Consider the following 72,089-nt stretch of genomic DNA (forward strand, 5'->3'; position numbering starts at 1 on the left):
CAAGGGTCGGCGGTTCATGTTCAAAAAACCAGCGGTTTACGTGGCGGTTCAAAATCACCGGTTTTCGGCCTGAACCGCCGGTTCCGGGCCGGTTCGGTGGTTCGTCCAGTTTTTTTTTTGCATTTTTTAATTAAATTACTACTCCATCGTGTAATATTTATTCAATTTAAGATTAAATTACATTTCACTTTTCAAAGTTGTACGGTTCTAATAATCAGCGGTTATTATAGCTATATCTACTGTAGTTTCAGCACCTTTCAATAGTTTGATTGCTTGGCGTAGCCGCGTAGGGTTATGATATTTTGTATATGCAGAATTGAGTGGTATTGTTTCTAATTTATGATTTTTGAGTGTTTCTTGCTTTGTGTCGATTAATTTTACTGTAAACATTTCTTCGTTTATTCGTTTATTTGTGTCGATTGATTTTACTGTAAACATTTCTAATTTAACTACTATAGCTTCAGCACCTTTCAATAGTTCGATTGATTTTTTTGCATTATTTTTATTTATTTATGTATGAAATGTGCGTAAATAAAATTTAAAAAAATACGATTAAAGTTGAAATTTTATTGAAATTACACGTTTACAACAATTACAGATCGAAAAAACCTTGAGGTCTTGAAGTCTTAAACAAAAATTTAAATACAAACGAGACTACTAGTCAACAACGAAGCTAATTACAAATGACAAAAACGACGTAGAAGTTTTTATAAAAAAACTTATTAGTATATATACTCTTTATCGGCGAATGAGGTCTTTCTACATAACTAAATTAAGGACACCTTTAGCAATTCAACTTTAAATGTTGAGTTTAGTCTAACAGTCAACAATTATAGTAGAATTGTCAAAAGTTTCCCGGATTTAGCCGTATAGAGAAATCTACTTCATCGACTAGAGTATATACAAATACATTATGTAATTGTATTTGCATATTTTTAAAGTAGGAACATATGGAAAAAAAAAGAAATAAAGGAAAAAGGACTTGAGCTCAAATTAAATTTAAAATTTAAGTTGAGGTGCCTACGTATCCCCAATGCTCATTTGCGTTAGGGAATCAAAGCCCACGTAGTTCTCTTACCTTACTTACCTATTTGGCTTGGCCGGCGGCGGTTGACGGTTGGCCTACGATTCATCCCCGGTGAATTCATCTTGTGATCCCTCCCGACGATCATCCCAATAATTTTCTTGTTCTTAGACGTCAGCTTTGGCCCAATCATCAAGTAACATCACGGCTTCCATATTTTTCGCCGAGAGCTTACTTCTTGATTCATCCAACACACGCAAACCAACACTAAAAGCGGACTCGACAGCGACAGTGGAAGCCGTAACAGAAAAAATTTCCTTGGCCATTGATGCAAGGATGGGAAAATCTTTCTCGTGGGTTCCCCACCAATCGAGGACATCGATTTGGGCGGGAGGAGTAGGACCTTCATCACCAAAGGAAAACAGTGAATCGAAATATAAATCTAATTCACTTACCATACCTGAGGACCTTCCGCCGGTGCTGTAGCTGTATAGGTCGGCTAGTTGGGATGCATCATAGTTATGTTGTGAAGGAGGGGGGGTCTTCTGATTTGGTGGGTATTGTTATACTTGGTTTCATATTCGGTGTAGAGAGCGCACAAGTTAAACTCGAAGGTTTGTTGGATAATGGACCGGTCCGGGAGGGTTATTTGAAAGGTTTCTGAGAGGTCTACTCCAAATTCGTCACTGGTATCGGATTGGATTGCTTGAAGGTGGCCAAGATCAATTGAACTCAAATTGTTATAATAAAAATCTAAAATCCTAGAGGTACCGGCTAATTTCCATTTTGGATCCAATACCTTTGCAATCAAAAACACGGTTGGAATCTCACTGAAATACTTAAGTCATTTTTCAATCATATAATATAAAACACACATTAATTCAGGTGAAGAGGAAGCATTTTTCATTGCAGTTTTAAAACCAAGTGATATATACATGCAATGCTCTAAAACACGAACATCAGTGCAATAATAAACACCCGACAATTCAACAGTAGCATTTTTAAAATATTTAAACAATTTAAATAAAGCCACACTATGTTCCCAACAACTATGCGAAAGATATAATCATGCTTTGCATCTATGAGACAATCATATGTCGAATTCCATCTATGAGACACATCCATAGTAAAATTCGTATATCTAACATTCTTTTGATGGCAATATTTCTTCCATGCTTTGCCAATAGCTGGCTTTTGATGGATTAATCTAACTGCAGTTCTAATAGGAGAAACATGCTTTTGCCATAATTCAAGCGCATCTTGTACACATAAATTTAAAATATGACAAATGCATCTTTAATGAAAATACTTACCTCCAATTACCGGAGCACAAGCCGCAATCTAATCGCTAATACTTGCGGTGTTAGCAGTTGCATTATCAAAACCAATAGAAAATATCTTGTTGCGTAATTGAAACTCATTCAAAACTTGTATAATCAAAGAAGCAATTTCGGGTGCAGTGTGTGGAGTTTCAAATTCTCTAAAACCTATTAAACACTTGTTTAAAGTCCAACTATTGTCCACAAAGTGAACCGTAATGCTCATGTATGAATGGCAGTTAAAACAATCAGTCCACACATCTGAGCAAATGTTCACTTTGTGGCCCAAGTTAACTAAATAACGTGATAATTCAACCTTTTTTCTCTAAACATTGCCTAACGGTAGATCGTTGAACGGTCATTCTACCTATTCTTTTGATAGCTACGTTTAAACTACTTTGCATAGTAACCTCAAATTTTTTGTCGTCATAAACGTTAAAAGGAAAATGCTTCATTGCCGCCCATCTAGTCATAACATCAGAAAAAAAATTTGATCATATTTAAAAAAGAGGCGTACCTGACGAACCCGAGCCACCGGGTTGGAAGTTTAGTTGGGTTTAGGTAGAGGTAGTGCCGCATTCTAGCGGATACTTTGGCACCAAATGGCGACGGAGGGTGCCATATCCCCCACCACTCGAGAATTTGTAGACTTTATCGCAATAGTTGCAATACGCATGAAACGCCGATGTCTCTTCTTGAGAGTGCGGATCATGAGGACTTGGAATCACCACTGGGACCTTCTTGTAGTGTTTGACAAAAATATCAGATTTCAAAGCTTTTGCAGTGTTAGTGGGTGGAGGGGGATGCATCTCCTCATTTCCGCCGGTGCTAGACGGAATACGAGAATGAGATCTATCCTCATTGTTGTCTGAGTCTGACGATATAGCCACATCGTACTCGTCATCTTGTTGGGAACCACCTCCCCTACCCCCACCTTGTTGCATTTTAGCGAGTAGCAAGGCGGTCCTATGATCTTCTTCTATCTATAAATATTATATAAGTTGAAGTTATAAGTATGAACACAAAAAAAATTTATAGACTCAATTTTATGAAATTATGAAATATGAATTGTAAAAATAATTTTTCATTACTTACTTGCATGCGTTCAGCCTGCACTCGGGAAACCTCTTCCATAATTTCTCGATGACTAGGTCGCCTTGATTTTGAGGGACAACTAGGACTTTGATCTTGGGCAATTCCCTTGCTCCGATCACCACGTCCCGGTCCACCACGAGAAGAAGACATAGTGATAAATGAAAGTAGTATGGATGGAATATGTATGGAGTATGGAATAAGTGGTAAATTACGAGCACAACAACAAATATAGTAGTAAGTTGAAACTAGTAAACAACTTGAGCAATTACAGAGAATGAGGAGAGAATAGAGAAATGGAGATTGAGAGAAGGAAATCTTTGTTAACACAAGAATGGGGTGAGTAGAAATGAGGGGGAAGTGTGATATTTATAAGAGTAAAATTGGAAGAAATAAAAAAAATTTGAAATTTCAAATTCGGCAGAAACCGCCGGTTTACCGCCTGAACTGGCGGTTCAACCACAAACCGGCGGTTTAGTCCACAGTTTTCTGACGGAAACCGCCAGTTTCTGATCGAAAACCGGCAATTTCTGACCGGTTTTCAGGCCTACGCCCTGCACCCTACGACCTGCCACCTGAAAAGTCACCGGAACCGGCGGAAACCAGCGGTTTTTGTTAGAAACCGCCGGTTTTCTTCAACCATAGCCTGCACCCCGACGGACCCTAGCCCGGAATGCACCGTTGGAACCGTTGAACCGCCGGTTCACGGTTCAACAATACCTCGATCCTTAACCGGCCCGTCTGAACCGGTAACCCACCGGATGGTTCACACCGCCTGTTATGGTTCATGAACCGGCGGGCCCGAACCGGCGGTTAACTGCCGGTCCAGTTCGGTTTGTGCATGTCTACCCCAAATGCCCCAAATGTCCGGGATGAGTGCCGAAATGATCCCAATGCTGGGGATGATGCACGGAATGCCGGGGATGATGCCGTCCCAGATGCCCGAGATGATGATGCCGGGGATGATGCAGGGCTAGCCTGTCGCTGGGGGGGAGTATGCAGGGGGTCCCCCAATCATCGGTGGAAATGTCTATTGCCCCTATATGGATTTACTGTCGACGGACAACCCCCCGAGTACTCCTCTCGAGACTCAGTTCACTAGCATCGAGACGTTCTCGATGGAGAAGTTGGGGCTATCTCCGATCCGGAATTCTCCCACAGACGCACCAAGGGCAATGGGAGGAGGGGGAGGACAGGGAGAGGGAGGGGCATGGGACGGGGCACTACCTCGCCTGCGGCGGGCTACGATGGTGAGGCGGGGGCCGCTGAGGGGGGGAGAGATCCAGTATAGTGGGGGATCCATATATCGGGGCTAACCATCGTATCGACAGGATGTGGTGGCGCATTAGCCAAAGCTACCTCCAATTCAAACCGCCGGGGGGAAGCCTCACAACGGAGAGCAATGCCGGAAACAGTGGGAGTGGCTGAAGAGGCAGCTCAGCCGATTCACCGACATTTACACAAACAACCTCCGCGCGGTAACCAGCGGCATGTCTGCCGAGGATGTGAAGCTTCTGTCTCACCATCAGTTCAAAGACGCTGCGGCGGGCTTCGGGGAATTCAAATATTTAGATGTGTATCTTGTGGTGTAGACTTCGGCCAAGTTTACTGCGGGTGTTGAATCTGGCTGGCCGAAGCGGACGAAGATCAACGCCTCCGGGGAATACAGTAGCAGTGCTGGTTCCCACGAACCCCCCCCCCCCCCGCTGAGGCAGAGTTCCCGACACCTTCATCGTCGCCCCGCCGCCGTCGCCCGGTGGAGCAAAAGTCCACGGTACGGATGGCCAGTGGAAGCGCCAGCGGGTCCGCCGAGGCCCAATCGGCAGCTCCTACCCAAAACGATCCCGAGCTCCCCTCACTCGCCCGCGTCGCGCAACATGAAACCCTGTTACGTGCAATGGTTGAATGACGGACATCGACCGATCGCCATTACAGGTCGTTGCTGAAGGATATCATCAACAGTATGCGGCGCGATTTGTGGTTGGGAGACATGGCGGAGAGTGGAGACGAGGGGACTACCGGCGGGGATGACGAGGGTACTGGCGGCGGGGAATCCGAGGAGTGAGACGGCGTTTTTTTTTTAACTATGTAATTTTTTAAAAATAATTATGTATGTTTTTTTTAAATAAAGTGGTTGCAATTTCTCCGTATTTGTGTCAGCAATTCGTGAAATTAGAGTATCCCCATCTATGCTCTTAGGCAAGAGCATGGAAGTGGGTCCGGACCCACTTTTATTCATTTTTTACTCCCTGCTCTTCCCCAAGAGCACAACACTCATATCCATGCTTTTCCACAAGGACATGCTCAAGGATCCCACCATTCTATTATAGTACTCATTTAGTTTTCATATTCATAGAAAACAGAGATGTAAAACGATGGATTCTTCATTCTGAGAGAGAAAGGGGGAGAAAAGATTAGGATAACAAATGATGCCAACAAAAGAACTTGCATATAGTAGGACAGGACAACAACGAATACCTTAACAGCCTATTCAATAGATTTGCGTGCATTTGTGAATTTTTATTATTTTTATTATTGTGAATTTCTAGTATCTCCAAATAGAACAGTCTCACCTACATTTGTGAATTTTTATTATTCTGAAAAGTCCGTCGGGATGTCCTTGGGGATGTCTGCCACTGTGCATTGGGAAGTCCTTATGACGTGGCAGTGCAGTGGGAAGTTCTTATGACGTGGCAGGAAGTGTTTTTGGATGTCCGCGGGGATGTCCGCCGGGACATTCGCACCACTATGAATGCCCTAAACTTAGAATTTATACTGAAGCTTCGGATATTTATTTTTGATAGATATAACATTGAAGAATATCAAATCCTCGAACTTTCCAAATTTTTAATAAGTACTACCATTCACAAAGATTTGGTTTATAGTTCCAAACATAGATTCTTTCCATTCACAAAACCATAAAGAAGGTTGGAAAATCTTCTACTGCTTATACAGTGCAACACAAATCGTTTGATATAGAGTCATATAATCCTACGGTTAGTATTCTGACACGTGTATGAATACGATGATTTCCTGAATGTATAAATACGAACCAATCACATATCAGCTTTTTATTTATACACCTAGAGCCAAAAAAACTGAGGGAAAAGTGTTCCGATTTCGTTTCTTCGCCGGAATATTCTTCAACAGATCCTAATCGATTGTCGAGCGCCAGCCTAATGGCAGAGAAGTCATTCAAGTACGTGATCGTCGGTGGTGGCGTCGCTGCCGTGAGTATTTCTTATTCGTAGATAGATGGATCACTTGATTAGCTCATTTTAGAAGCAACGTTTCAGCCTTTACTTACTTGATTCATAGTCTGTTCAACTTTTTTTCTAGATATCCATCAGTTTCAGTGATGCTAAATGAATCGCAGATTTTCGATTGTGAACTTTGATCTACATCGGATCATCTAATTTAAACGCGTTTTTCCTAGCTCTGTTTAGTTAGTGTGCTCTTTTGTTTTTTTTTTATAGAAATTAATTTGTTTTACTAGATCTACTCTTGATTCACAATTCGGAGGATCTCCGTTTATGAAGTCAAGGTCCACTTTGAAGTGGAAATTGAGATCAGAAATATATAAATTGTGAAACAACGTCGTGTCTAGTATGCGTGAAAGTTGAAACAAAGTTGACTAAAAAATACTGTTACTTGAGTTGATGTATCGTGTATGCAGGGATATGCTGCTCGGGAGTTTGCCAAGCAGGGAGTCAAATTCGGTGAACTGGCCATTATTTCCAAAGAAGCGGTATGCACCTAAAGCTTTTACTGAGAACAGTTGTTTTAGTTGTAGTTGGTTGGCCAATTTCCATTGATGTTTCTTTAGTTGCAATCAAATTAACCTAATTTAATTGAGCACAGAAGCAGTTGAAATAGTCAATCCAATTTTCCCTGTATCTTTTCTTCTATTGTATTTAATCCACTTTAGGTTTCAAAATCAAGTTCAACACAATCAAGTCTATATTTCACTCAATAGCAGTGAATTATGTAATGAAAATCCTTAAGCATTCTTCACTTCTTGGACTTTGATAAATACTGTTCCTTTTCTCATCTCTCAGGTGCTCATTTATTTGTTTTATGGTGTTTCAGTACTTATATGTAGGCATTTTGGTAATGGTTAATATCTGAAATACATTTCCTAAATTTTAATAAATATCTGTGCCGTATGCATGCTGGAGTATCACAGGTTCCTTGCAAAAAATATTTATTTTGCTGCCTGTATGTTTAAATCGATGTGTTTTTAATGTTTCAGGTGGCCCCTTATGAACGCCCAGCACTTAGTAAGGCATATCTGTTTCCTGAGGGTGAGTTTTTTCATCTTAACCTTTAGTCACTAACTAATTGTAACTGTAGCACATACCAACCCTGATGCCTAATCTTTATATTTCGGAGACATTCTGGTTGTGACTAAACCCATACATGGGCATGCACATCATCTTAAAGATGCACATGTGCATGTATGGACATTGGATGCAGAGTCAATTATCACAAATTCCATGCCATTGTCATGTTTTAGAAATAGGAGTACATTTTAATGATATATGACTACTGTGTCAAATATTAAATTACAGGACAATTATCCATTATTTAGTATCACCCTGCAAATTTCCTTGAATCTTAAGATTGTCTTATATGCCTGACAACAAGCTGATCTATTTGTGTATAATATAATCTCCAGGAACTGCCAGGCTCCCAGGTTTCCATGTGTGTGTTGGAAGTGGAGGAGAGAGGCTCCTTCCCGAGTGGTACACTGAGAAAGGTAGTATCTTCGCAATCATTTATTTTCTGAAATCGCTGCAACAATGGGACACGGTCTGTAATTGCATTCAGCAGTTGGAATTCTTTAGCATGTTGTTTTTAGCTACTTGCCAGAACCCTTATGTGCATTTATCTCAATCATTTCAGGGATATCTTTGATCCTCAACACAGAAATAGTCAAAGCAGATCTTGCTTCAAAGACACTTATCAGTGCGGCCGGCGAAACTTTTAAATATCAGATATTGATTGTAGCAACTGGCTCTACTGTTAAGTGGCATCTTATGGAAATCATCTTTTTTTAAATATATAAATCTCTTCATTTGCTGTCCATTGCTGCTAGCAGTTTCTGATTGTGTGTATTGTTGTTGCCAGGTTATTAGGCTGACGGACTTTGGCGTAGAAGGTGCTGATGCCAAAAACATCTTTTATTTGAGAGAAATTGATGATGCTGACAAACTTGTTGAAGCAATCAAAACTAAGAAAAATGGGAAAGCTCTGATTGTTGGGGGTGGATACATAGGTTTGGAGCTAAGTGCTGCTCTGAGGATGAATAACATTGATGTCTGCATGGTTTACCCTGAACCTTGGTGCAGTAAGTCAAATTTCATAACTTTTCCATTTCATAAGATGTTTTATTGGTTTATTGCATGCAATATAATTTAACATGGCCACCTATAACTCTCCTTAAACGTATTATTATCAGTGCCTAGGTTATTCACTGCTGGCATAGCTTCCTTCTACGAGAGCTACTATGCAAATAAGGGAATTGATATCATCAAGGGCACTGTAGCTGTTGGGTTTGGGAAGAATGAAAATGGAGAGGTGTGTTCCCAAGTTTACCTGAGCTTAAATTGATTATTTATCTTTCAACATATCTCAGAAGTAACATGGATATTATCCTGCTTACAGGTCGTAGATGTAAAACTCAAGGATGGTAGGGTTATAGAAGCCGATATTGTTGTTGTTGGTGTAGGTGGAAGGCCCCTCACAACTCTAGTTAAAGGCCAGGTTGAAGAAGAGAAGGGAGGAATCAAGGTGAGGGACTTCAGCATCTGTCATCTTTTGTTTACGACAAATTTTTCACTCTGGTGCTTGCATCAATCACATGCTTATTGAGAGTGTTGTCCATGATTTTTGTTTAAACTAGTTTCCTCACATTTTGATTTTTGAGCTGTATAATTTCCATGAAGTTAGTTCATGATCTAGTTAAATGATCACTAGTACTATCTACTATCCTGTAGAGTTTATGTCCTGAATATTGGGATAGAGTTTATTCTAGCAACATCAATCTTCATTTTTCCATTTCTAAATCTTGAAAGAACGTATAACTTTTATGAGTGTATGAGTTTATGGGTACATTTTTATCATAATTGAGCACTTAATATGGCCATTTTCTTGCAGACTGATGCTTTCTTCAAGACAAGCTCTCCTGATGTATATGCTGTGGGTGATGTTGCTACATTCCCCTTGAAATTATTCAATGAGCAAAGGAGAGTTGAGCATGTCGATCATGCACGCAAATCTGCTGAACAGGCTGTTAAGGTATTCGTTGTTGTCCTGTCCTACTATATGCAAGTTCTTTTGTTGGCATCATTTGTTATCCTAATCCTTTCTCTCTCAGAATGAAGAATCCATCGTTTTACATCTCTGTTTTCTATGAATATGAAAACTAAGTGAGTACTATTATTTTGCAGGCAATATTCGCAAGTGAACAAGGGGCGTCCATTGAGGAATACGATTACCTCCCATACTTCTACTCTCGAGCCTTCGACCTGTCATGGCAGTTCTACGGTGACAATGTAGGTGAGACTGTTCTATTTGGAGACAACAACCCAACATCCTCGGCTCACAAGTTTGGAACATATTGGATTAAAGATGGGAAGGTGGTCGGCGTGTTTCTGGAGAGTGGCACTCCTGAAGAAAACAAGGCCATCGCGAAACTTGCAAGGGTCCAGCCTCTAGTAAACAACTTGGATCAACTAGCCGCCGAGGGTCTTGCCTTCGCATCCAATATTTGAACTCATTTTTCTTGATTAAGTATATCACAATAGCTGTGTGTGGATTTGCTTCTTGGTTGTCTTGTGGTTGGTTTTTCTGATTATACATTATATTTCTGGGAATGGGTATTTTTCGTCCAAAAATATGATTATGAATTTGGGTTTTGCTTCTCACACACTAATAATGGTTTGTTTAACCTTTTTTAAACAAATAACCTCTTTCCATTTCTATCAGACGTCTCAATCATTCATAAATAGGAAAACTAATTAGGTGGGCTCATATCTCTCTCTCCCCACAGACTTGTCTACTCAAATGCTAAAACTAACTATTGCTTTTAAAATAGGTTAATTGGTAAACTTGGGTAATTTTTATGTATGTCATATGTGCCACAAAATTTAAGTTTTTCACGTCCCAGGGCAAAATACGTTACAGAAATTAAAATATTATCGTGATGGAGTGTGTGTAGGAGGAAGATAATATTCTTCAAAAATGAGTAGGTAAGTTTATGGATATTTTACACCAATAATAAAAGAAAAGGACATATAATTATGGATGCTGTATGTCAATTATCATCGTGAGACAGTCAGAGCATCACATCTTGTTGCTGCTTATCTTCCACCTGTCACAATGCTTCAATTTCATCAAAGTGCACTGCTTATAAAATTCAATATCAGAATACCAAACCATCAATAAAAAAAATCACTTATATAGGTATATAAGTGATGAAATGAGATTTTTAATTGCGAATAAAATAAAAATAACAAAATAAAATTTTTAAAAATTGACGGACAAAGGGAAGTAGTATTAAGTTAAATCATAAGAGGTAATACTTTGATATACTATATTTTAGGTCATTTTAGACACAACTACAAAATAGAGGAGTTATTTATCCAACCAAACTGCCCCTAACATGAAATTTTCCACTACCTTTTCAAGCATACAAATTGTGTTATCAAATTTAAAAAAAATGGACATACATCAACGTGACTTTTTTATCCATTTCAAGAATAAAAATTTCATTTTCATATTCTACTTTATCAATATGAATTTTACTTACTATAAATGGATCAATAAGTTATGATCATGCATATATAAACATACCAGATTAATTACATCTACTTGCATTGACAGCTGGAAATTTAAAAAAAGTAGTGCAAAAACAGCATCTGAATACGACTAGGGACCAACTCTCCAACGAAATTACTCCATATTTCATGAATTTGATAGAAAATTTGAAACTATTTCATATAGAGATGCCCAACGGTTCTGGTTCCGGCGGTTAACCGGCGAACCGGAATCGTGGCGATTTCCTCGAACCGGAACCGTCACAATTCGAACTGCGGTCCGGTTCAGGTTCAAGATTTTTCAAACCGGAACCGTCACCGAACCGCCGGTTCGGGACGGTTCGGAACCGCCGGTTCGGGCGCAGAAACCAAGGCGTCAGGGAGGGGGCCGAGGGGCAGCTTTTCATGCGTTAAAACCGGCCGGTTCCGGTGGTTTTTGGACCGGAAACCGACGGTTAACCTCCGGTTCGGTGGCTTTCGGTGACGGCACGGGATACGAGGCGACATGGCGCAGCTTTTGGCAGACGGTTTGTTGACCGAACCGGCGGTTTTGTCGTCGAAACATGCGGTTTTCCACCAAAACCGCCGGTTTTCCGACAAATTCAATTTTTTTTTTCGGATTTCAAATTCAAATTCTTCCATTTTCCCCCATTTTTATCTATAAATACCCCCTCTATCCTCATTTACATTCACCTCACTCTTGTGTTAATAAGAGTTTCTCTCTTCAATCTCCCAATTCTCTCTCTTTGTCTCCAATTTCTCATTTGTGCTATTGTGCTTCCATTTAATTACTCAAGTGCTACTCTTATTACGCATTGTTATACACTTATACTTGTTCCTGTAGTTCTATAAGTTGTCTTTCTTTCTCAATTGCTAAAACAAAAAAAATATATATTATTCCGTATTTCTAGATTTCTACTATATAATTTGTTACTATCAAGATGTCTTCATCCCGAGAAGGTCATGTTGATAAGGGAAAGGGAAAGTCCAAGAGGCCATCTCGGAGATCCGTTATTGATGAGATTTCTCAAAAGAACATGGATGTGTGGGCATGTTAATATTTATTATCTACTAATATAACTAATTTTGAATTACATTACATTATTGTTCATAATTTTATTTGATATTTACAATACAAATATTATTTTGTAAACTCGAGAAGAGCAAGATATGGCACATGCTATTGCTCTCTCTCGCTCTCAATCCCAAGGCGATGCTTATGTTGGTACCTATTGTGGTGCTCCCGATCGCGGTGCCTATTCTCAACAAATTCCAACCCATGTGAATCTTGATGAAGACGACGATGATGATGACGACGAGGAGGAGGGGGAGGAGGTACAGGCGGAAGAGGTTCAAGAAATGCCACCCCCACCACCACCAAGGAGTCGTCGTGGTCGTAGTCGTGGTCGTGGACACCCTCCTCAACCTCCTAGACCAATTGAAAGGTCTTTAACCTCAAACATCATGGTGAAATATTTCAAGAAGGTACAAGATAGTAACGATCCTGACACTTATAATGTGTATTGCAACTATTGCAAAAACGTATACACATTCCGAAAGGGTGGAGGATACGGTACATTTACCCGTCACATGGAGAAAGCGCATCCGGTCGAGTTTGGTATCGCTCCAACCCAAACTCAAATCAACTTTCAACATGGAGTCGGGACCGGGAGTGGGACGGGTTCATCCCAAACATCAGGTATGTGTAGCAATACTCTTTTGAAATATGATCACAAAAATGCTCTTAATGTGATGTCTAGATTTACCGTTATGAAACATTTTCCATTCAATGCTTTTGATAACGATGCTTTTGAGTTGAGTATGCGACAAGTTTATAATGCCGCTGCAAGAAAATTGAGTCGAACTTCTATGACTCGAGCCGTTGTTAGACAATGCATGGAAAAGAAGACGCAATTAGGTACGTTTATTGTTAACTTATGGCATAAAGTTTCTATTTGCTCTGATGTGTGGACTGATTGTTTTTGCAAAAATTCGTATATGGGCATCACTCTGCATTTCGTTGATCACAGTTGGACTTTAAACAAACGTTTGATTGCATTTCGGGAATTTCCCGCACCACACACTGCACAAGCAATTGCTCAATTGATCATTCAAGTTTTGAATGAATTTCAATTGATCAATAAAAATTTTTCCATTGATTTTGACAATGCTAGCGCTAACACTGCTAGTATAGATGAACTAATCAGTGCATGTTCTCCTGTTATTGATGGCAAATGTTTTCATGTGTGATGTATTGCACATATTTTGAATTTGTGTGTTCAAGATGCGATTGATTTGTGGCAAAAGTATGTTGATCCTATTAGAACTGCTGTTAAGTTGATTCATAACAAAGCTCCTATTGGTAGAGCTTGGAAGAAATATTGTCATAGCAAGCAATGCAAGTACACCAACTTTCGTTTGGATGTTTCAACTCGTTGGAACTCGACATATGATATGTTGGGGTCGACTTTGAACCACATTGAATATTTATGAGATTTTTTTAGAACTTGCCCTCATGTTCCTTCTGATTTGCTTTTGATACCCGCTTGTTGGGACCACAACATGGATTTGTTTCGATTATTCCGCGCTTTCAAAAATGCCACTGTTGAGTTATCCGGTGTTTATTATCCTACTTTTGTGCGCGTTTTGGAACATTGCATGTATGTGACAATTGGTTTTAAGACATGTGTGAAAAATACTCAATTCATTGAGTTGAAGGATATTTTGTTTTATATGGTTGAAAAATGGTTAAAATATTTTACCCGTATTCCAAATGTGTTTTTGATTGCAAAATGCTTGGATGCAAAGTGGAAGTTGCATGGTGTTTATAAAATTTTAGACATGTACTATGGTTGTTTGCACGATTTGGATTTTTCTCAACTTCGCAAAATGGGCTTGACAAGAGGACAATGCTTCGAACTAAGTATTCCGGGTGTTGATGAAATCAAACTAAGGTTAGATAGTGCACTTCGTGCTCTCTACGCGGAATATGAAATGCGGTATAACACCGCTTACCAGGTATGTGCTCCTCCTAGTCCTTCCACATTTGATTTTGGTGGCGGGAATTTTAGCAATGTCATGATTGATCCAGACGTAGTATCACAATTGCAAGATCTATACGGTACTACAACCAATAGGACTAGAGCTACTAGTGAGTTAGATATATATTTGGAATCGCGCTCTATTTTTCAAGATGCAGGTCCTCCTACTCAACAAATTGACGTCCTTAATTGTGGGGAACACATGACAAAGAGTTTCCGATACTCTCCATCGTGGCTAAGGAGATTTTCTCCATTGAGCAAGCTTTTAGTGTCGGCGGTTGTGTCCTAGACGACAAAAGGAGCAATCTCTCCGCCAAGAACATGGAAGCCATTATGTTACTTGATGATTGGGCAAAGGCGGACATGAGAGCACAAAAGCCGGATTTCAACTTCCGTGTAGAGAGTGGTGGTGAAGAATTTCCCTCTGATGGCGATGACGAGGTCAGAAGCGAGAGCACTCAACAATAGCAATGACGGGGAGGAGGCGGTGAATGGCGAGCACGGCCGACCAAAAAGGTAAGCAAGGTAAGAGAACTACGTGGGTTTTGATTCCTCAATAAAATTGTGGATACGTAGGCAACTCAACTTAAATTTGAAAAGTTTAACTTTGAAAGTTTAAGTTGAGCTCAAGCCCTTTTCAATTCCCCCCCCCCTTTCATTTTTTTTTATTTACGTTCCGACGACACTTGTAAATTATATTACATTGTTGTATATTGTATACTTGTATATGTATTGTATCGTTGTCCGTTACAACTCAAATTCAATAAAATTGATATCATTTTCACCTTATTCATCTTATTTCAATTTAAATTATCCACTGTCTTGTTCCAATTTATTGTATAAGTTCAAATTTCAAATTAAAAAAAAAATCGAACTGCGAAACCGCCGGTTTTCGAACCTGAACCGTGTAAACCGCCGGAAAACCGGAACTGGAACTGGAACCGGAACCGGAACCGTGAAATAGTCTCACGGTCCGGTTCCGACTTCGACCAAACCGGAACCGGCGGTGGTTTTCGAACCGTGAGCAACACTTACAACTAGGCATGCACAAGGGTCGGAAACCGCCGGTTCCGGGCCCGAACCGGCGGGTCAAGGGTCGAGATATCCATGAACCTGAACCGGCCCGCCTAGCTCCCGGCGGTTCCGGTTCCGGTTCAAAAAAATGGCGGTTTATGCGGCGGTTCAAAACCGCCGGTTTTCGGCTTGAACCGCCGGTTCCGGGCCAGTTCGACGGTTCGACGATTTTTTTTTTTTTTTTTTTTGCATTTTTCAACTTTTCAATTTTAATCAAATTACATTACACTTTTCAAGTTTGTTTTTGTATGAAATGTGAGTAAATAAAATTGAAAAAAATACGGCCAAAGTTGCAATTTTATTGAAATTGCATGTTTACAAATTACACGTTACAAGTTACAACAATTACAAATTGAAAACATAATGCGGTCTTGAAGTCTTAAACAAAATTTAAATACAAATGAGACTACTAGTGAAGAACTAATTACAAATGACAAGAAACGACGTTGAAGTTCTTAAACGTATAAGTGTATTATATATATACTCTTAACCGGCGAAGAAGATCTTTCTACATAACTAAATTAAGGACACCTTTAGCAATTCAACTTTAAATGTTGAGTTTCGTCTAACAATCAACAATTATAGTAGAATTGTCAAAAGTTTCCCTCATTTAGCCTTATAGAGAAATATACTTCATCGACTAGAGTATATACAAATACAATTATGTAATTGTATTTGCATATTTTTAAAGTAGGAATTAATGGGAAAAAAAGAAATAAAAGAAAAAGGACTTGCAACTTAAATTAAAAATTTAAGTTGAGGTGCCTACGTATCCCAATTGCTCATTTGCATTAGGGAATCAAAGTCCACGTAGTTCTCTTACCTTACTTACTTATTTGGCTTGGCCGGCGGCGGTTGACGGTTGGCCTAATCTTCATCCCCGGTGAATTCATCTTGTGATCCCTCTTGACGATCATTCCAATCATTTTCTTGTTCTCGGACGTCAGCTTTGGCCCAATCATCAAGTAACATCACGGCTTCCATATTTTTCGCCGAGAGCTTACTTCTTGATTCATCCAAAACGCGCGAGCCAACACTAAAAGCAGACTCGACGGCGACGGTGGAAGCCGGAACAGAAAAAATCTCCTTGGCCATTGAAGCAAGGATGGGAAAATCTTTCTCGTGGGTTCTCCACCAATCGAGGACGTCGATTTGGGCGGGAGGAGTAGGACCTTCATCACCAAAGGAAAAGAGTGATTCAAAATATAAATCTAATTCACTGACCATACCTGAGGACCTTCCGCCGGTGCTGTAGTTGTATAGGTCGGCTAGTTGGGATTGCGCGTCGGGGTCATCATAATCGGCTTGAAATACAAAGCCATAGTTATGTTGTGGAGGAGGGGGTCTTCTGACTTGGTGAGTGGTGTTATACTTGGTTTCATATTCGGTGTAGAGAGAGCGCAAGTTATACTCGAGGTTTTGTTGCACAACTGACCGGTCCGGGAGGTTTATTTGAAAGGTTTCTGAGAGGTCGACTCCAAATTCGCCGCTGGTATCCGATTGGATTGCTTGAAGGGGACCAAGATCAATTGAACTCAAATTGTTATAATAAAAATCTAAAATTCTAGTGGTACCTGCTAATTTCCATTTTGGATCCAATACCTTTGCAATCAAAAACACGTTAGGAATCTCACTGAAATACTTGAGCCATTTTTCAATCATATAATACAAAACGCACATTAACTCGGAAGAAGAGGAAGCATTTTTCATTGCAGTTTTAAAACCAAGGGATATGTACATGCAATGCTCCAAAACACGAACAACAGTGCAATAATAAACACCCGACAATTCAACAGTAGCATTTTTGAAATATTTGAAAAATTTAAATAAAGCCAAACTGTTATCCCAACAACTATGCGAAAGATATAAATCACGGTAGGGGTTAGTTCTATAAAATTCACATAAAGCATCTTTATGTGTCAAAGTAGAATTCAGACAATCATATGTCGAATTCCATCTATGAGACACAACCATAGTAAAATTCGTGTACCTAACATTCTTTTGATGGCAATATTTCTTCTATGCTTTGCCAATAGGTGGCTTTTGATGGATTAATCTAACTGCATTTCTAATAGGAGAAACATGCTTTTGCCATAATTCAAGTGTATCCTGTACACATAAATTTAAAATATGGCAAATGCATCTTTGATGAAAATACTTACCTCCAATTACCGGTGTACAAGCCGCAATCAAATCGGCAATACTTGCGGTGTTGGCAGTTGCATTATCAAAACCAATAGAAAATATCTTGTTGCATAACTGAAACTCATTCAACACTTGTATAATCAAAGAAGCATTTCAGGTGCAGTGTGTGGACTTTCAAATTCTCTAAAACCAATTAAACGCTTGTTCAAAGTCCAACTGTTGTCCACAAAGTGAACCGTAATACCCATGTATGAATGACGGTTAAAACAATCCGTCCAAACAACTGAGCAAATGTTCACCCTGTGGCCCATGTTAACTAAATAACGTGATAATTCTACCTTTTTCTCCAAGCACTACCGAACGGTAGATCGTTGTACGGTCATTCTACATATTCTTTTGATTGCTACATTCAACCCACTTTGCATAGTAACCTCAAAACTTTTGTCATCAAAAACATTAAAGGGCATATGCTTCATAGCCGCCCATCTAGTCATTGTATCATCAAAATTCTTTTTATCATATTTAAATAGAGGCGCACCTGACGAACCCGAGCCGGCGGGTTGGAAGTTTAGTTGGCTTTGGGTAGAGGCAGTGCCGCATTCTACCGGATGCTTTGCCACTAAATGGCGACGGAGGGTGCCATATCCACCACCGGCGGACCATTTGTACACTTTATCGCAATAGTTGCAGCAAACATGAAAGTCCGAAGTCTCTTCTTGAGAGTTCGGATCGTGAGGACTTGGAATCACCACCGGGACCTTCTTGTAGTGTTTGATAAAAATGTCCGATTTCAAAGCTTTTACCGTGTTAGTGGGTGCAGGGGGAGGCATCTCCTCATTTCCGCCGGTGCTAGAAGGAATACGAGAATGCGATCTATCCTCGTTGTTGTCCGAGTCCGACGATATAGTAACGTCGAACTCCTCATCTTGTTGGGAACGACCTCCCCTACCCCCACCTTGTTGCATTTCAGCAAGTAGCATGGCGGTCCTATGATCTTCTTCCATCTACAAATATTATGTACGTAGAAGTTAAAAGTATGAACGCAAAAAAAAATTAATGAAATTTTGTGCATGTGAATTGGAAAACAAAATTTTCATTACTTACTTGCATGCGTTCGGCTGCCAATCGGGAAACCTCTTCCATAACATCTCGACGACTAGGTCGTCGAGATTTTGAGGGACGCGTAGTGCTTTGATCTTGGGCTATTCCCTTGCCCCGATCACCACGTCCCGATCCACCACGAGAAGAAGACATATTGAATATATTGATAAATGAAAAGTAATATGGACTTGGAATGAAATATGTATGAAGTATAAAAGAAGTGGTAAATTATGAGCACAACAAATATAGTAGTGAGTAGAAAGTGTAGAATTAAACTTGCGCAATTAGAGAGAATGAGTAGAGAATAGAGAAATGGAGATTGAGAATGAAATTCCGAAAGTTCAAGGAATGGGGCAAGGAATAATGAAGGAGAAGTGGGGTATTTATAGGAGTAAAATTGGATGAAAAAAAAAATTTTGAAATTTTGAAATCTGCTGTGAACCGCCGGTTTACCGCCGAAACCGGCGGTTCAATCCTAAACCGGCGGGCCGTCCACGGTTTACGTCAGAAAACCGCTGGTTTCTGACCGAAAACCGGTGGTTTATGACCGGTTTTGCAGGCCTAAACACTGACCCTACGACTTAGCCTCTGAAAAGTTGCCGGAACCGTCGGAAACCGGCTCCCGAACCGGCGGTTTACCCCGACAAACCGCCGGTTTACCCCTCAACCCGGCGGTTTACCCCGCAAACCGCCGGTTCCAACGGCTATCCTAAACCCCTACGCGAACCCTACGAACCCCTAACCTACGAAACACTGTTCGACCCTTTGAACCGGCGGTTCGAACCGCCGAACCGCCGGTTTTGAACCGCTGGTTCACGGTTCAATATATTGCCGAACCTGAACCGGCCCTTCCGACCCTTCAACCCGCCTGCCGGTTCAAACCGCCGGTTCCGGTTCATGAACCGGCGGGCCCGAACCGGCGGTTAACCAGCGGCCGGGCCGGTTTGTGCATGCCTACTTACAACTACTTCATCACCCAGGGCTCTCTTCATTTGTGGGTGCACTACCATACTTTGTCCACCAGGTTAGAAGCTTTCCCGAAAATACTCACCGTATTAGGAGCCTACCATCCATATATATATATATATATTGTATTTCCAATTAAATCTATCTTCAGTTTAGTTAAAATTTGAAGCCCGAAGTGGCAAACTTCCCTCACACAATCTCCATTGCTATATACTCAATGTGGGCCTCATCTTCTTCATCATCTTCAACTTCCCACAACCCTACTTTTCCCATTGAACAAGTTTGGGATGACGTCATCCTTCCCTCCTATCCCCGCCACCCTTCCGCCGGCCTCATCCTCCAGGACCTTTTCCCCAAAGAGCCGCCGACCGCCGCCTCACGCCCGTCACTTTCACCTCTACGCAACACCACTTCCGCTCACTTCTTTTGCAGCCGCCGGAATCTCACACATTTTCCGGCGACCGCAGCCACAAGCGTAGGATGAAGAACCGAGTCTCCGCCGAGCTAGCAAGCAGGAAATTAACTACCATTTTTTTCAAGCCTCCGTTTCATTTTAAAAGCGATCTACCATTAGGCTAATACAATCTTTCAGAAAAAATCATAAAATAAGTTAGAGAGCTTTTCATGTTTTGATAATTTGTGTTAGTGCATTTTTTAATTGTTGTGTTAAACTAATTATTTGCACTTTGTACAATACATTTAATTTTGATAGAGTTTTGATTGAAAATTGAAATGAAAACAAGTTGTACTTGTACGAGACTGATAGTATTATTCAATGTTCATTTTGACTGACAGACAGGCATATACGATGGAGTTGAGTTGAGTCTTTTGCGGGAAGAGAGTGAGCACGATCTATTCCATCATGCATACAATACAAGATTAATAGAAACAAATTTTGTGTAGTATTTATTTGTCAATAAATTGTATTGAGAGGAGTGTGCATAGGCATAGCAGATGGTGAGAAATGTGAAGAGAAGAGAATCATGATCATCTGCCCCATTTTAGGAATCAATTTAAGTAGCTAAGTTGTATGCCTATGATCCGTTGCTAGTGTGGAATCTTTATGAAATGTTTCCATATATTAGAATGACAATGCTTTGATTTTGTACTATTTGGGAAGATATCGTCTAATTTCCGCATTAATCCTCAGAATTATATTGCATAAAACTTGCCTATGAATTTGTTGTGTTATACTCCATTAGTGTATTTTGTTAATAAAAAATGAGACAAGCTAAATATAGAAACTTATTACTTCCTCCGCCCCACAAGAGTATGCACTTTCTAATTTTAGAAACTTTTTTTTTTCTAATAAATGTAATTCATTCTCTACTAACAATACTTTAATTATTTTTTCTTTTTTATCTCTTGCCTAATTTTTACCAATTGTGTATTAAAACTCGTGTCTAACCTACCCAAAAATCAATACTCCAGTGAGACAGATGGAGTATAAATAAATGAATAAAAACCGTTTTAGACTTATCAATTGGCTCAACCCATGTCCAAACTATTATTGAAATGAAGCGGGTTTGGAATTGGGCATATATATTGAATGAAGTGGGCTATAATATAATTGAGCTATTTTATCAACTGGGTTAGGCCGTACCGGATGTGAACGCGCTAAAAAAGGACAAGAATGTTTCTCAACTATTACATGATGTTTCTCCTAAATCAATTTAAATAAAATAAGCCACCTAATCTTTTGGTGGGTTATGCGAAATTGCGAACTAGTGGATGAATCCACCGTTTATACATATGATATACTACTACTATCAATATTTTTTTCAGTAAAAAACGATTGTTTATTAAATAATAATAGAGTTGACCAAAACACCTACAAATAAATATAGTTGAAATGAGGCGAGTTAATAAATCGTACTCGTTCGTAGCTCAAGGATTTCGGATTTCTTCGTCTCCGTCGAATCAATTCCTCTTTCGCAATCCAGATCCTAATTAATTCTGCACTCGATCAGCCATGGCGGGGAAGGGGCGGCAGCACTACAGCAGCGCCCCGCGGCGCAAGACGGCGTCGTCCACGCTGGTGCTGTACGGGCTGATTTTGCTGTCGTTGCTGATTGTGATCGTTTTGGCTTTCGGAATCCTTTCCAGCAGCAGCAATTCAAAGCATAAAGCGCATGACCTCAGCCTCATTGCTCACGATTCATTACACGCGTAATTCTACTCAATTTACCAAACCTCAATTCTGATTTGTTTTTTCTTACTATAATATTTTGTTTTCATTCGAAGTTGCGACTTGATGATTTGTGCGATTTTGACTGTTTCAGACGTGATGGTGATGAGGAGAGCAAGGATCAATGGGTTGAAGATATTTCCTGGGAGCCGAGAGCATCTATTTTTCATCACTTCTTGGTTATTCTCTCTCTCTCTTATGTATCGAAAGTTTTAGCTTCTTATTTATTTAGATCCGTCGTGTATGTTAGGCATGCACTTGTTAATCCTGGAAATTCAAATCCTTATACTCTGCAGGTCTGATCTCATTGCTTTTAATTCCATGCTTTTTACTGTCTAGTATACATTAGACAATGGAAGTAGGTAGGTGTGGGTAATTTTGTGAGAGGAAAGTATTACTGGTTGCAATTAATTGTCTTGACTGTTAGATCTTGAAATTGGTGTTTGTGGATGATCCAATTGGCATGACCTATAGAGATTTCATTTAGCACACAGATTACCTTTCATATTTATCAGGTAAGTTTGTTTGCTGAAACATATTTTCACCCTTTTCTTGACAGTCCAAAGAGGAATGCGAATATCTAATCAGTATTGCTCAGCCTCATATGGAAAAGTCAACTGTTGTCGATACTGAAACTGGAAAAAGTAGAGACAGCAGGTTTGCCTAGTCTTATTCCTTGCTTTTTTATCAAATTGAACTCATTTATTACTCATTAGGCTGAGTTATTGTAGTATGATTAACCTTCTTTCTCACAGAATAGGCATATGCCAATGTTATATCACAATGTTCAAATATGTTCTGCTATACATTGCTCTATGTTATTCACATTGCTTTCTCTTAAAATTACCTTCAATACTGACTCTACTTGTCAAATCTACTAATATAAGATTGTTTACCGTGCATAATTTCTTTATTCTTCCTGTCTATTGAGCATATGAAATGGAAACAGCTTTAATAACTATTCAGAGAACCTACTCAAAAACCACCAAGATCTGGAATAAATATTGGAACCATTGACTCGATTTTTTTTTGGAAAACTTGAAAGTTCGGAATCAAGCAGTGGATTGCAGATTTGCATCATGTCTTTATACTCTACAAATATTATTCAAGTCATGTTCATTAACTAGTCTGTCAGTTTCCTGTGTATGTCTTACAATACTCAAATGCGCCTTCCACAAGATTACCTTTGGATAAACATTACCATGACTGAATTTCTGACATTTTCAATTCCAAGTCTCACACTTTCTCAATCTGTTTATACCTTAATTTCATGTGCATAACATAATTATGAGATCCTATGGAATCATGTTGTATGTTTTTAGCTGTCTTGTGACATTTGAGATCCTAAAGCTGGTCTGCTCTTATGTGACCCAACCAGCTTTAAAGTTTAATCTATTCTACCTAGCCTCAAATTCTTTCCTTCTGTGTAAGCAATATTTTCCCAACCTTGTGTACTCACCTCCAGTCTCCGAAGTGCCTGTTCGTACTTTTAAGCTGACTAAAAACCAATCTGAATTCTTGATGTTATTTAAATTTATTATTCCTACAAATTCCAAGCATTGATAATTTCCTTTCTAGTCATTGTGTACTTTTTATATCCTTTCACAAATTCTGCATATCAACTTGATGATTCATCATATACCAATCATACCTACATACTTTTCACGTACCATGTCTTATACATCACTAAGAAGGAAAATTTAACACATGGAAAGTGTAATGTTCTTTCTTTTCCTTTGAATCTTTGCAGAGTTCGTACAAGTTATGGAACATTTCTGACGAGAGGACGTGATAAAATTGTTCAGAGAATAGAGAAAAGAATTGCTGATTTTACATTCCTCCCTGTAGGTATGCATTTTAATACTATTAATTTATGCATTGAAAAGTTCATGTGCTAAAATAAATTTAGAAATCTGGTCATCAGATTTCAAGCAGTTCCGTTTTGAATCATATTAGATCAGTAACATACTTCAGTGTCTTTTTCAGCCGCCAATAGTTATAAAAGGTAGTTTTATACTATGTTGCAATCGGATTGCAGATTGAGCTATAATTTTTTTGCCTCCATGCTAGATAAACTCCATACGTAATATTATGGCATTGGGAGCTAAGTAAACATCTTCAAACTCAATTTAAGTTATTTTTTAATTCAACATTGCCTAATGCAGAAACTATGGAGTGCCAAAAACTTTCTTGGTACAGATCGTAACCTAATTTCATAGGGAAACTTAAATGAATTTGTTTCTAGTATCATATTTATATGCAATTAGAGCAGCAAGTAAATACTTTTTTCATTGGCAAGTATTGCATCAAATTCTATGTTTGATCATTTGCTTATTTTTTTGTTTTTGCCCCTGCATAAAAGATCATATGTTACTTGGGCCTTTTTGTATTTAATTTACTGGATATACATGCTATGACTTAGTTTCTAAAGATTCCCTGGGGCTTTAAAACAGATATCCCCTACATCACCTGTGAAATGTGGAAGTATTAATGTATCTTCGGTCTCATTCCATGTATTGTTATTCACATTTCGGGCTTTGCATAAATCATTTTTTTAATCTGCAGAGCATGGTGAAGGCCTTCAAGTTCTTCATTATGAACCAGGGCAGAAGTATGAGCCTCACTACGACTATTTTCTTGATGAATATAACACGCAGAACGGTGGCCAACGGATTGCCACTGTTCTAATGTACTTGTAAGTGGCTTCTCTACTTCAGCACTAAAGTATATGTGCATATTTTCCCTATTCTGAATGTTTGGTGTGAAATACAGATCAGATGTTGAAGAAGGAGGTGAAACTGTATTTCCTGCTGCAAAAGGAAATTTTAGCTCGGTACCCTATTGGAATGAGCTATCTGAATGTGGGAAAGGAGGACTTTCAGTTAGACCAAAAATGGGCGATGCACTACTTTTCTGGAGCATGAAGCCGGATGCAACTTTGGATTCATCAAGTTTGCACGGTTAGTTGTGGTTCAGACTAGTGGTTTAGGGGTTGTTTAAGTATTAATCTTTTCGATATATCCTCAGGCAACTTCTTCTCTTCTATGCTGCATTATGTTAATACTATCATTAAATGAAAAAAACATGTTTATGGTCTTCTTCAGCTGGCTGTCCTGTTATAAAAGGGAACAAGTGGTCTTCTACAAAATGGATTCGTGTTCATGAGCACAAGGCCTGATTCACCGTATCATCATGCCAATGGTGACTGGTGAGCTTCAATTTCTGAATGTTTTGTTGATGTGATATTTTCCTCCACAGCAGCAAAATAGCACTAATATTCCGTGCTGAGTGCACTAAACATTGGATATATAAGATGGTTCTTGCAATTGGCCAAATGAGTAATACATGTAGATGAAAGTATTTTTTTAATGGTAATAGTTTTACCTTATTATGTATATCCATGTGCTAACTTTGATGTAGTCTGTAGTGGCACTTAATCTCGCAAATGAACATTTCAGCTAGTCATGACCATAGGATGATTTTCACATTTTGACTATTTGATTGTTTGTGGTTGCGGGTGGACTCTAATGAAGTTTTTTACCATTCTGAATTTTCTTGATTTACAGTTTCTTTACAAGTTATTGTAGCATGCAATTATGTTGGAAGTTCCTCCTAACCAGCAAAGATATGCTGTTCAGGAATTAAAGCTTATGAGGCATAATACGTGCTGTTTTTTAAGATGTTAACCAGAAAATGACTTTTATTGCTGTGTGTAATGTTTCTTTTGGGTATGTGATGATAATGATATGATGATATAATCCAATTACGTGAAAGCTGTCATCATCACGATTAACAGTTCATTTTGTGGGAAGTTATGATAATCCATTTTATTTGACAGGGTCGACGATGAGGTTTCAACACTGCTTCTTTGGGAGACAATATGGCGTTTATGCTGTTGTTATACTTAAATTTATTTTACACAGCTAACCTCTTTTTTCTGGGAACACCATAATACCATTTGTATAAGGATGATGTTGTAAGAACTTTTTATATGGATATGAGAGCATTTAACAATTCTTGATGGTTTATTTTCTGCGATATGTGAAGAAATTGAATGGGCAAGTCAAAGTGAGGGTACAATTGGAGATCCACGAGATTTAGTCAAATTATTTTGGTAAGAAAGGACCACATACAAGTGAAAAGATAATAGAGGAATAGAATTGCCTACTTGTTGCAACCACCCTTAATAAAGTTGAAGAAAGGAGAAAGATAAAAGTAAGGACTTTTTATACATGGATCTACGTATTGCAATGATTCCATGTTATTTTTTGCATTCCACATTGAATCTGATTCATTGGTTATTTTTGTTGTTCTGTATTGGTCGTATATTATCTTTGCAGTATTGGCTTCTTTGTATCGTGGTATGTGGATTATGTTTCTATTCTTCGCTCTGCACATTTACATTCCTTAGTTTATGGTTGATGTTTTGCATACTTTTGTGTTTCTTTGTGTTGACGATGGCTTGAAGAATGATTGCGACGGTTGTGTGTGACAGGAGAAGGAAGATTTGATGTGCAGACGACGGTTGTATGGCGAAAAGAGGTTGTGTATGGTAATGCTTTCATGATCACAAGTGACCACCCTTTCTCCCCTCCAAAACCATCACTCTTTCTCACGTATCGCAACTTGGTTGCGCCACATCCTGCCCCAATTGCAGGCACTTCGCCTCCTCTGCCTTCCAAATTGTCATTTTCTCTTTTTATCTTTGTCGACCATAACTTCATATTCATGTCTTCAATCCATTCTGTTTTTCTCTTTGTGCAATCTCTCGGTTTTTTTTTCGCTTCTCTCTGATTTTAATCGAATCTGTTTTTCAATTTCTCAATCTCTCTAGCCAATGCAGTTGTTATCTCTGTTTTTGTCTACTTTATATTATGTCTGGATTTGAATCTGTTTTTCTTTTTTTTTCTCTTTATATTAGGCCAGTAAATTCAGGTATCCGAACCTGAAATCTAAAAAATATCATACCCAATACTTGACCCGTATGTGAATTCGGATACCCTAATATCCGATGCGGATATCCAAACCCAACTAATCAGGTATCCATAAACCCGAAATTATTATATTTCAAATTTATTATTCTATATAAATTATATTGTGATGAGAATAGAAATTATTACAAAATAACACAATAGCTATTTATTGACTATTAATCCCTCCGTCCCTCAAGAATATGCACTATTTCCTTTTTAATCCGTCCCACAATAATATGCACTTTCTAATTTTAGAAAGTATTTTCTCTCTAATGAGTTGTGACTCATTCTCCACTAACAATACTTTATTTACTTTTTCTCTCTACCTCTCTCTTCCTTTCTAAATTTCTAATGTTTTAGCTTTCTCTAAATTTCTAATATATATAAAATAGACATTAGACAAACAAACAAATAGACACTACTTAATTTTAAAATAAAGAAATTTTTGGCATAAATTGAAACATAAAAGAGATTAAATAAATTTACCCTAGATTTACCCTACGGGCCTATGGCCCTATACTAAATAAAAATATTTATCTCAAATACATAATTAATCGGGTATTAGTCGGGTACCCTAATACGGGTTTCAGATATCCTAAACCCGAAAAATTCTAACATTAACTACCCAAACCCGTACCCGAACCCATAATTTCAGATTTCGGTTACCCAAAACCCGTTGGGTATTGAGTCGGGGTCGGGCTTAAAGGAGGCAATTCAAGAAAAGGTCGAGCTACATCAACCGGAATCCCTTGATGAAGTGATGGCATTGGCACTTCGCTTCGGCACTTCCCATGAAGTGCGTATCAAGCAGGCCCAAAAACGTCAGTGGTCTTCCCGTGACAGTCGCCAGAGGCTGAGCAGCGGCGGTCAGCCGTCAGCCGCGGCAGACTCGGCATTTGCGGCTCTCAAGAATGCCATGACTTCCTTTCCTGTACTCAGTCTACCTGATTTTTCCAAGCAGTTTTGTGTGGAGACGGACGCCTCGGACATCGGAATCGGTGCGGTTTTGATCCAAGATAGCCACCCGATTGCGTTCTTCAGTCAAAATTGGGTCCGCACAGGAGGGTCGCCTCCACTTATCATAAGGAGTTGTTCGCCATTGTAGAGGCAGTGCAGAAATGGCGACAATATTTATTGGGGAGGGAGTTCGTCATCCGAAGCGATCAGAAAAGCTTGAAGGAGTTATTAGAGCAGGTCGTCCAAACCCCAGACCAACAGCTTTACGTCCGCAAACTTATGGGATACAAATTTCGGATTGAATATAAGAAGGGGAGTACGAACAGAGCCGCTGACGCTCTCTCTCGCTGGGAGGAATCCGACGAGTTGCCTGCAGAGCCTCCCGGCGCTGAGCTGTCGATGTTGGCAGCTAAGGGAGCTGCGCTTGTTTCGCTCACCCACCTGACGCCTAAGTTGTTGGATGTGTTGCGTTCGGAAACAGCCTCTTTTCCGGACTTGAAGGAATTAGCGGCGAAGATCAGCACGGGTGAGGCGCCATCTCATTTTTCCTTGACCGACGGATTGATCTACTTCAACCACCGTGTTTTGGTTAGCCCAGCCTCTTCCGTGAAGCAGCTGTCCTGGCGGAGCACCACAGTACGCCGCTAGCAGGTCACCCGGGTCACGGCCGCACTTTTCGCTTGTTGGCTGCATGATTTTATTGGCCTAAGATGAGGAAGGAAGTTCGTCTGTTTGTTAATTCCTGCGTTGTGTGTCAGGCGACAAAGTATTCTACACAGAAACCCGCGGGCCTCTTGCAGCCGCTTCCGATGTCGTCGCAAGTTTGGGACGACGTCTCAATGGATTTTATAACCGGGCTACCCGCGTCGCGCGGTTACACAACGATCATGGTGGTGGTCGACCGTTTATCCAAATACGCCCATTTTGCGGCGTTGCCGACTTGGTTTGATGCCTTGCGCGTCGTACATCTCTTTGTCAATACGGTTGTGCATCACCACGGTTTCCCAAAGACTTTGGTTTCAGACAGTGACTCTGTTTTTCTGAATGCTATCTGGAAGGAGATCCTCCGTCTAAGCGGGATGAGGCTAAACTTTTCCACCGCCTACCACCCACAGTTGGACGGGCTGACGAAAATCAGGAACAAAGGTTTGGAGCAATATCTAAGGGCGTTTACTGGTGACCGTCCATCAAAGTGGGCAAATTTCTTGCCATGGGCGGAATTGGCCTTAAATTGCTTTCACCACGCAGGCTTAGGCACGTCGCCGTTTCGGGCACTCTATGGGCGCGAACCACCGCTGTTGGTGGCCTCCCTACCGTCGGCTGCCACCCCCCAGCGTCATAGAGTTGATTAGGCAACGAGGTGACTGGTGGAGTTACGGAGGAATTTGGAGCGTGCTCGGCAGAGAATGACGGAGACGGCAAATAGGCACCGCCGTCACGTGGAGTTTGATGTTGGAGATATGGTTTGGTTAAAGTTGCAGTCATACCTGTTGGAATCGTGCTTGGTCAAATGATTTTGACTAATAATAAATGTTACAAGATATTTAATTTTGTGAAATTAAATGCAATATCATCGATCTACGTTTCGAGTAGATGACCGTAGTATATTCATTTTTCAGAATTCGATTCCCGGTGAGTGAGAAATAATATATTAAAGTTGGTCACAATAAAGCTAGAAATGAGCTATGGGAAAACTAAGGGATTAATTAACTAAGGGTTAATTATCCCACATCGGGGAAGATAAACTTCTTTGATGAAGTGTTTAATCAGATGAATTATTATGTGTAATAATTATCGTGGAATAAGACGGGTGACAGAGCCCACACGCGCGCACACTCGCGCCGTCGCCGCCCACCCATGAGCCGCGGACCGTGCACCGTGCCCCGTGCACTGGGCGCCGGGTGTCGTGTGTCGTGTGCCGTGTGCCTTGACAATTGGTCTTTGGGTGGTCTTTGGGCTGTTCTTTGGAGCTGGTCATTGAGCGTGGTTCAAGCCCCACTTGTTCTTTTTAGACCACCCCAAACTCCATGCAATCCCCGACGGGTCTGGTCCACGTCATATTCCCGCTGGACCCCGACGCACAACGGGAGACAAAAGGTCCCGACGGTCCATGGTGTATCCCGTTGTGTAGCGTGTCTAGGTGCGTCATGTCTCTTCAGCTCCCAATGGCTAGTGCACCAGTCCATAACCCCCGGCGGTTACAGTCAAGCCATCATGACACACATAATGGTTGTTGACTCCATCAATGCCCCAACGGGTGGACTTTGCCTATAAATAGGCATGCATCCATTGCATTCTACATAGAACACGCACAAGCATTCTTGATACACGCTCTCTCCCTCTCTGTATAATCTTCCCGTCGAAGCTCTGCCCCCGCCTTACTCCCGTTCACCGGAGCTCTGATGCTAGCGGTGCTGCTACTTCAGAGACGAAGTTGTTTTATCTTTAGAGACGACACGCCAAACCGAGAGCACTACCGGGGCGTATCTTGTCTTGCGGAAAGAGGACTCCTTGACTCGGCTTTCCACTTTCTACAAGTTTTCCGTGTAATTTGTTCAGTTATTTTCCGTGTAATTTTCCTTTATTTTTCGTGTAATTTTTCGCCCGACAAGTTTGTATCTCATATTTTCCAACAATAGCAAGATGAGATATTCTTACCACTAAAGGAGTTTACACACACCAACTGAACTTAATCAACACCTTTGCTTGGAGATGTCGACTGACCCGTCTACTGCCGCTGCCACCGTTCCATCCACTGGTCCCTTGTTGTACCCGTCAACACGTCGTCAGACATAACGATGATTCCGACTCCTGGCTTCTCAACTTCTTCCTCAACAACCCCTTGGGTGTTTGACAACCCCTTTGGGACGGTTACCGGATTCACCTCGAGTGGATCGGTCGGTTCCACTTTCAGTGATTCCATTGGATCCTTCATTGGATCGAGTGTCGAGGCCTTCGGGCACGGCACGGGTGTTGTAACTACAAGGTGTGCTCAATTTTATTGTAGAACACATAATCAAAATTCATTTTTATCTAGGTCAATGTAGATATCGTTTTAGATACCTTTGCATTCATTTTGCTGTTAGACCATTTTGGATAAAATGGTCTAACAGTAGCCTTTGTATTTTTTAAATTCAAATTTTAAAAAATAATTTAAAATCAAACTAACAATAATATTGTCTTATTAAAAATGACAGTATTGCACTTTATCATTAAAATGCATTCTTATTTTGACTATAATCCTTGTAACTACACATTCTTCATTCTCTACTACAAAGAAGCAAGAATGAGAGAATGAAAAACAGAGTAGAACAACATTTTGTTTAAAGAAAGACTATAGTTGACCTATAAATACTTGCGATAAAGGTATACACAAAATTATCTGATTGTTAATCACATTGACGCTCTGAGTCAACTGTGATCAGCATTCAGTAATTTAATTTAAAAAGAATGTTTAATAGTCAGCAATTCGTGAAATTAGAGTATCTCCAACCATGCTCTTAGGCAAGAGCATGGAAGTGAGCCCGGTCCCACTTTTATTCATTTTTTACTCTCTGCTTTTCCTAAATAGCACAACACCCATATCCATGCTCTTCCGCAAGGACATGCTCAAGGGTCCCACCATTCTATTATTCAATTTAAATAAAAACATTTCCACAATATTAAAATGCATTAAAAATATTCGGAATACTATTACAAATTACAAAAAAAATTAAAAAGTACATAATTAAAATTCTAAAAATTAAAAATTACCTAATTAAAGTCCTAAAAATTAAAAATTACATAATTAAAATCTTAAAAAAATAAAAATTACATAATTAAAACCCTACAAATTAAAAATTACATAATTAAAAATACCCCCGTGGAAGACTAGTCCTCTGGCCTTATCCCCAATGTTTTTCGGAGACCCCGTATCATTGCCAAATGTGAATCAAGTTGCTCGGGAGTCATCCGAGACCTATCGGCCAAATTGAGTTGAGCCAAAAGGGTCCACAACGAGTTGGTTGGGGGTTGAGGTAGTGGCACAAAGGGAGCGGGGGCGGATGGAGTCTCGGCGCGATGGCGGTTGGCCGTCGCCTTCTTCCTTCCTTGCGGCCGGCGTTGGGAACTGCTCGTGCCGGCGTCGGGGCTACCCAAGTTAGCTCTGGCAAGCTAGCTAGCCACCTCATCGGAGCCGCCGTCGGATAGGGATAACGACCTCGACCGTTTGCTGGAGGAGCTGGAGGAGGATGATAAGCCTCCCCTATACTTCGGATTTCTACGCACCTGCTGCCAAGCGCCGAGGTACTTGAATGGTTTGTAATGCATGGAATGGTAGGTCGACATGGTGGCCGTGATGATGTTGGCCTCGCTCATGCTGCTCCCCGCCAACTGCTGTTCATGGAGGGAAAACCCATGGAACTTTTGGATTTCTTCGTTGGCTCTGAAGATGGCATTGCACATTATACTCTCGTTGCGCTCGATGGTTCCCTCCGGTCGGTTGGCATTGTACCGGCGAGAGACGCGCCACCAAAACCTCTCCCCGGTTTGGTTCGTGCCGGTTTCCGGATCTTCAGATATTTCGAAATAGGCTTTGAACATCTTCTCCATCTCCGGCGGAGTGTACGCAGTGCGGACGTGAATGTCACCGCCACGACTATGGGTAGGAACACTACGAGGAAGACGAGGAGGAGCGCTGGGGTTGTCCTCCGGAGTTTGGGAGCCACCGATCCCTCCCGATCCTTGTTCGGGTGTCCACCCGTATCCTCCATCGGTGGCATCTTGCTCGTCCACCGGATAAGACCGATAGCCACCTGGAATTTGAGAACCTTGGGTTTGAGGAGGGGTCGAGAATTCCGTATCCGGATGAGGGAATGATGTTGGGTTTAACCATTCGTGGTTCCATCTGCGGGGGTCGGAGGATTGATCGCCTGAGCCGAAATTTTTTTTTGCAAGAGTGAAAAGATTGAGAATTGACGAGAGAATTTTTTTCGTGGAAATGAGGGTATTTATAGATGAAAAATGTGAATTTTAGGGAAAAATGAAAAATAAAGTAAAAATGTAGAGAAAACGGATATAATTTATTGGGAAGTGAGAATTTTTTTTTAATTTAAAATTGATTTTTAAATAAAATTCGAATTTAAAAAAAATAGAAAAAGCCAACGGCATTGCCGTTGGCCAATAGAATGCTGCCACGTCACCCTGCTCAGAGGCACCGACGTGCTTGATATATCGAGCAGCGCCGTGCCGTCGGCGCGAGCACAGCGGCAGACATGAATGTGTCGCGCCTTCGGCACGGGCGCCGTCGATGGGGATGCTCTTATACAGTGTTGATTGTTGAAAAACAACAAAACTAGATAATAGTTTATTAAATTACTTAATAAGCACAGTTGTTGCTCTTGTACCACAACATGACTAGTTGACTGTTAACAACAAAAGTGTAGAAAAAAAGTAAGCGTTTTGTTTGTTTTAGGAGAATAAATTAATGGTAGTTATTTTATTTAATATAGAATTCACAAAAACCTAAAAAGTCGATATAACTATATCAATATTGTGCAAGTGGAATCTCAATTTAGAATATGCAGCTTTTTAGATAAACTATTGCTTTCTTAGAATACATATTCTAATAATAGACCTTATATGTTTGATAAGATACATCTATGGAATTATATATGCACATTTCTAATTGTTTGATATCATATTTAAGCTTAATTCAAAGTCCTATATATAAGATAAGGGTCCATCTCAATCTTGCCAAAATTATAATTGCAACCATGTTTATGTAACCCACCAATTTCTATCAAACAACAATGAAAAAATCTTATCTTTGTATATTTTGACATGAAGCCCGTATTTCTTATCTTGTTTCACATATCTTCTCATATCCCACCTTTCTTATCAAACAGAAAATATAATTTACTTTCAATAGGAGTATCTATCTTGATAATTAATGTCTTACACACACTATTCACCTATTTTCTTATTTCTATTTTTAATTGTAATATCTAGTTAAATTAAATTTTATGGTGAATAAACGAAAAAATATATTAAAATTTGATTAAAACATCTAAAATTATGGTGCGACATACATGATATCAGCTTGCGCGGCCTTTAACCATATACGCCTCAAACTTTTGATAATTGCAAACCGTGCTTGGAGCACACGGAATGCATGTTCCATGTCTTCGTTGGTCGACGTTTCTTTCTGCGTGAACAAGCTCTTTACGAGTCCTTTGGATAAGAAAATGTCATGAGGAAAGTTGAACACCTAAGGTAGATGTCGTCCGCAATGCAGTAGACCATATCACATTGATGTCCATTGAGCGTGTGATAAACTTGGTATTTTAATATTTTTAGGGGTTAACATGATATGATTTGTGTGGTTTTTGAATTATTTATGTTTTTTAAATTCTTTGACAATTGATTATTTTGTGTCTTTGCCGAGTTTTGTAGAAAATGAGCACAAAAAATTAAAAGTACAAAATTGGAGTAACAATGTATAAGCAGTTTTTTCAAGGATAATGGTTGAAGGAAATGATCATCGAACATCACTCTAGAATGACAAGGATCATCTCGAATGTTGTAGATAATTTCAATTTTAGAATTCGTATGTAAATCATATTGCTAGAACTGACACTAGTAAGCAAAGGATGTATAGAAAAACCTAAATATGGTTATTAAGCACTAGAATTTGGACTTTCTAAATTTGTCGATTGCTTATGCCGTGTGCCTTTTCCACGAGTAGATTCCTTAGATTCAACCTTAGGAATTCTAACTTATTCCCAATGTTACACTTTGTTTATTGTGTGGACAACTACGAACAAAGTCTAGCTAACGCTGTTTTGCAAAATTTTGTTTCACAAAACAAGAACATCAAATGATGCTGATATATGTTGTTCAACAAGAAGAGAAGTGACACCTAGTTATAGGTGAATTGAAGTTCAAATGTTGTAGGAATTCATGTCCATTCATGAAGAAAATGAGGAATAGTGAGTATTGTTATTTGAATGTGAATAAATAGGAGAGATAAAAAGTAGTAGGTTTATGTTAAAAAATGAAAGGAAACTAACTTTTGTAAAAATAAAATTTTTGGATATGAAAAAAGGGAGTATAAAACAACTATCTTGTCAACACTTCTTTTTTTTAGAAATTTCAAGGTGTCTTTCCTACCGAAAACTAGAGGACTACATCACCCTAGCGGGCAGAAATTAAACTTTTGACCTAATACTTAAAAAAGATGTGTTGAACTACCACGCCAACTATATTGATTTTGCATTTCATTAATGTCATGCTTCTAATGTCAGTGGACTGCCACATCAATTTTAATTTGCGTGGAAACGACATAGTAGGAAATTCACACAAATGCCTAAATAGATGATATTTAAAATCACGGTTATAGTTCATGATAAATGGAGTACTATTTTCTCCGTCTCACTATAATCGAGACGTTTTTTGGGCAAAAGAATTAAGAAAATGATGTTTAAAGAGTTATTGGAGAAATAATAAAATTGAAGAGTAATAACTCACTATGATGAGAGTATATTTTAGCTAAAAGTTTATGATTTTTTTCGATTATTTGCCTTCCCTAAAAAATAAGTACTCTTTCGGCTTACTATTAATAATTTTGATAACAAATAACACGAATTTTAACACTCCCTCCGTCCCTTTTTAGTAGAGGCAAATCTTTTCGACACGAGAATTAAGAAAAATTCTGTTTAGTGAGTTAAGTAAATGAAGAATAAAGTAGGAAAGAGAAAATGTAGAGATATGAAAAGAGAATAAATTAAGAGTGTCCACAATAGCCGAAACAACCACGCCACAGCCATAAAAAACTTTTTCACCTAGTCAGCACAATCACAAAAAACTTGTCCGCCTAGTCATCACAAAATAAATTAAGAAAATTACAAAAAACGTTTTTGACCACCGCGGAACCGCTGCCACCGCCCCTTCCACCCGCGTACGCGACTCCGTCCCCCTCGCTGCGGCGCCCTTCGTCCAGCAATAGACCGTCGCGGTCCTATTGTGGACACTCTAAGAGAGAAGAAAGATGTTTTTTTGCAAAAAAAATGAAATGACTAAGATATAGTATAATAATCTAAAAAGGAATACGAATCAGCTAAAGAGACACGAATGAGTTATAAAATTAATAAACTGTCAGAGAAGTAGAAAAAAATATTACAAAAAGATTATATGACCAATTTTTATAAATGTATCAAATTGGAAAAATAAGACACTGATGGCTATTAACCGAGAGAATAGTACTCTCTCTACCCGCCATTATTTATTGCAAGTTTCATTTTTGATCTGTACGTCAATATTTGTCATTTTACTCTTTACTATATTTTGGTAATAGATCTCATATTTCACTAATTTATCTCACTCATAATTTTTTATAAAACTAATACAATTCACCCACTAATTTTTTACACTTATTTTTTACATTTCTTAACTTGCATATTGACGGACGGATGGAGTCACGGAGGAGGTACTTCACAAAGAAATTGATGTTTTTTAGTTATTTACATTTATTTTTAATTTGAATAAAGGAAAATGATATTATCATGGTGGTCTTGGTCTTCACTTTATGTAGAGAGATGTTGGGCGTTAGGCGACTGGTGATACGTTAACATATTCGCGCGCGTGGGCGTAGCATATATTAGTATAATAACAGTGACAGGTGGGTCTGCTTGGAAAAATCAATAATACGTACAAACCCTTCACCCCCTTTTTCTACCACTCACTCAACTCCGGTCGTCGAACTCTCTCTCTCTCTCTCTCTCAAATCCGTCGCCGCTCTCGAGCTCCTGATTCCAAATGGAGGTCGAAGCGCACGCGGTTTCCGCCTTCGATCTTAACCACGGCGGAAACTTTCCTTCTTATTCGTTTTCTGGCGTGTCTGCATCCTCAGACGAGCCTCTTTCCGATCAAATACTTGGTGCACGGGAGGACTCCGCCTTGCCCCCTAGTCCCGCTGCTAGATGTCCGTCTAATGCAGCTAAGAATGTTCAGAAGGTTTACCGGAGCTATCGTACTCGCCGCATGTTAGCTGACTCCGCCGTCGTCGCCGAGGAATTATGGTACTTCGGTTTTGTACACTCGATTCGCTTAATTTACCCCACTGAAATCATTCACATGTTGATTGTGCGCTGTTTACATTGATATGCATGAATTGATGATGATGTACTATTTTATTTCCCTAATTTCCGCTCATGCACGATAACTTTTAATTGCGGCTTGAATTTCTCTGTTTTTATTTTTATTTTTATTTTTAATTTCTCTGCTTTATCTTCTTTCGCAATTTCTGATGCCTTTTACTTTTTGGCGAAAATTGAAGGTGGCAAGCACTAGATTTTGCGCGATTAAATCACAGCACGATATCATTTTTCGACTTCCTGAAGCCAGAGACGGCTGCCTCGCGTTGGAATCGTGCTCGATGGAATGCTTCAAAGGTAGCATATTTATAAGATTTGTGTTGTTCCTCTGTAATTGTAACCGAGAATTAAAATTAGTTAAAACACTGAAATCAGCAAGTGTGAGAATTCGTATTTGTGTTGATAGGTGGGAAAGGGTCTATCCAAGGATGCCAAGGCTCAAAAGCTTGCTTTTCAACACTGGATCGAAGCTGTGAGAACTTCTTTTTCCCTTTCATCTTTCACGTGCAGCAATTATTTTAATAGATGCTTGATGATGATCTACTGTGCAGTTGTGATCTCTAATTTTTATTTTGACTGCCTAGATTGACCCAAGGCACCGCTATGGCCACAGCTTACATCTTTATTATGAGCAGTGGTGTCAAACCAATACTGGTCAACCCTTCTTCTACTGGTGAGATTTGGTGCCTACAATTTTCAACCCTTTTTATTTTACAAGTTAATGAAGATTTTTTTAGATTTGTTGTGACATCTTTTTCTTGGCTATTGAAGCGCATCTTTGTTTAAGGTTGCCTGTAAACTGTAAACTGTAATCCTTATGAAGGAGAAATATTTGAATCGGATTGCGGAAAATTGTAGTAATGTGAAGTCAGAAACATAATATCTTTGTTTAATTGATCATGCAGGTTGGATCTTGGAGATGGCAGAGACTTTGAGCTTAAAGAGTGTCCAAGATCAAAGCTCCGTCAACAATGCATCAAGTATCTCGGGCCAGTACGTGATCAACGTATTAATTGATATTGCATAACATATAACGGAAAAAACAGAGAAAATATAAAGAAAGAGTTAGAAGTACCTATTGTAGCTATTACAAATATTGGAAGTCTTCATGAGACATTTTTAGTGTAGTTCTGAGTCTAAAGTTAAGAATGCATTTCCCAAACTTTATTTTTAATAATAAGTAGCATTTGTCCCTTGAGTGGTTAGTCTATCCTCAGTTGTTTTCCATGTTCCTTTTTAACAGATGGAGAGGGACCATTACGAATATGAGGTTCTTGATGGGAAAATTTTGCATAAATTGTGTGGCAAACCACTTGACACAAATCAAGGGTCAACAGGATCAAAATGGATTTTTGTGATGAGCACCTTTAAACGACTCTATATTGGGGAGGTAAGCTCTAAAGGTGAAACAGAATACATCATGATGTATCAATTAGCAGCCTAGTCTGTTTCTGACTTTAATCTACCTCAGAAAAAGAAAGGATTGTTCCACCATTCCAGCTTTCTGGCTGGAGGGGCTACCTTAGCCGCTGGAAGGCTCACGGCAGAGCATGGAGTGCTTAAGGTATTGTCTGGGTTATAGATATTTCTTACTAAAAAGGAAAAAGAAAAAAGAGAAGAAAAAGATAAAATACCTGTTTCATATTTAATGCTAAAGGCTCTATGTAAGCAATTTGTCACTACTTTGTAATCACAGAGCCTGGCCTAGTGTCTTTTGCTCTGTAAGGTGAGTATCTGGAGGAAATGGGGAAGGACAAGAGTTCTATCTTTTGCATGAGGGAAATGTATGGAACATCCTTTGTTCCATATGGTATTATAGGAGGAGACCCCTTCAGAATTGCTTGATTTTAGGTTAAAAGTCAAAGGACCATTTCCAAGATGATGTTATCGAACTTACCGTAATGAAAGATAATCACCTTTAGGGAGCATGGCTCTACTGTTCAAAAATTTTGCAGAACAGATTTGATGAACTTCTCTTGTTCCACTTCTCTCCTTCCATTTTTTTCTGACGCCACTATATGTTCTTTCTAAAATTCTACAGCAGAATTGTTGTATAATTTTGTCCTAATGCTGTCGTCTTCTTTTGTTTCAGTGTATCTCAGCTTACAGTGGACACTATAAGCCAACGGATGATATCCTTAACAGCTTCTTATCATTTCTCGCAGAGAATGGTGTAAATCTGAATGAAGTTGAGGTAATCTTTCTCAACTTTGAGCATAGCAATTGCTCTATTCAACTAGCCCCAGTTTTGATGGTTAGCCTTGTCTCTCTGAATGCTGTCCAGAATTTTCCGTTTACGCCACTTCTGAGTTATTTACTTATTATCAGTGACTATCACTCATCCCACAGTTGCATCTTATAATATTTATTGTATTGCATGAGAGGAGAGAACATCAAATTGCTGTACATAAACTTTGACTTGTTGGCTGAAGTCAATAAATAGGCAAGAGATATTGTAATAGGAATTTGCACTAGTTACTTGGAGAGGGTTTGTCTACCATCAGACACAGCTTATGAAAATTCTAATCCTTTCACTTTTCATTCTGCTTTCTGTTTAATTTTTTTTTTTAATATTGACATGATTGTTGTTATCTATCAGATACAAAAGCCTACTGATGACTATGAGAGTAATGAAAATGGGCAGCCAGCTTCCGATCTGGTTACTTCTGACATTTCAGCAATATCAGATTCCATTCCATCTGAAGTGGATGGGAACATGCCTCCAGAAACAATCAAACCTTCTAAGCCTGAAACTTACAAGAGGAGTCTCTCTGGTGGTCTTCAGAGTCCCAAAGCAGACGTGCCAAGTACTGCCCTGCTGCAAAGAATCAACTCGAAGAAGGCTATCAAGTCGTACCAATTGGGGCATCAGCTCTCTACAAAATGGTCCACGGGTGCCGGCCCGAGAATCGGATGCATTGCTGACTACCCCATGGAGCTGAGGGTACAGGCGCTGGAACTCACTAACCTCTCTCCAAGATCTTTGCCACCATCGTGGACACCGAGAAGGATTGCTGCGGAGATTGTTTCGCCTTCTGCCTATCCATCAAATGTAAGCAGCGAAGACTAGAAGCTTACATTAAAATGTAATGACTTTGCACATCTCTATTAAGTATATAGACTTGTAGAAAATGCATTTTAGCAGTCGTGAGATGTTTTTAAAGTGTAGCAATGTATCGCCAATGCATTTTCCATTTGTGGTTTTCATTTTCCTTCTTACAGTTTTAATTATTCTTTGTTGTTTTACACAACTTTGTGCGTTCTTGATAATTTGGATGAGTTGGGAATATTTCAGATCAAAATCTTAAACTCGACCTCCTCCAATACCATCAATCCTGAATATTGTTTGTTGGTTTCTCAGTTAAATCGTTTTTCTTTAATTCTCCTGTTACAGAAAAAAACAATCTTTGTAGGATACAACCAGGGCTGATAATTTTAGACATGATTATGCATTAGATTAACCCATTAGGAACTTGATTATTTTGGGTTGGATTCGAGTAACTTGTTAAAAATAATACCCCCTCCGTTTCATGTTAATAGAAGCGTTTCATTTTCTGCACTTGTTTTAGAAAAATAATACTCCCTCCGCCCTATAAAAATATCACACTAGTGGAACGTCAAGAAATTTTAGGAAGTTTTGTTTTATATGTCAGGTGGAAAGAGAAAATATAATATTTACTATATTATTGTCAGAGTGAACTTTTTTCTAAAATAGGAAATGTGACATCTTTAGTAGGACAAACTAAAAATAAAAATGAAACATCTTTTATGGGAGAATGGTGACACATTTCTTTCGGACACAGACTTTTAGGTAGTGGTGTCTAGTGGTTAAATGGAGAGAGAATAAATGAGTGAGAAAAAAATAGAGAGAAAAAGTAGGAGAGATGATAAAGTAAGAGAGAGATAGAATGTTGTTTTTTTACCATAAAAGGAAATGTGCTTATAGTTGAACGGTTTAAAAATGAATACGTCTCACTTAAATGGGACTAAAGGAGTAATAAATAGTTAAAATGGAGAAAAAATAACACATTTCTCTATATTATTCTCTCTTTTACTTTACTTTTTCATCTTCTCTATATTATTCTCTATCTTATTTTACTTTTTCTCTTCTTCTCTATATTATTCTCTCTCTTACTTTACTTTTTCTTCACTTTAACTATTTATTCCTATTATTTTTATAAAACAAGTGTTGTAACGCTTCTATTGGAGTATTAACTAAATAGTCTTAGATGCAACTATTGATATTAGGGATGATAATTTTAGACATGACATAATCATGCAAAATACTTATACATCAGAGTAATTTTTTTTATAATTATTATTATTCTTTTTTAAAATTACTTTGAAAAGGGATGTTGCTGTGCCGCTGGGGCCGACTGCCGCCCTCCATCTTGAAAGGATATGGGCTAGGTTAGATTAATATGGATTAAATAATTACAGTTGGGCTACAATTATAATTAGTCCATAAGCCCAACAATCATGAAACCCTAATGACTCTTTGTCTATATAATGGTTATTTATTCTCCATTGTGGGTGATGAGAAATATCGTAACATTAGAGAGAAAATACGTAAAGCTTTGTAGAGAATTCCTAGCTTTCTTCTACGGAGCAATTGTACCGGGATAGTTCCTGCATCGGATTGGAATACACGTGGACCTCGATAGTAGTGGATTCAACTTGCAGGATTCAATCGTAGAAGAAAACTACACAAGTAAGATTTAGTTCTGTTGTATATTACGTGCTCAATTTGCAATATGATTATGAATCTAGATCTGTTATTCGTGTCTGCAATTTCTGCTGCGCTCATTAGATGAATACAAGAATTACTAACAGTGGTATCAGAGCTCGGGGCTCGATTCATAATTATTTTGTTCTATTTGCTAATTATATGTGGATTAATCATGTTATTGTAGTTGGGATGAATTTCTAGAAACGGTTTTAAGAAACTGCATTAGATTCAAAATTCGAATCTTGAATCAAAATAAAATTTTCGAAAAATCTTTCATCCTCGCCGCAATACCAGATTGGGAGAGTTTAAGATAAATCGCAGCACAAAACCGCAAGAAATTAAAACAAACATGGGATCAGAAGAACTGAAGAAGTATATATTGATCTGCTTCGAAATTTGATTTCGAAATTTCCAAGAATTTGGTTTCATAATTGCTTAGAAGTTGTAATTAGATTTCGATTCTTTTAACAAAATTTTGTAAAAATTACGGCAAATTGCAATCTGTTTTGGATTTTGACCTCAATTTTTTCGAATAATATGAAAAGAGAATCATGCTGCCGCCGACAAATCCATGCCAAGAAATTATTATTTATTAATAGTGCATGTTTAGGGTGTCGGTTTAGTTTAGAACTAATATTAAGTACCCTAAATGTGCCTCTAATATTAGTTTAGAATTAATATTAAGTATCTGTTTATATTAATTTGGAATTGATATAGATTATATGATAAATTTATTAATTGGATTAATACATTTTGTTACATTAATTTCAAATTAATATAATTTTAAATCCACATGTAATTAGAGAATAAAATTTGATTTTATTCCTTGAGCATTATTTGATATCCTATGTGATAAGCATGCTATTTGATTTATGCTTATTTATTTTAACTATAGTAGTTAGAGACTGTTTTATTGTCTGGGTAGGCGGCGCCCAGTATGTGTAGTCCGTGTTATACTATGACTGGGTAGGCGGCGCCCAGTATGTGTAGTCCGTGTTATACTATGCATGGGTAGGCGGCGCCCAGTAATTGTTTGAAATTTAATATTAGATATTATATTCACAAAACTAGTATCAAACTCTTCCCCATAAAATATAAGTCTTGTTTTTGAAAGAAATGCGTCGTCCATCACAATTGTTTGATGTTCCTAGTCTTTTAGACCACGAGTTTTACGCCCTCGCGTTTACTCTAAATCTACAAGGTTTAGGCTCATTCATAGATGCATGGTTGACATCGTGTGATGGGGTTGACTTGCTTAAATTATTTTGAGTAGCCCTCGCAGCCAGAATAATTTATGGACGTATATTAATTGGATTAATAAACCAAGAATTGTAAAATTGTTGTTACAATTGGCTTGGAGGCCTACCTGGTATATTATTGTAGTCATCAGCCCTCGCAGAGGCTGCAATAATATAGACTTGGATCTTGGACCACTAAAATTTATATTAGATATAAATTCGTATTTTATGTTTGGGGGACATAATATATGTTAAAATTAGTGGGAGCTAATCAATACAATAAACCCTTGTTTGATTAGTGATGCGATTGTGATCTTTGTATGCTTTTCTAATTTGCTTTTCGTTTTATTTTCTGTTTAGATAATATGTCAAACTTATCTTATGAGTGTATGATGGAAACAAACAAATTGACTAGGTCAAATTTCACGGAGTGGCAGAGAGACTGCCCAAAACTCAAGGCACAAGGTGCAATGAGTGGGAGCTCAGCTATGTTTGTCATTGAGATAAATATGTCTATGAATAACTCACAATCCTGGGTATTGGATACCGCTTGTGGTTCACACATTTGTAATAATGTGCAAGGTTTAATTGACAGCAGGAAAGTGAGGCCTGGGGAAGTAGACCTACATGTTGGAAATGGAGCAAAAGTTGTTGTCGAAAGCGTGGGAACCTATAGATTAGATCTTCCCTCAGGACATAGACTAGATTTACGTAATTGTTATTTCGTTCCAGTTATTTCAAAGAATATTATTTCCATTCCGATGTTGGACATCGAAGGTTTTTCCTTCCATTTTGCAAACAGCAGGTGCTCGTTTTCTAATAATGGATTGTTTTATGGAAATGCCTCTTTAGAGAATGGATTATATATGCTTGAATGCAAACGGAATATTCTCAATGTGCAAAATAAAAGACTTAAGCTATGTAATACGGATAATGCTACTTATCTTTGGCATTGTAGACTTGGTCATATCAATGAGAAAAGGATAGCGAGATTGAGAAAGTTAGACTATCTAAATTCATTTGATTTTGAATCATATGGTGCTTGTGAATTCTGTCTCAAAGGAAAGATGACTAATAAGCCACTTTCTGGGAAAGGGGTGCGTGCTAATGATGTGCTAGAGTTGATCCACACAGATGTGTGCGGACCATTTCCAACTCAAGCAAAAGGTGGTTATTCGTACTTCATTACTTTCACTGATGATTTGACAAGGTATGGATATGTGTATCTTATGAAACACAAATCTGAGGCCTTTGAGAAATTTATAGAGTTTAAGTGTGAAGTTGAGAAACAACTTGGGAAAAGTATAAAAACTCTTCGATCAGATCGAGGAGGGGAATACTTGAGCCGAGAATTTCTTGATTACTTGAAATCGCATGGAATTCAGTCGGACTGGACACCTCCTGGTACACCACAAATGAATGGAGTATCTGAAAGGAGAAACCGAACATTATTAGATATGGTTCGATCCATGATGAGTTTAGCTAGTCTTCCTTTATTTCTCTGGGGTCATGCTTTATTGACTGCTATTTAGATATGGTTCGATCCATGATGAGTTTAGCTAGTCTTCCTTTATTTCTCTGGGGTCATGCTTTATTGACTGCTATTTACATTCCTTTATTGACTACTAGTTTAGCTAGTATCTGAAAGGAGAAACCGAACATTATTAGATATGGTTCGATCCATGATGAGTTTAGCTAGTCTTCCTTTATTTCTCTGGGGTCATGCTTTATTGACTGCTATTTACATTCTGAATAGAGTTCCATCTAAATCAGTTGAGAAAACACCATATGAGTTATGGTATGGCAAAAAGCCTTGTCTTAACTATATGCGGACCTGGGGTTGTCCAGCTTTTGTTAAGAAACAAATGACTGATAAGTTGGAATCTAAAAGTGAGAAGTGTTACTTTGTGGGATATCCTAAACAAACTAGGGGATACGATTTCTACTGTCCTGAAAATCACAAGGTGATAACATCAAGGAATGTGACGTTCCTTGAAGACAGTTATGTCTGCAAGGAACAAGGTCAAAATACAGTAGATCTTGAAGAAATTCAAGAACCACAAGTTAACAATGAGGATGATGTATTGTCAAATGGTTTGAACAATAACTCAGTGGGAGTTTTTGATGATCTATTGGGAGGGGAAAATACTATTAGAGGAGACCTTAGAGAGACTCTCGAAAAACCTCCTCAAGACAATGAGATGCATCAAATACAAGATGATACAATAGTTGCATCACCTCTACCTCAAGAAGATCATAGTGATATTCCTGGGCCTACTCACAATCAGAATGAACAGCCCGAGCCAGAAGGAAACCAACTCAATAGGCCTAGAAGGATTCGTCGTGCACCTGAGAGACTGAATCTAATGGTTGAGAACCAAGATGATGAAGTTGATTTAGATGATGATGAGCCTAAGACCTATACCGAGGCGGTGTCGGACACCGATCGAGAGAAGTGGCTTGAAGCCTTGATATCTGAAATGGACTCGATGTACTTCAACTTAGTCTGGGAACTAGTTGACTTGCCAGATGGGGTTTACCCCATAGGTTGCAAATGGATCTTCAAAAAGAAGAGAGATGCAGATGGCAAAGTACAAACCTACAAGGCTAGGTTAGTGGCAAAGGGTTATAGTCAGCGCGAAGGCATTGACTATGATGAAACCTTTTCGCCAGTTGCTAAGATCAAGTCCATTAGGATATTACTTGCAATTGCTGCATACTACAATTTCGACATTTGGCAAATGGATGTCAAAACCGCATTTCTCAATGGAGAATTAGAAGGCGATGTCTATATGACACAACCAGAAGGTTTTGTATCCAAAGAAAGGCCGAATGCAGTGTGTAAGCTAAAGAAGTCCTTCTATGGACTTAAGCAAGCTTCGAGGAGTTGGAATATTTGTTTTGACAGAACAATCAAATCGTTTGGTTTCGTCAGAAGCAAAGAGGATCCATGTGTTTATAGTAAACGTGAACATGGAAACGTCGTATACCTTATCATATATGTTGATGACATCTTGATTATGGGAAGCGATCGTTCCATGATGCAATCCGTGAAAGAATGGTTGTCTAGTTCCTTTATGATGAATGATCTGGGTGATGCTTCCTACATCCTTGGAATCAAAATCTATCGAGATAGACCGAATAGGATGTTGGGATTATCACAATCCACTTACATAGACAAGTTGCTAAGGCGCTTCTCAATGGAGAATTCTAAGAAAGGTTTTCTTCCTATGGGACATGGCATTGTATTATCAAAGAAGGATTGTCCTTCTAATGACAAAGAAAGAGACAACATGAAAAGGATCCCGTATGCTTCGGCGATAGGATCTATTATGTATGCCATGATTTCTACTAGGCCAGATGTGGCCTATGCGCTTAGCATGACAGGCAGATTTCAGCAAAATCCCGGTGAGGAACATTGGAAAACTGTTAAGACTATTCTTAAGTACCTTAGAAGGACTAAAGAATATTTCTTAATCTATGGTGGACAACCAGAGTTATCAGTTACTGGGTACACTGATGCTAGTTTCCAAACAGACCATGACGACTATAAGTCTCAGTCTGGATATGTTTTTGTCCTCAATGGTGGAGCAGTGAGTTGGAATAGTTCCAAACAAGGTACAACTGCCGATTCCACCACCGAAGCCGAGTATATTGCTGCATCTGAAGCTGCCAAAGAAGCTGTTGCTTTGTTAGAGTTCGTTAAAGAACTGGGTGTCATTCCGAGTGCCAATAGTGCAATACCTTTGTATTGTGACAACACTGGTGCTGTTGCGCAAGCAAAAGAACCCAGAGCTACGAACAGGAACAAGCATGTTCCCAGAAGATATCATCTGATCAGAGAAATAATTGAAAGAGGCGACATAAAATTAGAAAGAGTACCCACTGATGATAACTTGGCTGATCCTTTCACCAAACCGTTATGTATAGCAAAACACAACAAGAACTTTGAGAGCTTAGGTGTTATGCATGTTGGTAGATGGCTTTGAATCAGTGTGAGTTACAGTTTTATATGTCTTAGAAACATTTTATGTTGAGACAATATTACTTGATCACATTATATGAAATTTTATTTCCTATGGGTTTTGTGCACTTATTGGAATAATTGTTTTAAATGTTTGATTTTATTCTAAATATTTATTCCCTTGAATTGTGACTGTCGTTAATGGTGTGAGACATTAATGATATAGTATAATTCTAAAATAGCCCTAACCAATGATCATCAAGAATGGGATATTGATGATATGTTATAGGTTAGCATAGGGTTTGCATCACATTCTTCGAGAATGTAGTTGTTCTCACAACTATGAGATATTAGATACTCGTGATGGACACATGGTATACTTTGGAGAGTATTGTATACCCTACTATTAAACTGTTTTGTTGAGTGTCTATAGTTTATTAGTACATGAAGTATGTAATAGTCATTGGATCTGAGGTCATTACACATTTTGTTTGTTGAGTGGTGTGCTTTGACCTTGTACAACGCTTTGCCTCCCCTCGGAGGATTAAGACACGGACTTGTGTTGGGTACATCATAAGATAAATGGAAATGGTAGTTGAGCCAAGAATGAGATTCATTCCTCGATTAGAATTTCGAGAGAACACTCAAATTCTCTATATTACTTGACCATTAAGTCATTGGCCAATGCAAAGATATATTCAATTAAAGTAATTGAATATGATCGAATGGGTCATTTAATAAAGATGAGATAAAGTGATTGAGCTATTTGGATGACACATGACAAATCTTAGGCTCAATCGGGTGGTTCGTGAATGAAAGGATGTTACTATAAACTTTGTGTAAAGGCTTGTTTACCGAATTCACGTAAACGTCCTTCATATATCGAGCTACGCTGCCAACGCAGTCTAGGAGTTTTGTGCAGACTTCGATTAGATCGTCGTCGATAATGAGGGCCTAAAGGGTCACACTATAAGTGTGTTTTGATCCGCTCAAGGGTACAAAGTTGGAACTGCGTATTATATCTAATGCTAGTCCAAGTGGGAGATTGAAAGGATATGGGCTAGGTTAGATTAATATGGATTAAATAATTATAGTTGGGCTACAATTATAATTAGTCCATAAGCCCAACAATCATGAAACCCTAATGACTCTTTGTCTATATAATGGTTATTTATTCTCCATTGTGGGTGATGAGAAATATCGTAACATTAGAGAGAAAATACGTAAAGCTTTGTAGAGAATTCCTAGCTTTCTTCTACGGAGCAATTGTACCGGGATAATTCCTGCATCGGATTGGAATACACGTGGACCTCGATAGTAGTGGATTCAACTTGCAGGATTCAATCGTAGAAGAAAACTACACAACAAGTAAGATTTAGTTCTGTTGTATATTACGTGCTCAATTTGCAATATGATTATGAATCTAGATCTGTTATTCTTGTCTGCAATTTCCGCTGCGCTCATTAGATGAATATAAGAATTACTAACACATCTCCAATCGAGTTTGCTTCTTGCCTTCTTCCGCCAACTACGAAGTGATGGACAGATGGAGTGATTCACCGCCTTAAATTTCCTCTGTAACTCTGTTCTTTGTTAAAAAGGTGAATAAATTGAATAGAATTTATTGTATGTGATGTTTGTTAATTGTTATTCATTATTTGTATTTATTACCTAACAAATTTCAAGAAGTTAATACATATTTATAGACGAAGGTAATCAAATGAAAACTTTAAATATTTTACAAACTTTAAACTATGATCTGGATTATTAAAAAATGTTAACAGATTATAAAATAACAGTAATAAAAAATATTAATATAGTGTCAAATGGTTGACACCATGTTGACATTAAAATCTTAATACTTTACACAGTGTTGGCATTGTGTTAACAGTGTATTGAAAAGTTTAGAGTTTATTATATAAGAGTTTGCATTTTATCACTATCCTATTGATATATCCTATTGATAGATGTGTAAATGTGTAAACCTTTGTTTCTTTCCATTAATAATTTAGGGGATTTTGGTAGTGGCTTGAAAATAGAATAATGCTCTAGGCTTTTATGGCTTTATCTTTATTGTCTAGTTAATAATTGAAAACAGTCCTGCCTAGCTAATTGTTTGTGTATGAATTCTCAATTCTGTATTATTTTAGGGATTACATAATATTAGAATGTACTAGTAGTATGAAATTTTTAAATAGCGGTGCTTAATTGCTATTTTGGATTGTAATGTGTATTAATTTTAAAATTTTGATCTTCTATGGTACTTGTCTTTGATGTCTAATTATAATTGTTGTGAATACACTGTAGTAGAATTGTATGGTCAATACCAATGTTGACAGAATTTTCGTAATAATATGTGAGCAGAAAATAAAATAGAAAGTAATAAGAAAACAATCTGATATTCGACAATTTATCTCCACCTTCAACTTCAAGCTCTCCACCTTCAAGCTCTCTGGCTTCAATTGGTATTGTATCTCCTTCAGATGCTAGTGTGCCATTACATGAGCAAGAATTGATTTATGACATCGAAAAACCTCCTCATGATCCTATTAGAAGAAAGAACATAATGAGATATCCTCCGAATGGGCGAAATGCAATTAGGAGGGCATATATTCTTAGAAAGCCTTGTTAGCCAAGAACTTATACATTTCCTCAAAAAAAAGTAGGAGGTTCGCGTCGTCAGTTTATGGTTTGATAAATGAGATTGACTTGAATATACTATGGATGAAGATACAACATTTTGGTTTGTTTGCTACTTGTTTAAGAATGAAGTTGGACTTATTGTGGGAGGAGATGTATTTGTGAATAATGGATTTAAGTCGTGAAATAATCCGAAATGATTTATATCACATGTTGGTAGGATTAGAATTGCTCATAATCTTGCTTATGAGGAATATGTGAACTTGAGGGATGACAAAAAGAAATTGAATCTGGTTTCTTTAGATAATGTAACTGATGTGATTAACAAATAATACAATGTTCGCTTGAAGACTTCAATTTCTTGTTTATGTTAGCTATTGGGACAAGGCATGTCATTTCGTGGTCAGAGCGAAGGTGAAGATTCCCTTAATAGGGAAAATTTTCTTGAACTTTTAAAATGGTTGAAGATAAATAATGAAGTTATTTCAAAAGTGACTTTGGAAAATGCATCTGGAAACTGTCAATTGATATTTCCAACTATTCAAAAAGGCATCATCAATTGTTGTGCTAAAGTTACAATGAAGAGAGTGGATAATCTTGGTGATGACTACTTTGCTATATTAGCCTATCCCAAAAGGAACAATTGGCTCTTTGTTTGGGACGCATCACTTGATTCATCGGCTAATATAGCAAAGTAGTCATCACCAAGATCATTGGGGACACATCATTTGATTTATCGGCTAATATAGCAACGTAGTCATCACCAAGAATCCACAATTCTCTTCATTGTTTCTTTAGCACAACAATTGATGATGTCTTTTTGAATAGTTGGAAATATCAATTGAAAATTTTCAGGTGCATTTTCCTAAGTCACTTTTGAAATAACTTCATTAAGTGCCTTCAACCATTTCAAAAGTTCAAGAAAATTTGCTCTATTAAGAGAATCTTCACATTTTCTGTGACCACGAAATGTCATGCCTTGTCCCAATAGGTAACGTAAACAAGAAATTGAAGCCTTCAAGCAAATATTATATTATTTGTTAATCACATCAGTTACATTATCTAAGGAAACCAGAATTGATTTCTTTTTGGCATCCCTCAAGTTCACATATTTCTCATAAGCAAGATTATGAGCACTTCTAACCCCACCAATATGTTTTATAAATCATTCAGGCTTATTCCACGACTTAAAATCCTTTATTCACAAATGCATCTCTCCCCGCATTAAGTCCAACTTCATTCTTGAACAAATAGCAGACAAAACAAAATACAACATCTTCATCCATATTATATTCAAGCCAATCCCATTTATCAAATCATGAAACCATAAACTGACGATGTGAGCCTCCAACTTCTTTTTGAGGAAAAGTGTAAGTTCTTGGCTGATAAGGTTTTACAAGAATATATGCCCTCCTAATTGCATCTCGCTCATTTGGAGGATATCTCATTATGTTCTTTCTTCTAATAGGATCATGGGGAAGTATTTTTTGACATCATAAATCAATTCTTGACCATACAAATAATTCTGCTATTGTGCATTCACAACCGTTATACTTAGGTATCAAAGACAACCACTAATAGAAGATCAAATTTTTAAAATTAAAACACAATAATTTACAATCCAAAACAGGAATAAAGCATTGCTATTTAAAATTAAATACAACTAGCAATAGAGCACAGAGTTACATAGGAAATTTGAGGCGGAGACTCATTCCGTCCATCCGTCAGTCGGCAGTCGGCGGAAGAAGGCAGTCCCTTTTCAATTGGGGCTAGGTTTTGGAATTTTACCATTCCATAATTGCTTAGAAATAAAATCATGTTTTGACGCGGTTTAACTTATTTAATTGTAGGGGTACATTTATATTTATTACCAATATATATTCAGGATTTATATTACGCGTACCCCTTTGCCCACTGCCTCCAAATACAAATTCCTAGATCCACCCCTACTTGTGTTCCTATATTGTTTGTTTGAACTACTTAAAAAACATTGATGGCAGCATTGCTTGTTTTCTAATGGGAATGATTGGCATGCTTTAATGGTCACACACACAAAAAAAAATGGAACTTTCCCTTCCTTGAAACCTTAAAGAATATTTCAATTTTGGAAAATTGGTGAATTCTAAGACGTTTACCTTCCGTTGGGGTTCGAGATGCATCTGGAGTAAACCAAGAAAGCAGTCGATCTGTTGAAGAGATCGATCGACAACTTGAAGATGCATGATAACAAATCTTGCTTTCCTATTTCTCCATTGGAGTTTCCTCTAGCTCTTTATTGACTACATTTTTTCACAAATTCTGTTGAAAAGCGAAAGGAAGAACTGACTACATTTTATTGCTATAAATTACTACTAATAATTAAGGTGGAGAGTTGAAATTAGTAGAAAATAGAAGAGTGAATGTGGTTGCAACGTACTAAACCAGCAGCTCCTCCAGAGCAGAGCCACTTCTCCCCGCCTTTGTTGACATTCCATCTCACTCTGTGCATTGCCACAATCTTGGGAGGAACAACTTCCCTTTCCTCACCTCCTTCCAATGTTTCACTCTGTTGTTTCAGCTGCGTGCGTTTCATGTCCGGATTTTTTATCTGGAACAAACTGTCGGGCAGTGGGGTGGCTACCACAATGGCAGACTCCTCTTCCAAAATTGATCCACACAGAAAGTGGGGTACACGGTTTCGTGAAGGATCCTTCAGTGATTTATTTGTAGGCTGCTTGAAGCGAAACAACACCAAGTAATTGTCACTTGTTATTAGAGAAACTCACACAAGAGAATATACATTTGAAATGCTCGGGATGATCAATTTGAAATAAGCGAATGTTCACCTGGAAGCAGATAGTTGATCCTTCCTCGCCACAATATGCAACCATACCTAACTCAAAATTAATGATAGGGGAAAAGGACAAGAAGTTAGAATATGTGCGATTCGATTCCACAATATACATTACTGCAGGAAAATAGATGACTGCACTCAGCACATAACTCGAACGAATTATAAAAGCAACTCGAATGACCAGTAATGTAATTTTTTCTTTCTTTCCTCCTTTGTTTCTTTCTTGTTATTTCCTATTTTTGTCTCTTTGAGTAATCTTTCAACATCCTGAGGGAATTAGATCCAATTACAGTCTTTTAGTAATGCATTTACGATCAATAGGAGTAGTACTACTTGAATATTTTCTTTTATCAAACGAAATGTTACTAACATAATGTAAGCCTTTCCGATGTATAATGGTGTTTTAAAAAGAGGGGCTCAACTATCAAGAAAGCATGTCGCAGTCCCACCAAGGCAGGATAAGAAATGTTGTGTATATCCCGAGAAAAAATCAGAGACGAGAATAATCCTAAAATTCTATTTTTCACATGAGGCGAACTTGAGTTTCAAACACCTGCAATTTGAAGAAAAAAGAGGAGAAACCTGTGAGTCTTGAAGCTTGCAAACTCCATATTGCAAACGTGGAACAGTGAAAACTGTGGAACCCATGCTTCGACGCCACATTGTGATTGTTTCCTGTGTGTGGGATATCATGAGCTGCCCTCTCTAAACTCAGTAACCATATTGTCCCATCCTCCATGGCTCCATAAACACATCTAGAAGCAGAACAAAAAGGTTGATATATAATACGAAGAGAGTTAGGATTAGCTCCAGGGATGGTTAACCAATACCTTGGATCTGGAAGCCAGTCCAAACCATAAGTGGTGCCCAGAAAAGGATTAACCCACAACGGACAAAAGGGATCCCTGGAATAAAAGTAGGAAGCAAAAAATTGATCAATGGTGAAAGTAGCGGTATACAACATTACATGTTCTTCGAAGAAGATAAATCATATTTTCACAACTCAACCAAAGTTCCCTTCACCAATAAGATCAACATATAGGTGATCAAATTAGAGTAAATTTCACTATGAATCCCAACTACTTCGATTTTCACAATAACTTCATTATCAATAATCACAATTAAATGCTCTAACACAACATATGTGATAGAGATCAAGCTAATGATCTCCATTATTTCTTGAGATTATTTTCATTATTATGGAGATTGTTGAAGATAACAATTGATAGAGATCAAGCTAATGATCTCCATTATCTCTTGAGATTATTTTCATTATTGTGGAGATTGTTGAAAGGTTACTTTAAATGTTGAGGATTTGTTTCTTTGTTTATCTATAGGTTGATCCTTATAAATAGCTCCTCTTTAGAAGAGCTAGAGATCTCGGAAAATAAAGTGTATTAGGACGGTATCAACCGTAGGCCTCTTCGGAGGATTATCTTGGCCTCTTTGGAGGATTGTTCTTCTTTTATATTTATTGAATCCCAGTTCTTGTTTTACTTCCGCCTTTAACTCCATATCAATTTGGTGCGGCGAACGTGGATCGCATCATGGTGAACACTCAGAGCACTGAAGAACGTCTTGACAGATTGGAGAAGGCGGTGGCGAACATCAAAGTGCATATGAGCACATTCGAAGCCCGGATCTCTAACTGTATCAATGATGCCTTGGCACCATTCTTGCAGGATCGGCAGTCTCGTGGCTTCATTCGGGAGCGCAGGCAACAGATCGCATTCACTTTAGATGATCAACCTTTATCTCACACCAACAATACCAAGTCCCACAACTTCAACACTGAGCCACCGCCGCCCCTACTTCCTCTTGCACTTAATCCGCCCCCAACCAGCCCCCTTGTGCAGGAGATACAACCAGTTCAGCAACCCGTGACTCTCCCACGTTGGGATGCACCATCCATCCCTACAAATCAGCATCTCCATAAGTTGCCCATCACCCAACCTAATTTTGCACTTTCACCATCCATTTCACAATCAAAACTGCTTGCACTCTCTCCACCCCTCACTGTACGTCCAGTTGGGACAGGCCACCTCTCTTCACTAATGTTTTCCTCTCCCAAGTGAAGCTAGTTGTAGGCGTATGACAACCAAACATCTTGAGTATGAATGGCTACTTGCAAGCCCAACAACAAGGATATCCAAGCAATGCATTAATGTTGTTGGTCGTTCTCTATTGTTTGGCAATCTGGATTCTCTTCGAAAGCACGAGTACGAGCCTCCACCGATCAAAGCAATGTTTTATGTTTCAACTCCAGCCTCGTGGGCAAGGCTGTTTTGACTTCGAGGCAATTGATAGAGATCAAGCTAATGATCTCCATTATTTCTTGAGATTATTTTCATTATTATGGAGATTGTTGAAGATAACAATTGATAGAGATCAAGCTAATGATCTCCATTATCTCTTGAGATTATTTTCATTATTGTGGAGATTGTTGAAAGGTTACTTTAAATGTTGAGGATTTGTTTCTTTGTTTATCTATAGGTTGATCCTTATAAATAGCTCCTCTTTAGAAGAGCTAGAGATCTCGGAAAATAAAGTGTATTAGGACGGTATCAACCGTAGGCCTCTTCGGAGGATTATCTTGGCCTCTTTGGAGGATTGTTCTTCTTTTATATTTATTGAATCCCAGTTCTTGTTTTACTTCCGCCTTTAACTCCATATCACATATGTCCTGAAATTCAAATTCCAGTCAATGAAACATGCGGACGTTTGTTGGTTGTTCAAGTGTAACGGAAATTGTTCTCGTTTTGGTAAAATAAATAAACAAATTTATGGAGGATCACACATGCACAGGAGAACAACATTGTTTTGTCATTTATAATTTTCTTCTTCAACACAACATTTCAGTCTTCAGCAACTGGCAGCTAGCCACGTCATTTTTCAAATTCTGAAATTTGAATTTCAGGACATAATTGTCAGTTTTTTTAAAGTTGAATTTAAGTGCAATGATCTCATGACACTTTCTTGAAAACGGAATTTCTTTAGAAATTAGAAAGTAAACAATTAATCAAATGTAGTCGTTTGGCAAAATCATGCTTACCTTATATCCCAAAACTTGAAACCTTTACTTCCCGCTGTGATAATTATATTTGCACCCTCATGATTACTGCAAATTTTATACACAGAACCATTTAAGAGATAATTGAAAAATTGATACAAGTACTAACCAAAAGCACAGGGACACTAAAAGCCATTTGCTAATATTTTACATAATGCAAATATCTAAAAAGATGTATTCATTTATCGCAAAGTGATCCTGAGACTGCATACTATGAAATGAAGTTCCAGTATAGTGAATTAAGCAAACCAAAGTACTCATGAGAAAAAAGAGTGTGCTTGTTGGAATGAAAATGGGTAAATTCTACTTTTTGACTTATTCACATCCTGGGGAATTATTATAGTCAATTAACTAAAGAAAACTGAAATAGAAGAAAATAACTAAACATCAGCAAAGAATCTCAAAAGCAGCCAACTAACGATGGGGATAAAGATGGGATTCCATTGGCTTAACTGGAAATACGAGGGGATATTAACTCAGGTACTGTGACTAACCTTTGGATTGGTGCCCAAGCCAGTGTTCTAATAGGACCTGTGTCTGCATTGATGTAAACCAAAGGTCTGCACTCTGAAGAAAAGAAGACAGCCACAATAACTATCCTCGATAAGTGTTTCGCAAACCAGATTTAATCAGAAAACAATGGCTATTTAAAGCCAACATACAAGCAGACATGCATCAAAGAGAGAATGGATTCAACTTCACTACCTGTTAGTGAATCACTGACAGAGAACTTCCATATTGCGACCTGCATGTATATATGAGAGTGTGTCACAGGCCTAAGAAGCAGGTAAAAGTAACCACAGGAATACATTGCAGGAAACCTTAGAAAAAAAAAGTAACTGGCGTTTCATCATTATGAGATTGACAAGGACACAAAGAATTTTACCATTCCATCATGACACCCTGCCGAAATCATATCGTGGGGAGATGACACAGACCACTCTACCGTTAGAGGAATGCTGTTACCAAAGTGGCAAGATAAAAAAATCAAAAAATAATTACACAGTCTAATTCAAATATCAAGTCGTAAAAGAAAAGCGCGTGCTGGAAAGCATCGAATTGCCAGTTCATATTATATTGAAACAGCACTGTCTACGTCAGTTGGACATAGATTTACTCCGAGAGAAGAATCAGAGTATTAGACCAGGACCGATTCCATCCAAGAGTATTGTTAAATTACCTTTGCCTATCACCACACTTCAACATCGAAGATCTAAAAACCGGCTGCAATTTGATGAAGCGTGGATCAATATGCTTCTGGGAAGGAGGATACACATGTTTCACAGCATGAGGCAAAGGGACCTCCCACCTGCATGCCACATTCAGCATTAAAATAAACATTGCAGAAAATACCATATTAGATTATCACTTAAGGAGAAATCTTACACTTCCAGAACACCACTTCCAAGTAATACAGCAAGATAACCCATTATATTTCTGGATCCAGAGAAACAAGCACTAGCTGGTTGCCACTTTACATCCCACACAACCTTTCCATTGTGAGCTAAACACATGACCATTCTAGGCAATGCGACATCAACTGGAATGGGGTCCACACAAGAACTAATTGAAGTTATATTGTTATCTGGTCTTGTAGAATCTAAACTGAAACTTTCTAATTTCAGTGGATCCACAAGCGGTGGTTCTCCTTGCTGACAATGCCTGAGAATGTGCAAGCTGTCATTGTTAATCTTGTTTCCTTGTACTGCCTTCCGTTTATTTCCTCTTCCTTCAGGGCCAGTTAACAAAAGATGTCCTTCACAGACTTCAGATTTACTGGTATTTTCAGAAGTTTCTTCAGAAGAATTTATTCCAGATGAGCCCACTGGGTATTCAATGGCAAGAGGTTGAACATGCTGGTCATCAGAATCTATCTTCTCCACAGTGTCACCAAGAGGCTTCTTTCTTGGTCTTCCTCTTGGCCTTGGAACCAGAGTTGGATCTTTTGGTTTGCCTGATGTTGTTTTCTTGAAAAAAGATCTTGGTTTTTTCTTCACTTGAGAAGGTACATCGCTATCATAGATAGTCAAGAAACACCAAATCTGGATGACTCCTCGTCCACTTAGAGAAGCTCCAATCTTGTGATATGACGAATCAGGAGGATGTGCAGCAACAGCGATAAACTACTGAATCAATGTTTAGAAGAAAGAAATCACAAACAGTTATGATTGTTGTAAACAATGTACCGAGATGTCATAAACACGATGTCCAGAGTGAAGAGCGCTGAATTAAGTTCTAGGTCAGATTGTGATTTTCATTGCATCAAAGTACATTAGTTTGTGCCACTTCCAAGTAAATCTATTCAGCCTTTTCCTTTTTTCTGTTGTTACAGGTTAAAGTTTGCTGAAAGCATGTGAAGGAAATACAAACAAGAAGAGACGCAAGCAAAAGCTTTGTGAATAATAATACCTCAGACTTAATGCAATTCTCAGGATTCCGATAGACTCTGGGGCACCAGTCTAATGCCCAGACTGCACCACCGACATTCATCACAAAATCATTGCTGAAACATTATACGAAATCAACAGTAACTAAATAGATTATAACATCACACGAGCTAATTCCAAGATGGCTTACATAGGTTGCACTTCCACACCAACTTCACCAACATTCCTAATCTGTTTCTGCAGAATCCAAAACAGACAACTCAACATGAAGAATATACAGAAAAGAAGAACAAATCACTCTTTACAGAGGTGAAAAACTACCTGAGGAACCACTGCAGCTGAAAACTGAGGTAAGGTTACATCGCCTATAACATCTTTCTTCTCCAAATCATGCTGACAAGCAAATCTCACAGTTCGCGGCTTATAATTAAAATCTCTCCAATGCCTACAATGCAATTTCCGTAGTCACCAACCATCGCTAATCATTGAACACAAAAGCAACTAGAATTACTCTGATACCTCAAAAAATTTATAGAATTGGATAAGCGCCTAGTCTCCGCTTCACTAACTTCGAGTGTTTCGGCATATCCACAGAGTCTGGCGATGGTATCAACGGCATTGAAGTGATTCTCGACAGAATAGTCGAATTCAGAAACCAAAATCTTCGGCGGAGCAGGCTCTTCGGGTCGGGGCAGCGGTTGCTCCTTATTCCTTGGGGGTTTGCTGTTTCGGTTGCTAGTCTTGAATGATTGAGCGATAGGAGCATCCTCGTCGATTTCCATGGCTCGCCTTCTTCAATGGAGCCAGAATTCTGGGATTTAAGGGATTTCTTTCCAGAGAAAATTTTTTGGAGCAAATCCGAAGAGAAGTAGTAAATAAAATAAAAAAAGAAATTTATATTTATATTTTATCAAGAACACAATATTCAATCAAAAGATACTCCGTATTAGAAGATATATTCAAATAAAAATATTACTTACTTCTTCCCTGAAATTAGAAACTCTTTTCCTTTTTCGTCTGCTCAAAAATAGAATTTTTTTTTGTAAGGAAATTTCTTTATCTCTAATAAGATGAACCTCATTTTCAACTAATGCATTTTTCTTTTAATCTCTTTTACTTTTTCAATTTTATATTAAAATATGTATCATTTTAAAAATTACTCCATAATTAATAAGATATATTTTCAAACTAAAATATTACTCCTTTGGTCCTCTAAAACTCTTTCGTTTTTAGTATGTCTCTTAAAATACAAACGGTTTATTTAAAGAAATTTCTTTATCTCACTGATCTCATTTTTAACTAATACACTTTTTTTCTACCTCTTTTACTTTCTCAATTTTATATTAAAACTCGAATTATTTTTTTAAGAAAATATTTTTAATAGATGGAAGGAATACTATAATCAAGTACTTGTAATATAAAATGGAAGAAATATTTTTTTAGTAATACTACCCGTTGTAAATGAGAGAATGAGTGAATAACTCGATTATTGTAAGTAGGGATGTCAATCGGGTCAGCCCATCGGGTTTTAGGCCAACCCTACTCGGGTTGCAGGTCAATCAGGTGCATGCTAGTCGGGTTGTGATTTCTATCGGGTTATAAAAGTTTAACCCTAACCCTTAAAGCTCGGGTTTCGGGCTAACCCAGTGGGTTAACCGGGTTGCTACCGATAAGATTAACATGCGATCAATCCAATAAATAATGATGAAAATTAGTTATATTCATCAAAATGTAAAATATTTAATTATGATAAATTTGAGATATATGCTTAAACTCAATCATCAAATACTAATATTTGAGATATTTCGTGAAATTTTAATGCATGTTTTAGAAATTTAAATATTTTTTAGTGAATTTGAAGTTTTTAATTTATTTATCAATTATTGTATTAATAAAAATTCAATATATAATTTATATATTTAATATAAAACTGAAAGTAATTTTTTTAGTTATCGATATTATAAAATTAATCAATGGAGCGATAAAGTAGGAGTAAAAAAAATAGAATAATAGAAATTTTATCAGGTTTTCGGGTCTGACACTAACTGGTTGCGGGCTAATCGGGTTTTAATTTTATCGAGTTAGAAATTTTCAGCCATAACCCTATAAATTTAACTGGCTATTCGGGCCAGCTTACTAGTTGCGGGCTATATTGACATCCCTAATCGTAAGGTGTGTTCAGTTATTGGAAATAGCCAGAATAAGCCCCAAATCTGGGGAAAATCTGCTGTTTAGTTTCTCCAACTATATTATTGCAAGCCATAGATATATCATTGGCCCACACTGTTCCTTAAATAGACAAAATGAAATCTCGGCTAGGAGCTATTTTTTAAATATGGACCGCTCTTCAAAGCCAGACTTGGAGACAAGTTTACTTATTGCCCCCATCATTTTCATTATCAAATCTATTAGGTCAATTTTCTCTCTCTCACCCTTGCCTCGACGAAGATTCACACCGCTGCTACGCCGCTGGAGGGGACGGTGTCTCATCATAAATGTGACGATCATTGAAAATCCCCATCATCATAGAAGCTTCAGCTTCTGCCTTCAAATGCGCCTGCACCGCCGTGACACTACTCAGCCAGCCATTCCATTCGGCCAACGTTATTGTCACAGAATCTGACATCAAGCGCCGTCGTTTGAAGGTCAGTGAAGTAGTAGAAAATTCTCTTATTTCACAACAATAGAGAGGAATTTGCCACTTGATGGAGAACTAGCCGCCGTTGCACAGCTGAGCATCCATAGCGGTGCTCGTCGCAACGAGCACCTGCCGTGCCGTCGGCGCGGCGAGTACCCTGCTCTCCGCTGTGCTCTTGCCAACGAGCACCGCCGTGCCGAAGAGCACGTCGACGTGGCACGTTGTGTTTCGCCAATGGCAATGCCGTTGGCATTTTTCATTTTTGTTTTTAATTCGAAAAATCTGATTTTTCAGATTTAAATAAATTTTTTCCCAGTTCCCAATAAAATATATCCGTTTTTCTACACTTTTAATTTATTTTTTATTATTTTTACCCAAAATTCACATTTTCATCTATAAATACCCTTATTTCAACACAAAAAATCACACCACACTACACCAATCAACTCTCTCATCAATCTCATTTTCTCTAAATTCTCACTCTTTCTCTCTTGCAAAAATGTCCAGTTCCAGCGAACACCCCTCCGACTCCCGCGGATGGAACCACGATTTGTTCGGCGGTTCGCCAGTCTTTTCGCCGGATACGAATATCTCGCCCCTTCCTGTCAAACATACCAAACTTGAATAGTTACAAAAAGCAAGAGGCATGATCAAAGGAGGAAGATTTGTAATTAATATAAATTGATTTGTAATACATTACCCTAGAATAGGGTGATTTATTACCATAGATACATTGTACTCTACCCTACTTAAAGGGATAGAAATCGATGGAATACACACACTGAAATAAACACATTCTTCACTCCAATAGCTTTCAATATGCACAACCAGTCTAAGTCTCTCGATTACCATCGTTAAGATGGTATCAGAGCGGGTCGTCGACTGTGGGTCATATTTAATTGACCCAGCAGTATATCTGGGCTGAAATCGAAAAAAAATGACTGACCCAACAGTATAACTGGGCTGAAAATTTGGGCTAATGGTCCAACCGATCGAAAAAAATTGGGCCGATTGTCTAATCGATCATAAAAAAGTCCAACCTCTCCAAGATTCACCTTGAAGGGTTTGAGGGAGGGTGTTGGCAATTGAAACATAAAAATGAATATAATAATATCCCACATCGGTGTACACAAAGAGCTTAATCCACTTTATAAGTCTCATGGGCCTCTCCTCTTATCACCAATTGGATCAGAGCAGGTATGGACTCAGAAAAAAGTTCATCATTGTCCGTAATATACCTTTCCCGACCCTTTGCGACCTGCAAACAACCAAAAGAAATCATGTCAGAATTCGTGCATTCTAATACAGAAACAACAAACCCAGAAACACCAAATCAGCCAACGTTTGGAGCCGATCTCGCCGCATAATTTGCGGTATTTCTGAGACAAAGCCTCGGCGCCATACCAAACAAAACAACCAAGATTCATCACCCCGAATCATCGAGTGAAATCAAGGAATCCACGAACGATTTGATTCCCGCAATTGGAGCTAAAAATCAAGAAATAGCCCCGCAGCCGATCCGTTCTCCCACCAAGGGTCGCCAATCGGCCGTGGAACAAGCGGGCGGACGACGACAAGAGCCGGCTGACGTGCTCGCACTGTGGAGGCAAGAAACATACGAAAGATGGGTGCTTTATGCTCATAGGCTATCCCGAATGGGGGGACGATATAAAAAGAGCAAGAGCTGCGACCACGACAAATCGGGGAGGCCGGGCGGCGGCTGTGATGGGGGAACAAGCTACCAACGTCGGAAAACCAGCGGGCAGAACCGGACCGGTGCTTGGGAGCGACGGAGGTGACGGATGAGATCGATGGAGTGTGGAGGGGGCGAAAGCTTCGACGGCTAGGGTTTCAGAAAATCCCCATTTATACGGCCAACTTCCCCAAATCACAAAACCACCCCAAATCCCTCATTTATTCCAAAACACCACCCCACCGAAAGATACCTCTCAAAACCGACCCCCAAACTCTCGAATATTCAAAGATCCACCCCACCGAAAAACTAACCTTCGATTTAACCCCATAAGCTCCCACATATTCAAATTACAACCCCACAGAAAGCAAAAATTACAATCAGACCCCTCCTTTGCAAAAACCTTGCAAATTACATCCCAATCTTCCAACCACCTCGAAAACAAACCCACCATAACATGTCAAAACTCTTTCGATGTCTTAGCCTGTTCCTCCACATCCAACTCCGACCAAAAAGACCCTCACTGGATTTTTGACTGTGGAGCCACCGATACGATCTCATTCGAAGCCTCAGATTTTGTATCTCTTGCCAAATCAAAAAAAAAAAAACTTATGTCCAAACCGCCAGTGGGGACCTAGCAAAAGTTATGGGGCTGACACAATCAACATTTCGCCCACTCTATGTCTCTCTAATTGCCTTTTTGTTCCATCTTTGTCCCATAAACTGTTATCAATTAGTCACGTGACCAGAGAACTGAACTACAAGTTACTAATGCAACCTCGATTTTGCATGTTACAGGATATCAAGACGGGGACGATAGTTGGGCGTGGCACTGAGCGACACGACCTGTATTATGTGGTCGAGATAGCCCAACAGAGTGCTGCGTTGATGCTGATTCTCGGACCGACTGACAGACAAGCTTGGCTTTGGCATCGTCGGTTAGGACACCCATCTTTGGGATATTTTCGCCTTTTTTTCCCTAAGTTAGCTAGATCATTGAACTCTTTCCATTGTGATACTTGTGTGTTAGCTAAAAACCATAGACATTCATTCAAGTTAAACAATACAAGAGTGAAATCTCCTTTTGCTTTAGTCCATTCCGATGTTTGGGGTCCGGCACCCATCGCTGGGGGGCAAGGTTTCTTTTATGTTGTTCTCTTTATTGATGACTACTCCCGCATGACCTGGATTTATTACTTAAAAAATAAACATGACGGGTTTGATAAGTTAGTAGACTTCTATAATCTTATTCAAACCCAATATAAACACACCATCCAGATCCTTAGGTCCGATAATGAGGGGGAATTTGTCAATCTTAAAATGCAAGATTTTTTTAGGAATAAAGGGCTAGTCCACCAAACCTCATGTGCATACAATCTAGAACAAAATGGGGTTGCTGAACATAAAAACCATTACATCTTAGAAATCACACGAGCTCTTTTAATTGAGTTTAAAGTACCAAAATCCTTCTGGCCCGAAGCTGTCGCCACTGCCGTAAACCTCATAAACCGTCTTCCGACCGGAATACTCAAATTTAAAACTCCCCTCGATACCTTTCCCCAACATTTTGAAATCCCATCATCCCTCTCTCTTGAACCTAGAGTCTTCGGGTGCTCGGTCTTTGTTCATATTCTTACGCAAGACCGTTCCAAATTCGACCCTTGTGCCCTTAAATGTGTATTCCTTGGCTACGGTAAAAATCAGAAAGGCTATCGATGCTATGACCCAAAAACCCGTAGGATACACACCAACATGAATTGCGATTTTGTGGAAGGGGAATATTTCTACACCCAATCTACCAGTCAGAGGGAGACACAACCTTCAGACAATAGTCCTCACAACGACCTCCTAGATTGGCTGCCAAGTTTCCAAAACCACCAGTTAGGGGGAGAGCCTCAGACAAGGGAACCACAGATAGGGGGAGATCCACAACCAAGTATCCAAAACCACCAGTTAGGGGGAGAGCCTTAGACAAGGGAACCACAGATAGGGGGAGATCCACAGCCAAGTATCCAAAACCACCAGTTAGGGGGAGAGCCTCAGACAAGGGAACCACAGATAGGGGGAGATCCACAGCCAAGTATCCAAAACCACCAGTTAGGGGGAGAGCCTCAGACAAGGGAACCACAGATAGGGGGAGATCCACAACCAAGTCCTGTCACAGACGTTGGTCCACCTGAGGAAGCTAGCAACACCGCCGGGCCGTCAAGTCCTGTAATGCAGAATGAGGAACAAAGTGACACTACCCGACAATCAACCCCGCCTTCGATTCCCGAGGTAATCAGTTCAGATGTTGATACTAATCTTGACAGGAACAGTGAGGACTGTGAAACTAGTGGAGATACACAGGATCCATACGAACTGCCCCCAAGGAGAACAAGAGGGGTACCTCCTAGACGCTACTCACCAGACTGGAAATGGATAAAGGAAAAATACGCAGTATCCAATATTGCGCAGGGTCACTTATCAGAAATTGCCCGGGCCTTCGAAGCTGCTTTATATGAGGAAGAAGACATTCCTTAGACGTTTGAGAAGACAAATAAGCATAAGCACTGAAGAGAAGCCATGAAGAAGGAGATAGATGCCCTTGTGAAGAATGACACTTGGGAGAAATGTACTTTGCCAAAAGGAAAGAAGCCAGTTGGATGCCGATGGATATTCACCATAAAAAGAAGAACAGATGGGTCAATCGAGAGATACAAAGCATGACTTGTGGCAAAAGGATATACCCAGGTATATGGAGTGGATTATGAAGAGACCTTCTCCCCAGTAGCTAAAATGGAGTCGTGCGAACATTGTTATCTGTAGAAGCATGCAAAGACTGGACACTACACCAGTTTGATGTGACTAACGCATTCCTCCATGGGGAACTAGAAGAAAACAAGGAAGTTTACATGGGGCTCCCACCAGGTTTTTCCGAGGAATTTGGAGAAGGAGAGGGATGTCGACATGATTATCACCGGAGATGATGTAGAGGAAATCCCGAGATTGAAGGAGAATCTGTTCAAAGAATTCGAGATGAAAGATCTAGGGGCACTGAAATACGTTCTAGGGATAGAAGTGTTGAGATCCAAACACAGAATATTCCTAAGGTAGAAAAAGTATGTCCTTGACCTATTGACAGAAACAGGTCTCCTCGAGTGCAAGCCTGCCGACACTCTAATGATTCCCAACCATGGTTTGAAGATAGAGGAAGTGGCAGAACTCACAGACAGAGAAAGGTACCAACGGCTTGTCGGGATACTTATATATCTTTCACATACTAGACCCGAAATTGCATATGCCGTGGGAATTGTAAGTCAGTTCATGCACCAACCTCAAGTTAATCACATGGAGGCTGCATTGAGAATTGTGCGATACTTAAAAGGCACTGTAGGATACGGAGTATTCCTAGCAAAGAGAGAAGACTTGGAGATTGATGGATACACCGATGTCGACTGGGCAAGTAATCCCGTGGATAGAAAATCTACGGGAGGATACTTTACCTTCATCGGAGGAAATTTGGTTACTTGGAGAAGCAAGAAACAAAAAGTGGTAGCTCTATCTAGTGCCGAGGCCGAGTTCCGAGGAATAAAAAGTGGACTCATGGAAATCCTTTGGCTAAGAAGGTTACTCACAGAAATTGGCTTCCCACCTACTCGGAAGAGTCAGTTGTTCTGCGACAATAAGGCCGCCATTAGCATCTCAGAAAACCCGGTACAACACGACAGAACCAAGCATGTAGAAGTTGTCAGCACTTTATCAAAGAAACATTGGAAGTAGGCATTGTTAAATTCCCGTTTGTCCAGTCCGAAGAACAACTGACAGACATACTAACCAAAGCAGTTCACCCAAAGGTCTTCAAGGAAGTGTTGGACAAGTTAAGCATCGAGGATACCATTGCTCAACTTGAGGGGGAGTGTCAAACATACCAAACTTGAAGAGTCACCAAAAGCAAGAGGCATGATCAAAGGAGGAAGATTTGTAATTAATATAAATTGATTTGTAATACATTACCCTAGAATAGGGTGATTTGTTACCATAGATACATTGTACTCTACCCTACTTAAAGGGAGAGAAATCGATGGAATACACACACTGAAATAAACACATTCTTCACTCCAATAGCTTTCAATATGCACAACTAGTCTAAGTCTCTCGATTACCATCGTTAAGACTTCCTCTTACCCAAGGTTCGCAAACTCTGGGTGGCTACCGGCCTTACCCGGTGGACATGCAAGATGCCCCCGATGGGCAATACGTGTGTGCACCTGAACAAGGCTTGGGAGTGAGCGGCTCGATGCAACCGTTGTCCCAAATTTCGGAGGGTGCTTCCGGTAGTCACGGCGGTCGTGGTGTCCGTGTCCGTACCCGTGGCAGTGTCGGTGACCCCAACGTCCCCGTACTCTCCGCCCGAGATGAAGAAGATATTCGATGTATATATCGCGATCTCCGAAGATGCAGAGGTAGGCACGAACTAAACCGGGGACAGGTTTTGGTACCGCGCCACTCGCCGGTACAATGCCTACCAACCGGCTGGAACGGTGGAGCTCACTGAGAGTATAGTGCGCAATGTCGTTTGAAGAGCCAATATAGTCGGCATGGAGCGGCACCAACGAGGTTGACATCATCTCGGCCGCCATGTCAGCCTACCAAACAATACATTACAAACCATTCAAGCATCTCAACACTTGGCAGAAGGTGCGTCATCATCCGAAGTATAAGGGAGGTGTCCAATCCTCCTCCGGCTCCTCCAGCAAAAGGTTGAGGTCCGTATCCGACGTTAACGAAGACGAGGTGGCAAGCCAGCTTGCCGGAGCTCACTTGGATGGCTCTGACGCCGACACGAGCGGTTCTCAATGCCGACCGCCGTGAAGGAAAAGGTGACGGCCAGCCGCCGTCACGCCACGACCCCAGCCGAACCGCCGGCTCCCTCTCCCGCTCCCTTTGTGCCGCCTCCACCCCCTGCAATGCCTCTGAACCCCAACACGTTATGGGGAATTTTGACTAACTCCATTAACGACGATACGTCTCGGATGACAGGCAAAAAGATGCTCACCATTGGATGATACGAACCCTCAGACAGCAATTGGGGATACCCCGGCTGCCATCGAATTAGTCTTCTTTAAATTTCCACGGATGTAATTTTTTATTTTAAAGATTTTAACTATGTAATTTTTAATTTTTAGGATTTTAATTATGTAATTTTTAATTTTTAGGATTTTAGTTATGTAATTTTTATTTTTTAGTAATTTGTAATAGTAGTTCGAGTATTTTGAATTCATTTTAATATTGTGGAAATGTTTTTAGTAATTGAAGTACTATTTAAATTGAAAAATAGAATGGTGGGACCCTTGAGCATGCTCTTGCGGAAGAGCATGGAAGTAGGTGTTGTGCTCTTGCGAAAGAGCAGGTTATGAAAAATTAATAAATGTGGAATCGGGCCAACATCCCTGGGGATGCTATTAATCCCAAATCCATCAGAAACCGCCTATTCTTTCTAGTGGCGGATCCAGGATTAAAAAACGGAGGGGGTGGAATAAAATGATAAAATATTAAATATAATACTTCAATATGCTTTTTTAGCAAAATGAAAGTCTATTACAATTAAAGTAGCACTAGCATCCCTTAACCGAGACAACTGATTTCTACGGGTATCCATATCTTGAAAATGTCTCAAGATTCTTTCGTTAGAAACACCCGCAAAGATGGACCTTTCATTGTATATTACCAAACTGTCATTCAACCACTCATCTCCCATTCTATTCCGCAAGTCAGTCTTGACAAATTTCATTGTTGAAAATACTCTTTCATACGATGCATTCGCTACAGGTTAGATCAATACCAACTCAATCAGACGATAAACCAATCGAAAAACTTTATCTTTCTTGGTTTAAACAATCTTCAATACCAATCAATCATGCATCTCTTCTCACAACATCAACAAAAGTTTCAAGTTATCGAAACAATTCCGCATATTGAGTCGGTGAGAAGTCCTTTGGATAAAGAGTAGCAAGATGAACAAGGTTATCAACATTAAAAGCAGCGAAATCATTTTATGGATCGAGGCATGCCATACAACTAAGCAAATCTGTGGATTCCTCAGAGAAACGATTTTCCATTTCTTGTGTAAGTAAGTCAGCGACCTAATTGTCACACAAGAAAGATTAAATATCAGGATGAATCTAATTTAGTAAATGAATAAGATATTAAAACTTCAAATTACATGACAAAATATTTCAACGCGATAATTATGGTAGTTCTTGATGTTTGAACCATTCCTCATTCTAATCCACTTTGGAGCATCATCATCCATGTTTGTTATTGAAATGTCATTTGCCCCACAAAAATCATTCACTTCTTGTAAGAAAGTATCCCATCCAAATTCTCGAAATGATCTCAAGCTTTCTTTCACATTCTCTATCAAGAAAATTGCATTTAAAATATCTCGATCTCTTTGTTGCAAGGCACAAGACAATGGTTGAATCACTCCCAACAAATGTTTCATCAAGATCAGAATAAATACAAATTCAAAAGTCTCCATTTTCTCTAAGAAACCTACTGCTTTGCTCCTTGTTTCATATTCTTCTCCATCAATAAGTACGTTTTCAAGTACTTCGGTTACTGACTGCCACATGCTTGCAAGACGAATTATAGTGACATAATGAGATCCCCATCGAGTATCACGTGGTCTCTCCAAAGAAGTTTCTTGATTTTGGCCTCAACTTGTACCGATTTCCCCATTCTCTATCATTTCAACTAGTCTATCGTGCTCAATTTGTCGAATTTTTATATGCCCTTTTGCAAGAGGATCCACATAATGTTACGATCAAGCTAAGATAACTGAAAAAATCACAAACATATTGATTTGTCTTGCACGTGGCTACACATACCAATTAAATTTGTTGGGAAAACAATGGACATACCAAGCTAATGGATTTTCCTTTAAAATTAGTACTTTCAGTCCATTGCATTCACCTCTCATGTTTGATGCTCCATCATATCATTGGCCCCTCAATCTTGACAAAGATAACTTAAACTTAGCAAATATGGAGTCAATTGTCTCTTTCAAACAAACTGATGTAGTTCTTTTGACATGAACCAAAGCTAAAAACCTTTCAATTATCCGGCCATCCTTGTTCACAAATCTTATGACAATTGCCATTTTCTCCTTTGTTCAACAATCACGTGACTCATCAACTAGGATAGAAAAGTATCTATCTCCAAGTTCTCGCAGTTTATCAAGTGGGGTTTCCACCGCACAAGCATTAACAAGATCTTTTTAGATTGATGGATAAGTCATTTGGTTATTTCCAGTGGCATTTTTCAAAATCACTTTACCAATGTCATCATTCCTCGAACCATACTATTCTAACAACTCAAGAAAATTACCTTTGTTCAAAGAAGTTGATAACTCATCATGTCCCCTAAAAGGCAAACCTTGAATCAAAAGAAAACGAACTACATCAAGAGTTGCAGTCAATCAAATTCTATATTCTTTTTCTTTTGTTGTCATATCTCTACTTACAACATAAGTCACACTTTTACTTTGATTGACAAAATTTTCATATTCTATCCTAGCTTTGTTGTGTGCACTACTTTTATCCCCAACATGCCCCTTGAATTTTTCTAGTGCTTTTTTCCAATTATAAAAACCACAACTAGTGAAGGCTTCATATCCCGGTGCCACATAACCACGCTTGAAAAGAAAACAGTAAAAGTAATATTCGACATCTTTCGCTTCACTATATTCAAGCTAATCGTAATCTTTGTGCCTAACATCTCTAAAACTCCAATTATTTTTTCCTTGATGCGTTTTTTGAAAAATATTACCCTATGGTTGACAAGGGTCTTTCACTACATATTCTCTATGAATACAATCACGGATATTCACACCATATTTTGCAATTGGTTTTCGTAAACCTGGATCAACTTTGATTTCACTTTCATCTATTTCCGTGTCATCTGAATTATCACTCGCCTTCAAATTTGCTTCAGTATTATGTGATTCTGGACTTGGATCAAAAACTCTTGGTCTTTTTCCAAGATATTTCTCCATTCACATAATGAAACAAAAAAGGAATACAATAATTAATTGACAAAAAATTATAATAAAGTAATTATCGTTTACTCACTTTATACAAGATGTGTCCACAGGACCACATCCACTTGTCTACTAAAGTCATTAGCATTTAGCACCTAGAAGACCCACCCAATGTTTTATATATACATCACTTTCTCATTTTATATCCATTCCAATCTATTCAAATTCAAACGTAGCTACTGCATTTTTTTATTACATTCGACTTAGATCAGTCGAACATCTACCAAATCGCCTAATTTTTATTACATTCGACTTAGATCAGTCGAACACCTCAACACTGATGCACTTTTTATTAGCACTATAAATACCTGCAAGTATACAGAGTTGGAATAGTGCAGCTAAAGGTTAATACCGGATATCGATTACGGGGAAAATAATCACAAATTGGCTACCTCCTACTAAAACTCAATTACTATTTGGAAAACTGAAAGATTTTGAGAATTTTGAAAACAAAGAACAATTTGAAAGCAACAAACAACTAGATGTAAATAAATCACAGAGATAAAAGTATAGAGATAAGGGAATTCCAGGGATGTGCGTTCACAGTTATGGTTATACAAGTTCCAACTACAATACCCTAGTACTGTTTTTACTTCGATAGGACGAGTCACCTAGTTTATGCTCATGCGATACAAAATCATCCAAGATTGTGTCACTCAATCATGAAGCATCATTATTCACTCCTAAATATGTATCTCCTAAAAGCTCCTAGGACCATTGAAATGTCCTCACTCTGAATTAACAGTGTCGTTTTAAAGGAAGATAATTGTAGTGTCTACTAAGTGGATCTAACTTGCCAACCTCCTCTCACGATTATGTAGCAAGTTATATTAAATCATCCAAGATTGTGTCACTCAATCACGAAGCATCATTATTCACTTAGAGAAGAAACAAAGTAAAAACAAAATAGATATTAAATAGAAAAGGAATTGTATAACCAAAGTCGTTACTAACACATCCCTAGAATCCTATGAATTTAGTTACACATGATGTAATAATCTAAAGACATAGATTGAAGGGAAAACAATTGGAACATAAAACTAAAGTAAATAAAACCCGAAGGTTGAATCCTTGTAGCTTTGATGCTTTTGAATCTTTCTTCAACTCCTTGCACAATGAAGCACTCTAATTTTTAATCTCTAGAAAATATGTTAAAAAAAAGGATACTAATAATGAAGCTTGAGGGGGTATTTATAGGGAAAAAATCACCCCTCTCAAATAAGGAAAAGGGTTGCAAAATATGGTTAATCTTGGAGAGGAAATTAGGGCAAATCTGCTCGCCGCTCTTTTGTGGCGGACCGCCGCACCTTGGCCGGCGGTCGCCGCACATTAATCTGAAGCTTCTGACTCTTTGGTGGCAGTCGCCACACACTTACTTGCGGTCGTCGGGCGTGTCTTCAGTCCATGCACAGATTTCCCAAAAATATGTTAAAAAAAAACTAACTTTTATGTGGAGGAAATCAAATCAAAGATATCAAACTCAGTGGCAAGAATGAAGAAACATTCTATCAAACTGTAATATCAGGTAAACACAGCATGCTTAGTCAAGATTGCAGTTATCAAATTAGTATAACCCTTCACATAGAAAGAGTTTATGTAAAAAGATTAAACTATGAATTGATAGAACTTAAGAAATGCAGTGCTTGAAATCTTTGAGAGCTACCTAAAAATCGAATAAAAAGAGCTCAGGAAGTGAATGTTACTAATTGATTCAGAGAGTGAATGAAAATGTGTAATTGAAGAATGAACAGGAAAGGGTATTTATAGAGATCTATTCGGCAGCACTGCAGTGTAAAAAAGAACACTACTTTCAAAGAAGACATAATGATGAGAAAAACCCTTCACATGCAAAAAGAAGAAATAATAAATATTCAAATAAGCAGAAATGTCAGAAACTATTTAAAATTACCTAAGAACCGTTTAAAGAATAATAGGGTTTGGATTTAATGGGCCCAAAATAACTACATTAAATAGCTTATTTTT

General features: G+C 38.7%; 4 protein-coding genes across 6 annotated transcripts; 3 read left to right on the forward strand and 1 right to left on the reverse strand.

Moving 5' to 3' along the window:
• The first annotated feature begins 6,508 nt into the window (after positions 1–6,508).
• LOC121795507 (monodehydroascorbate reductase-like) lies at positions 6,509–10,346 on the forward strand. The gene is made up of 10 exons (XM_042194047.1): positions 6,509–6,665; positions 7,112–7,183; positions 7,688–7,739; positions 8,114–8,194; positions 8,341–8,459; positions 8,566–8,785; positions 8,897–9,015; positions 9,103–9,228; positions 9,595–9,735; positions 9,888–10,346. The coding sequence occupies exons 1-10, from the start codon at positions 6,615–6,617 to the stop codon at positions 10,209–10,211; spliced, it is 1,305 nt and encodes a 434-aa protein (XP_042049981.1). The 5' UTR covers positions 6,509–6,614; the 3' UTR covers positions 10,212–10,346.
• An 11,094-nt stretch (positions 10,347–21,440) lies between these two features.
• LOC121795508 (probable prolyl 4-hydroxylase 10) lies at positions 21,441–25,798 on the forward strand. Its single transcript, XM_042194048.1, has 8 exons — positions 21,441–21,751; positions 21,865–21,949; positions 22,330–22,427; positions 23,521–23,618; positions 24,336–24,465; positions 24,543–24,730; positions 24,875–24,978; positions 25,609–25,798. The coding sequence occupies exons 1-7, from the start codon at positions 21,555–21,557 to the stop codon at positions 24,946–24,948; spliced, it is 870 nt and encodes a 289-aa protein (XP_042049982.1). The 5' UTR covers positions 21,441–21,554; the 3' UTR covers positions 24,949–24,978; positions 25,609–25,798.
• A 10,602-nt stretch (positions 25,799–36,400) lies between these two features.
• LOC121795509 (IQ domain-containing protein IQM3-like) lies at positions 36,401–40,038 on the forward strand. Its single transcript, XM_042194049.1, has 9 exons — positions 36,401–36,756; positions 37,014–37,128; positions 37,238–37,303; positions 37,416–37,504; positions 37,737–37,824; positions 38,075–38,221; positions 38,303–38,395; positions 38,924–39,025; positions 39,431–40,038. The coding sequence occupies exons 1-9, from the start codon at positions 36,494–36,496 to the stop codon at positions 39,899–39,901; spliced, it is 1,434 nt and encodes a 477-aa protein (XP_042049983.1). The 5' UTR covers positions 36,401–36,493; the 3' UTR covers positions 39,902–40,038.
• An 11,420-nt stretch (positions 40,039–51,458) lies between these two features.
• Positions 51,459–58,569, reverse strand: LOC121795510 (general transcription factor 3C polypeptide 2-like). Of its 3 annotated transcripts, XM_042194051.1 has the most exons (15): positions 58,212–58,569; positions 58,014–58,137; positions 57,883–57,929; positions 57,715–57,808; positions 56,692–57,428; positions 56,486–56,614; positions 56,192–56,264; positions 56,011–56,050; positions 55,800–55,872; positions 55,288–55,353; positions 53,066–53,140; positions 52,818–52,990; positions 52,228–52,274; positions 51,819–52,112; positions 51,459–51,700 (listed from the first exon to the last, which is right to left on the reverse strand). In XM_042194051.1, the coding sequence occupies exons 1-15, from the start codon at positions 58,472–58,474 to the stop codon at positions 51,692–51,694; spliced, it is 2,244 nt and encodes a 747-aa protein (XP_042049985.1). In that variant the 5' UTR covers positions 58,475–58,569; the 3' UTR covers positions 51,459–51,691. The 3 variants fall into 3 exon arrangements, with proteins under 3 accessions (XP_042049985.1, XP_042049984.1, XP_042049986.1); XM_042194050.1 differs by having other exon boundaries at positions 51,459–52,112; XM_042194052.1 differs by lacking the exon at positions 58,212–58,569 and having other exon boundaries at positions 51,459–52,112; positions 57,715–57,776; positions 58,014–58,139.
• Between the last annotated feature and the right edge of the window lie 13,520 nt (positions 58,570–72,089).

Source organism: Salvia splendens, chromosome 3 (assembly GCF_004379255.2).
Source record: "Salvia splendens isolate huo1 chromosome 3, SspV2, whole genome shotgun sequence".
Taxonomy (NCBI): Eukaryota; Viridiplantae; Streptophyta; class Magnoliopsida; order Lamiales; family Lamiaceae; genus Salvia; species Salvia splendens.

What these genes read in the sequence shown, in the direction of transcription:
- LOC121795507 (XM_042194047.1), top strand. Translation starts at nt 6,615, where the DNA reads ATGGCAGAGAAGTCATTCAAGTACGTGATCGTCGGTGGTGGCGTCGCT. An exon ending in TCGGTGGTGGCGTCGCTGCC is followed by an intron (nt 6,666 to 7,111) that starts GTGAGTATTTCT and finishes TCGTGTATGCAG; the next exon opens with GGATATGCTGCTCGGGAGTT. An exon ending in TTGTAGCAACTGGCTCTACT is followed by an intron (nt 8,460 to 8,565) that starts GTTAAGTGGCAT and finishes TGTTGTTGCCAG; the next exon opens with GTTATTAGGCTGACGGACTT.
- LOC121795508 (XM_042194048.1), top strand. Translation starts at nt 21,555, where the DNA reads ATGGCGGGGAAGGGGCGGCAGCACTACAGCAGCGCCCCGCGGCGCAAG. An exon ending in CTATTTTTCATCACTTCTTG is followed by an intron (nt 21,950 to 22,329) that starts GTTATTCTCTCT and finishes TTTTCTTGACAG; the next exon opens with TCCAAAGAGGAATGCGAATA. An exon ending in TTTTACATTCCTCCCTGTAG is followed by an intron (nt 23,619 to 24,335) that starts GTATGCATTTTA and finishes TTTAATCTGCAG; the next exon opens with AGCATGGTGAAGGCCTTCAA.
- LOC121795509 (XM_042194049.1), top strand. Translation starts at nt 36,494, where the DNA reads ATGGAGGTCGAAGCGCACGCGGTTTCCGCCTTCGATCTTAACCACGGC. An exon ending in GTCGTCGCCGAGGAATTATG is followed by an intron (nt 36,757 to 37,013) that starts GTACTTCGGTTT and finishes CGAAAATTGAAG; the next exon opens with GTGGCAAGCACTAGATTTTG. An exon ending in GGTCAACCCTTCTTCTACTG is followed by an intron (nt 37,505 to 37,736) that starts GTGAGATTTGGT and finishes TTGATCATGCAG; the next exon opens with GTTGGATCTTGGAGATGGCA.
- LOC121795510 (XM_042194050.1), bottom strand. Translation starts at nt 58,474, where the DNA reads ATGGAAATCGACGAGGATGCTCCTATCGCTCAATCATTCAAGACTAGC. An exon ending in AGAATTGCATTAAGTCTGAG is followed by an intron (nt 57,429 to 57,714) that starts GTATTATTATTC and finishes TTGATTCAGTAG; the next exon opens with TTTATCGCTGTTGCTGCACA. An exon ending in GATCAACTATCTGCTTCCAG is followed by an intron (nt 52,113 to 52,227) that starts GTGAACATTCGC and finishes CGCTTCAAGCAG; the next exon opens with CCTACAAATAAATCACTGAA.